The sequence below is a fragment of the Zingiber officinale genome, chromosome 6A (genome assembly GCF_018446385.1).
Source record: "Zingiber officinale cultivar Zhangliang chromosome 6A, Zo_v1.1, whole genome shotgun sequence".
Lineage (NCBI taxonomy): Eukaryota > Viridiplantae > Streptophyta > Magnoliopsida > Zingiberales > Zingiberaceae > Zingiber > Zingiber officinale.
Window position 1 is genome coordinate 133856959 of NC_055997.1, and position 72089 is coordinate 133929047.

The 72089-nt window shown below is 42.5% G+C and overlaps 1 protein-coding gene and 2 long non-coding RNA genes across 4 annotated transcripts; all 3 read left to right on the forward strand.

The window, feature by feature from the left end:
* The first annotated feature begins 730 nt into the window (after window positions 1-730).
* On the forward strand, window positions 731-26701 carry LOC121998227 (organic cation/carnitine transporter 4-like). The gene is made up of 2 exons (XM_042553029.1): window positions 731-1181; window positions 25416-26701. Exons 1-2 carry the CDS (start codon window positions 845-847, stop codon window positions 26582-26584), a joined length of 1506 nt encoding a protein of 501 aa, XP_042408963.1. The 5' UTR covers window positions 731-844; the 3' UTR covers window positions 26585-26701.
* Window positions 26702-29558: 2857 nt separating this feature from the next.
* LOC121994441 lies at window positions 29559-30451 on the forward strand. Its single transcript, XR_006115715.1, has 4 exons — window positions 29559-29863; window positions 29955-30061; window positions 30148-30213; window positions 30408-30451. It is a non-coding gene; the product is annotated as an uncharacterized LOC121994441 (long non-coding RNA).
* A 6918-nt stretch (window positions 30452-37369) lies between these two features.
* On the forward strand, window positions 37370-38006 carry LOC121994442. 2 transcript variants are annotated; one of them, XR_006115716.1, is made up of 3 exons: window positions 37370-37676; window positions 37768-37874; window positions 37961-38006. It is a non-coding gene; the product is annotated as an uncharacterized LOC121994442 (long non-coding RNA). The 2 variants fall into 2 exon arrangements; XR_006115717.1 differs by having other exon boundaries at window positions 37950-37979.
* Window positions 38007-72089: the final 34083 nt, after the last annotated feature.

Genomic DNA, 72089 nt, shown 5'->3' on the forward strand with positions numbered 1-72089 from the left:
CTTTCTCGCCACGGCGCCGCTGTCGAAGAGAGATGTGGCCGTAAAGTTGTATTTTATTTTAATATTTTTATAATTTTATATATTTATTTTAAAAAATTAAGATGAAATAGTTACTTATTAAATTATATGTGGCTCGTCCATATAATATAATATAATATCTGAATTCGTACGGAAAATTCTAAATTTTTAATTAATTAATAGAAATTTTTTTTAATAATACATAATATCTCTAAATATCATTAATAATTTTTTTTTAATAATACATCACCTAAATCAATCATAGATCTCTAATGTATACATTTATAAAAATGACTAATAATTCACAATAAGATAATTTTATTCTGGATTTCACTAAAAATTAGTGGATACTTGAGCATATTTTTGATAAAATAATAAGGTATATTAAATGAGACAGCGGACTACTGACCAATTAGACTCGAGCAAATTTGCTTTCCATAGTTAGAGAGAGAGGAGAAATTGAGTTTGAAATTAAACCAACAGCTGGCTCACTTCACTCGTCCTTTCTAGTTCAGATATTCTTCCCCATTTCTTTTTCTCTTCGTGTCCCATTATCGATAGGATGATTCAAATTAAATCTTAAGAATATTTTAAAATTTAATTTGATCTATTCGATCGATAATGAAACACGGGACAGAGACAAATAAAGACAGAGAATCCGAACTACGTCCTTCCTTCACACTATTCTATTCAAGTCAACCAAGCAGGCTCATCCCCTGCCCATTTTTTTCTCTCCTCCTTCCTCCTCCTAATTCCCACTTTCCAAACTAAATTAATCGCCCAACTTTCCCGGACGCCGGCCGTTCGTTCATCCCAATATATAGCCATGGGCTCTCTGGGGGGCGCCACCTCCGATCTCCGTTCGCCCCTCCTCCTCCCGTCGGAGAGGCGGCTGGGGATCGACGAAGTGCTGAGGCAGCACGCAGGGGAGTTCGGGCGGTGGCAGCTGCGCCACTTCGTGCTGGTATCCGCGGCGTGGGCGCTCGAGGCCTTCCACACCATGGTCATGATCTTCGCCGACCGCGAGACGTCCGAGGAGCCTCGGCAATGGGACTGGCTCGGAGGTGGCGCCGCCTCCACCGTCGCGGAGTGGGGATTGGTCGGCGAGCAGCGCTACAAGATTGGCCTTGTTCAATCCGCCTTTTTTCTCGGCTGCATGATCGGTGAGTCGATTTTTACTCCCGCTATATTTTCTCAGCTATTTAATTTATTTCGTATTATTTTTGGAATCGTACGTGGTCCTAACTCCTAAGACAAATTTATTAGCTTCCAATTTCGCTTTCGTTATACGACTAGGAACTAGCTAGATATGATTGAAATCGTTGATCACTGAAAGGAGTCCCCCGCTGGATCCGCCCCTGACCATTTCAAAATTCCATCCACCACATGATCAGTCCTTACGTCTATAGTTGAAAAATACAAGCTAGCTAGAGTAATTAATCTTTTGAGTACCCGACATCGCCTCATGATTCATTTCATCTCGCTAAATCATAATTTGATATTTTTGCTAGCGACTAGCGAGTCTTAATCTTTATCACATGAAAAGATTTATTTTGAATCTACTTGCACCCATAAGTTTATCATCTTTAAATACTATTATATCAAGATATAATTCATTAATTTGATTAAAATTATTTAAATTTCATCAAAATCATTTTATAATAGTTTAAAAGGCTATTATATAACTACTACAATCCTAAATTCTAAATATATTATGATAACTACTAAGTAATTTCTACAATGTTATAGTAGTTATTTGATAACTTCTACAACTTAGGTTGATAATCCTCTTGCTATATTTTTTTAAGTTATTTAGTTTGTATTATTTTAGAATTTTATACGGTCCTAAAATAAATTAACTTGGATAAAAATTAAAATGAAGCCCTATTTTTTCTTTTTGAACTAAGGGGCGTCCTTTTTTTATTTTTAATCAAAAGGCGCCTCGCCCCTCCAATAAGGGCAATAATGTAAAAAAAAAAGACACTTTTATTTGTTGAAATCATAAAAGGGAGTCCCTTTTTAATTTTTTTTTTATCAAAAGGATGCCCCACCCTACCATCCCCTCGTAAAATAACAAAGTTGTCCTTAATTTTACTGTTTAACATTATTGTCTCTTGTCATACTTATTAAATTGTTAATCAGTTGAGTGCATTATAGTAGCTACGATTTTATAGTTGCTACACATACATGTTGTAGCAGTAACGATTTTGTAGTTGCTACAACGCATACTTAATTTGTTCAAAAATATTCATGTTGTAGTAGGTAGAGTTTCGTAGTTAATACAACACAGATAAAATCATATTCACCTATCATTTACGTTGTAACAACTACGATTTTATAGTAAACATCTAACATTTCATTTCTACAACGTGCTCAACTTATTCAAGATATAATATATGTGGCGGGAGCTTGAGGACAGTTGTGTCATTTTTTGAGGAGGGCTAGCGGGATGAGGCTTCTTTTTGATAAAAATAGAAAATAAAAAGGAATGTCCCTTTGATGATTTCAAAAAAATAGAAGGCTCTTTTGATTTTTACTCCACCAACAACCCATGTGTAGTTACACAACTGCCCTATGGTAAACTATTCTCATATTATTATCTCCTGTCACCCAGTCCCATCAACCAGTTGTATGAATAAAAAAAAATATTTTATAATAGCTATGAAATTATCTATTACAACATAAATATTATTAAAAAAAGATAAGTTCATGTTATAATAATTACATTTCATAGTTGTTATAACATTATAACAGATATAATTTCATAATTGTTAAAATGTAAATGCTATTAAATATAGCATATCTATATTTAATGCACTGTATTTAATACATGTGTTAGGATATAATAATACCGAATATTATATTTAAAGTTAATCATACCATTTTAATTAAAAGATGTCCCTTTTGATTTTTTTTTTTTTAAAATAGGGTATATATATATATATATATATATATATATATACATGGGTTAATATTCACTTTATGAGCCTCATGTGTATTTTTTTTATTTAATCTAAAATACTAAAAATTAAATTCTAAATCATAAATCTTAAATTCCTGAAAACAAATATACTTATGCTCATAAGATGAACAAAATAAGATAATTATGGTAACATTTTTTTTTTTTTGTATATACAGAGAGAGTGTGCGCAAATATGAGTGCAGATGCTCGTCTAAGGACCTTGATTCTCAAAAATGAATCAGGTCGCTTGATCAGACGTCTCACGTCCAAGCATCCTTATTTATATTTAATCGTTCATAAATTTATAAGATAAAAATGTAAATAGTAAAATTCCTATATAGTTTTTACCCGATTACTTTCAAAATCGATTTCGTTGAAGACGATGATTGAAATTATTGGTCCCCGAATGGAGTCAGAATCGCATACCATGTTAGACCAATTCAAATCATCCATCACATCAGTCCTTGCGTCTATAGTTGAAAAATACAACACTTACCTTTTGACCCGGTATCTCTTTGTTCTTTCATCTCCATCTTCTCATGTAAAAATTAATGGAATAGTTTGTTCTTCAAAACGTGGAAAGGACATCTCCACGTTTCGAAGACAAAAAATATTGACTTGATCATAAATGCTCTCATCTGCATCCTAATCCGATCCTTCGTCGTGCGCCTGTCTAAAAATATTTAATTGCCCCAGATCTGGCAGAACGTTTCTCAAGTATTTAAAATTTAATTTTTCGACTGGTCAACCCTTTATTCAAGACATGGAAAGGACATTATATTTATATCTATCTTCCTCTTCTTAGAAATTTAATATAAATAAAAAAATTAAATTTTAATCTTTATCAAGATTAACAAATCTGGATGATTCAACTTAAAAGATTTAAGTACTCTTTAGATGATTAAATTTTATTCATTGATTTTCAAAAGATAACATCTAATGAAGATAATATATCTTTTAAGAAAAGATGTTATCTACATCATCCAATTCAAAATAGATGAATGAGATTTAATTGAATCAAGATGTTCTTATACCCTTCATTAAGTATAAATAATGTCCCTCATATCCTCATTTCACTCACTCAATTCCTTCCAAGAAAAGTAAACATTGCATTCCATACTTGCATTGGAGAGTTCGATAAGTTTCTTCGATTCGGAGGTCTTGCGATTTGCAATGCTGCTATCGCAAGATAAAGTCATTGTATCTTAGGAGACGATTGCCGTGTTCTGTGAGCACTGAGTGCGGGGTAAATTCGTCTTAAATAGATAAAGTCTAACTCTAGCCTCGATTTCGCCAAAATGATAGTATATCGTCATTCTACCCGCACTCAAATTGCACCACCATTACAAGATCCTGACAATTTTAAGATGAATTTATTCGTGCAATCTTAATGGATTCATCATCGGCGGTTCTTGTTCCACTGGCCCATGGAGAGAAGCTAGAGAAGTTTACAGGTACATATTTCAAGAGGTGACAGCAAAAGATGTTGTTTTACCTAATCACATTGAATCTTATGAGGTTCATACGTGAAGATGCACCCTCCATATCTTAAGATAAGACTGATAAAAATAAAAGGGTGGCATATGATGCTTGGGGGCATAGTGACTTCTTATGTCGAAACTATATCCTCAATGGCTTGGACAACATGTTATAGAATGTGTATATTCCAATAACAACTACAAAGGAGTTATGAGAATCCCTCGAAAGGAAGTACAAAATAGAAGATGTCAGACTGAAGAAATTCATCGCCGACAAATTCTTAGACTTCAAGATGATTAATTCCAAACTGTGACAACTCAAGTCCAAGAATTGCAGTTGATCCTACATGATCTGCATGCCGAGGGCATGACAATGAATGAGTCCTTTCAAGTTACTGCGATAATCAAGAAACTTCCACCTTCGTGGAGGGAATTCTAAAATTATCTAAAGCACAAGCGAAAGGAGATGAGACTTGAGGATCTGATTGTAAGACTACAGATTGAAGAAGACAATCACAAGCAATCATAATCAATAAAAATGTCTATATTTGCAAAGGCAAATCTGTTGGAACCAAACACTGACAAGAAAAGAAAGTATCCCAACAAAGGACAGAGCCAAGGAAGAGCCAAGAAGTTCTAAGGAACATGCCACAACTGTGGCAAACTAAATCACAAGGTCAAAGACTGTCAACGTCCAAAGAAAGTCACTCAAATGCACATGACTAAAGATAAGTCAGTGACGATAGATATGTCAGAATTAAACCTGACTGCCATTGTATTTGAAGCCAACTTGGTAGACAATCCAAGACAGCGGTGGGTCGATATTGGTGTCATACGACATATTTCTGTAACAAGGCCCAGTTTTCAACTTATACCCCTATTAATGGGAGAAAACTAATTATGGGAAATTCTACAACTTTCAATATTGTTGGTCTTGGCAAGGTGGTACTAAAGATGACATCAGGCAAAAAAGTGATACTAATTGATGTGCTTCATATTCCTGACATTCAAAAGAATCTAGTGTCAGGGTTGGCTCTTGTCAAAGTTGGATTCAGGCTAGTGTTTGAGTCGAATAAATATGTATTAACAAAAAATAGTCAATTCATAGGCAAATGGTTCATGGAGAATGGTCTATTTAAAATGAATGAAATGGTTCTACATCATGAATTTAATGATAATTGATCCGGTAGTAAGAACAGGGGACCCCGCCCTGTGGAGTCAAAGCCACGCGGAAGGCACAGTGGCAGTTGTCCGTCCGGAGAGGGCCAGGTCCGACCGGCCGTCCGGTGGAATCGAACGTTCGGAGGATGGGTCCGATCGGCGGGCCGACCGGACGATATTCGGCTGATGGTTAAGGCACCCTGTCGAAATCAGGGTTCCGACGCTCAGTGGAAAAGGTTGCAGGGCCGAGCGGACTGCATGTTCGGCCAAAGCCATAAGGTAACACTGCTAATAGTCTCCACAAAGCACGTGATGGAGAATCTCCCCAAGTAAACCACCGCATATGTCCGGTCGGATGTTGAGGGAGCTGTCCGCCCGGACGCCAGATCTGGAGCAAAGGAGAAAAGGACAAGGGACGTCTTTTTCTGACAGCAGGTATGTTTCACGTGTAGGGGATTCTGCTCCAAATCTTGTGACAGGGGATTCTGCTGTCCCATCGAGGACATGCTGAGACTGTAGCAGTATGGGTTAGGGAAGCTCACTGACAAGTCCTTACTGGGGTATGGGCCATGGACACGGGTGCACCTCGGTAGGTGTACACTCACTTCTTCGCTGCCCTATATAAAGGCCCTCATTCTTCGCCGGAGGTACGCACTGTACGATTTTTGGAGCCGTTGCTTTGTTGCTTGCTTGCCTGACTTGAGTGTCGGAGAGTCGCCGCCGGAACCCCTTCCCGGCCCGACTTCTGTGCAGGTTTGCCGGAGCTTCTGGAGACTAGCCGAAGATCTACGTCAGCGACAAGGAGAGCGCCCCGTGCCCAGCGTCCGTTGATTCAGCGTTCGGACATGATCAATTTGGCGCCGTCTGTGGGAACGCTCCTGCATCCGAGCGGAAGCAATGGACGAGGCTGGACGACAACACATGGTGACGCTTTCGAACGAGGAACTCGACGTTCTGATCGAGATAAGGGCCGCCAAGCTCGTGGAGCAAAAACAGAAAGCCACGGCCGAGCGGCCGGAGCAGCAAGCAACATCAGCGTCGGGTGGTCGAGCGGAAGCACCACCGGCCACCGTTGCCTTTCATCGAGCCCTATTCCGTACCCCTGAAGCCGTACCAGCTCATAGAGATAGGGGATCTTCTTCGGATGAGATGCCTAGACGAGATGACAGAAAGGGGAAAGCCCCCCGAGCGGACGCATCACCCGAGAGGATTAATCGCCAATTTTCAGAGGCTATTCTGAGAGATCCTCTGCCGAAGCACTATAATGGGACAACTGACCCAGATGATCATCTGGGTAAGTTTGATAACACAGCTACTCTCCATCAATACACAGATGGAGTAAAGTGCCGAGTTTTTCTTACCACCCTCTCGGGATCGGCTCAACGGTGGTTTTGGAGGTTGCCGGACGGATCCATCACCAGCTTCAAGGACTTCCGAACGGCCTTCCTCCATCATTTTGCGAGCAGTCGACGCTATCAGAAAACGAGCGTGAGCCTGTTCGCCATCAAACAAGAAGCCCGTGAATCGCTCCGAGCTTACATCCAGCGGTTCAACAAAGTGGCGATGGATATTCCAACGGCCACTTCGGAAACCATGATGAATGCCTTCACACAAGGCCTAGTGGATGGGGATTTTTTCCGATCACTCATCCGAAAGTCGCCCCGAGATTACGATCACATGCTACACCGGGCTAACGAATACATCAACGTAGAAGAAGCGCAAGCGGCCAGGAAAAAGGAAACTCCAGCCGAGCGGGCTCTTCCGGCCGAGCGGAAACCGCACGCCGCTCATCAGCCGCCTAGAGGACCAAGGGCCGAAGCAATCCGATCCCCCCACGCTAGGTCCCATGTGCAAGAGGTAGTTGCCGCCCAGCCCAAGCCAAAGAAGAGATGGACCCCGATGTTTTGCTCCTTCCACCGGACGGATACCCACAACACAAGGGATTTTCGAAGTCTTCCCTTTGTGGCTCATCCTGTGCCCCGGAATGCCGGACGACGGTCTCCCTCAGTTGACAGGTGACAGAGAACTCATGGAGCCGATCGGACACGAGCTGATAGGCCACAGCAACAAACTCCCGATCGGCATCGTTCTCCGAGGCAGGAGAATCGCCGAGCGTCCAGAGAACGGTCTCGACCGTCCGCTCGGGAAGAGGAAAATAGAAGCAATACTTCCCGAGGCGAGATCAACGTTATTGCTGGCGGGCCGACCGGAGGAGACTCCAACCGAGCTAGGAAGGCGAGCGTCCGGCAGCTCCAGATTCATGCGGTCGGCTGTAGCCGAGAACGAGCGGAAGGACCCGAAATCAGTTTCGGGCTCGGGGACTTGGAAGGAGTTGAAGTACCTCACGACGATGCTCTGCTCATCAAAGCGGTAATAGCCAATTACACTATTCACCGCGTATTTGTTGACACAGGGAGCTCAGTCAACATCATATTCAAGAAGGCGTTCGATCAGCTGCAAATTGATCGAGCCGAGCTGCTGCCCATGACAACTCCGCTCCATGGGTTTACGGGTAACGAAGTTCAGCCGATCGGACAGATTCGGCTGGCTACCTCACTGGGAGAAGAGCCGCTCAGGAGGACAAGGACAACAAACTTCGTGGTGGTCGATTCTCCCTCGTCCTACAATGTCATTTTGGGACGACCGGCGCTCAGCGAATTCCGAGCGGTCGTCTCAACCTTTCATCAGAAGATCAAGTTCCCCGTGGAGGACAAAGTGGGAGAAGTACGGGGAGATAAGCTAGCAGCTCGACGATGCTACATCGAGATGGTCTGAGCAGAAGCCAATTCCGCTCGGAAGGCGCCCCAGATCGAGGTAAACGCCATCACCGAAAAGCCACCCTCTTTAATTTATGAAGAAAAAGAGGAAGTGCAGATTCACCCAACCCGATCGGAGGCCACGACTTTTATTGCGTCCGATCTGGAGGAGAAGCACAAAGAGAAGCTGATCCAATGCCTCCGAAGAAATCATGATGTCTTCGTCTGGTCGACGCATGAGCTGCCCGAAATCTCGCCGACCATAGCGCAGCACGAGTTGCATGTCCGACCGGACGCAGAATTCCATCATCCGAGCAGAGGTGGAAAAACTTCTGGAGGCCGGCCATATACGCGAGGTGCAGTTCCCGAGCTGGCTGGCGAACGTAGTATTGGTCTCCAAGCCGGGCAACAAATGGAGAGTATGCATAGATTTCAGGGATCTCAACAAAGCTTGCCCGAAAGATTTTTATCCTCTGCCCCGGATAGATCAGTTGGTGGACTCTACGGCCGGCTGTGAATTAATCTGTATGCTCGACGCCTACCAAGGCTATCACCAAGTGCCGCTCGCCCGTGAAGATCAAGAAAAAGTCAGCTTCGTGACGGCCGATGACACTTATTGCTATAATGTGATGCCGTTCAGATTGAAGAATGCGGGGGCCACATATCAGCGCTTGATGAATAAAGTATTCAGAGAGTAGATCAGGTGGAATCTAGAAGTTTATGTGGACGACATTCTCATTAAGTCCGTCCGAGCGGCCGATCTCTTCAAGGACATGGAAGAAACCTTCCGAACGCTACGCAAATATGGAGTCAAACTAAATCCCCAGAAGTGCCTATTCGGAGCAAAAGGAGGGTGATTCTTGGGGTACATAGTGACCGAGCGGGGCATCGAAGCAAACCCCAGTAAGGTGAAAGCCCTACAAGATATGCCGCCTCCAAGAAATACAAGGGAAGTGCAGTGTTTGACCGGTCGGATAACCGCTCTGTCCAGATTCATATCCAAAACCGCCGATCGGAGCCTTCCTTTTTTCAAGATCTTACGCAAGGCTACAAAATTTCACTGGGACGAAGAATGCGACCGGGCGTTCGAAGATTTAAAGGCATATCTGAATTCGCTCCCGGTATTAGCCAAGCCGACTATTGGGGAGCCACTTTGTATTTATCTATCCTCGACCGAGCAGGCAATCGGCTCAGCACTGGTGAGGGCGAGCGGAGAGGAGCCTGTGTATTTCCTTAGTCACATTTTAAAAGATGCTGAATCTCGCTGCACAGGGCTCGAAAAGCTAGCTTTTGCTCTGGTCCTCGCCGCTCGGCGCCTTCGTCCATACTTCCTGGCGCATACGATCATTGTCAAAACCAATAGCCCGCTCGGACGTATTCTACTAAATCCAGAGGCATCCGGACGGCTCATCAAATGGACTACCGAGTTAAGTGAATTTGATATCCAATACCAGCCCCGCTCGGCGATCAAGGCACAATCCTTGGCCGATTTTGTGACTGAGGTGCAAAGGCCGGAGCCGGAAGCTATGTGGAGAATATATGTGGATGGGTCGTCCACTCGGCTCGGAAGCGGGATTGGAATATTGTTACTCTCCCCTCAAGAAGAGAAAATGCACTTATCCGTCCGGCTGGATTATAAAGCTACCAACAATGAAGCAGAGTATGAGGCCCTTATAGCTGGCTTGCAGGCAGCTCGGCATGTGGGAGCCGGTCGGGTAACGCTTCACTCGGATTCGCAGTTGGCCGCTCAGCAGCTCTCTGGTACCTTCGAAATCAATAATGCTCGGCTCAAGCTCTACGTGGAAGCCTTCGAGAAGCTCAAAGCCGATTTTAGAGAAGTTGTTGTCCAGAAGATACCTAGAGCAGAAAATCAAGCAGCTGATGAGTTAGCCAAACTCGCGAGCTCAATAACGTCGGTCGCCATCCAGCAGCCAATTGAAAAAGTACTGTTGGTGGCGCACGTCGACCGGATGGAAGGCCTTACATTTCCAAGCGATTGGTGGACACCCATCATAGAGTTCCTCCGCTCGGGCGTCACACCATCCAATGAGTATGAAGCCCAGCTGTTAAGGAGGAGGGTCGGTCGGTTCACACTCATCGGCGATCAGCTTTACAAAAAGGCTTTCTCACGCCCGTTGTTGAAATGTGTGAGCTCGGAGTACTTGGCTTACATCCTCCAAGAAGTACATCAAGGATCGTGCGGGGGGCATCCGGGCGGACGATCGTTGGCCAAGAAGATCCTCTTGGCCGGGTACTTTTGGCCGACTTTACAAGCAGACACCGCTCGGACTGTGTCGACGTGCCTCTCGTGTCAAAAGTACCATAACTTCAACCACCGACCGGCAGAGGAAATGAAGGCATCAACAGTTTCATGTCCGTTCGATCAATGGGGAATGGATATTGTCGGTCCATTTCCGATGGCGACCGGGCAGCGGAAATTTTTGCTAGTGGCGGTTGATTATTTTTCCAAGTGGGTGGAAGCCGAGCCGCTAGCCAAGATCACAGAACAGATGGTCAAAAAATTTATCTGGCAACACATCATCTGTCGGTTCGGCATCCCTCGCCGATTGGTTTCCGATAATGGGCGGCAATTCACAGGGAAGATGCTAGAGGAGTGGTGCAAAAGCTACGGCATCGAGCAACACTTCACGTCCGTAGCCTATCCCCAGAGCAACGGTCAAGCCGAAGTAGCCAATCGGGAAATTCTTCGTATTCTGCTCGCTCGACTCGACCATTTGGGAGGAAGTTGGCCGGACGAAGTGTCGGGCGTCTTATGGGCCATCCGAACGACGCCGAAGGAAGGGACGGGCGTCACGCCGTTCCATTTGGTGTATGGCGGCGAGGCAGTCGTTCCGGTCGAAGTCGGCATTGAGTCCGTCCGGATCCAGAGCTATGATGATGGCAACGCCGAACGGAGGAGCATGGAGCTGGATTTGGTCGACGAGGAGCGAGCCAAGGCGTCCGTTCGGCTGATGGCATACCGGCAGCGGATGAAGCAAAATTACAACCGTCGCGTAATCCCCAGATCATTCCAGGTCGGCGATCTCGTCCGGAAGAAAGTCAAGCCGGTCGGCGACGTTGGCAAGCTTGAAGCTCCTTGGTCGGGTCCCTTCAAGGTTATCGAAAAGCTCCGCTCGGGCGCTTACTATCTGGAAGATGAAGACGGGCGTCAACTAGACCGGCCGTGGAGCGCGAATCATCTCCAGCCTTATCGAGCTGGGTGAAAGGTGCAATAATGTAACTTATTTTTGCGTATATTTTGGTCGCCCGTACCCTTGTAATGCAGGAGGCAAAATTAATTCAATGGATGGCCAATGGGTTTGCCGAGCGGCCTATCTCCCTAATGTATGGTAGCCGAGCCAAGCACTCGACGAAGAAGACCCCGAGCCGTTCGGCCGGGAGTACGTTATCCGAGTTGGGAGAAAGATATCGTTTCCGAGCGGCTGTATTGAAGTTAGCCTTAAAAAGGGCGTCGAGCTCCGACGTTAAATATCGAGAGACGAGCCGGCGTCTATAAATAATCCGAGCGGAAGACCGTCGAGCTCCAACGTTAAATATCGAGAGACGAGCCGGCGTCTATAAACCTTCCGACCGGAGGGCCGTCGAGCTCCGACGTTAAATATCGAGAGACGAGCCGGCGTCTATAAATAATCCGAGCGGAAGACCGTCGAGCTCCGACGTTAAATATCGAGAGACGAGCCGGCGTCTATAAACCATCCGAGCGGAGGGCCGTCGAGCTCCGACGTTAAATATCGAGAGACGAGCCGGCGTCTATAAATAATCCGAGCGGAAGATCGTCGAGCTCCGACGTTAAATATTGAGAGACGAGCTGGCGTCTATAAACCTTCTGAGCGGAGGACCGTCGAGCTCCGACGTTAAATATCGAGAGACGAGCCGGCGTCTATAAACCTTCCGAGCGGAGGACCGTCGAGCTCCGACGTTAAATATCGAGAGACGAGCCGGCGTCTATAAACGTCCGAGCGGAAGACCGTCGAGCTCCGGCGTTAAATATCGAGAGACGAGCCGGCGTCTATAAACCTTCCGAGCGGAAGACAGTCGAGCTCCGACGTTAAATATCGAGAGACGAGCCGGCGTCTAAACCCTCCGAGCGGGGAGTGCCTATAAAGAGAATACAATTGCCCCAAAAACTCACCCTCAATATCATTAAATCGTTTCTACGTTCCGCTCGGATCAGAGCCAAAAAGTACTTGCTCGATACATGGCGAAGGATCTCTGCTATAAGAGCGGAAAATTAAGTAGGCAAAGTATTACATGTTTAGCCGAACAGCAGGGCAATGCCAGACACTTGGTAAAAATCCCTTTCGAATACCAGAGGGGTGATAATGGGAGAGCGGATGAACACATATGTTGGTTATGTAAAAGATAGCAAATATAAGGAAAACATTGCATTAAAATTAAAGCTTTAGGCCGAGCGGCCCAATTACAAAAAAAAGATATCCTAACGAGTGGTCAAATTTCAGAAAGCTACTCAATATAATCATAAAGGTCCCTAGGAATGTTATTCAGAAGCGCCACCTGATCGCCGGCCGGAATAGCAGCAGACTCCGGAAGAAGACCCTTAGACTTCAGATAAGTGGTGGTGGCGGTCATAGCCAAGTCGAAGGCTGTGTACATCTGTTCGCATATTTTCTCTGAGAATTCGGGCGAGCGGATGTAGCTCTGTCTTAAGGCCGCGACCCGACTCGGCTCGGCATCTTGATATTCTTTGAACGCCGCCTGGGAGCCAGTAAGGACCTCATTCAGATTCTGAATCTTAGTCGCGTCGGCCGAGCGGCCCGCCTTCTCCCTGTCGAGCTGCTCTGTCAATTCCTTTATCTTCAGCTCCAGGCCCCGAGCCTCAACGTTTTTCTTCTCCAGATCGGAGATCGCTGTATTCTTCCGAGTGGTGGCCAGGGTTATTTTTGTGTCAAGCGACTTGACTTGTCGCTCGGACTCGGCCAGGGCATGGGCCTGGTCGGCTGTCTTCTTCTGCTCGGCCGCCAGCAGGGTTTGAGCTTTCTTCAGCTCCTTTTGCAGCTCGAAATAGGAAGGGCCCTGGAGGCCGGACGACCCAACTGCGGCCTTCAGTTGTCGTAGCTCTTCATCCACCAAGGCCAAGCGGTTGGAAACCGCAATTTCCTCCACCCATCTCTGGCAAAAGAAAATTATAGTTGTTATCGGCCGATCGGAAAGAATGCATGCAAAACTTCGTAGAGCAAACTTACCCCCGTGGCCTCCCGCATGTGGCTATTGGCCAAGTTTCCGAGGGGGATCAGCGCTGTGCGTGCCCGAGCATCGGCCCACATCTCAGCTAGGGGCCCTTTCAAGGTGATGGTGTGCTCGGGCGCAGATGGACGGTCGGCCTCTGGAAGCAGCTCTTCAGTCGGGAGATGAAGAGTGACCCGAATCGTGCGGCCATGACCGGGGGTCGTCCGACCGGCAGTCGGAAGTGGATCAGAAGCCGGCGCAGAAAACTGCGAATGAATGGTCGAGCGCTGGGCTGAGTGGCGAGCAGGCGGAAGGGTGCTGATTGGAACAGCCTCCACTGGAGCAGCTGGCTCGTCCCAATCCGAAGGCGTCCGGTCGGACGAGATGGTTTCGGTCTCTGGCGCCTTGCCCCGAGCAGTTGCAGTGACCCGCTCGGATGGTTGGACCGCTGAGGTCGCCGACCGCAGGGGAGTCTCCACTCGGCGCCTCTTTTGTAGAGGCTGCTCCTCCTCCCGAGCGGAACCTTCCTCGGGGGCAGTTCGTTCTCTTGAGGGGGTGGCGACGCTAGCCACATTTTGTTGGGAAGCTTGAGCGACCGACTCAGCTTGAGTTCCACTCTCTCCTTCATGAGATCCGACCGGCTGGATACCCAGCGCTTCCATCTCCTTGGCAGCAGCGGCTTCCAGAGCGGTCGCCTTCCTCTTCAAAACACCGGCCATGACCGAATCCATGACGATGTCCGCTGCAAAGAAAGGGGAAGAAATCAGTTAGAAATCAAAGTTAATGCCCAACCAAAATTCTTACCGAAGCCGGTCGGAAGAGGAGTCCGTATAGGACTCAGCCCGAAGATGTACATCACTCCCTCGTGGAGAAGTTTATTGATGTCAAGTCGCAGACCGGCTAGCATATTTGCAGCGTAGAGATAGTCCGGTCGGGTCTTGAACTTCTTCAGCTCGGGAGTGGGGGGTAGGTTGACCTGCCACTAGGTCGGGAAGTTGGCCCGATCGGGCATACGGATGTAGAAAAAATAATCCTTCCAATGTTTATTGGAAGTAGGAAGTTTGTTGAAAAAGACCAAGCCGGGCCGAGCTTGGAACATAAAGGTGCCCGGCTCGGCTTGCTTGGGATAATAGAAATAAAAGAAGACCTCCAGTCGGAGGGGGATGTTGTGGATCTTAAACAAAACGACAACACCGCAGAGGAGACGGAAGGTATTGGGTACTAAACTGCCGAGCGGCACACCGAAGAAGTTACAGACTTCTATGATGAAAGGATGTACAGGAAAACGAAGACCGGCGGTAAACTGGTCTCGGAAGACACAGAATGCCCCGCGCGGCGACCTGTGAGGCCGAGCGGAAGGACCAGCTAAGCAAATTTCAAAATCCTCTAGGATTTCGAAATTGTCTGTCAAAATATCGAAGTCCCGCTGTTCGAATCGGGACTGCATGGTGGTGTACCATGGGCCGAGCGACTGATCTTCGGGATTGGAAGAGCTAGCCATGGGCCGATCGGAAGGAATCAAGAGGCAAAAAGGCAGGAGGAAAAACAACAGCAAACGAAATGAGATTTCAAGGATCGAAGTTGAGAAAGAAATGCGGAGGAAACACCGGAAAGGAGGAAGGAAAGATATAAAACCTTGCTGAGAGGAAAGGGATCAAGGAAAAGGCGCCGGAGAACGTCGGAGAGCAGAAACAGGATCGCCGGAGCTCCAAAGCGCAGGGGGCAATGGTCGAAATCGCGGAGGTAAGTGAGGGAGAGAAGGAAACGAAGAATTTATAGGGTGAAGGCCGGGCGGCCCCCACCGTTGGATCCAGGTCACGGGAATCAAAGCGTGCATCGAGCCGTCCATTTCGAATCGCTTCGATCACATCAAAACACCATGCCACCGCCGTCGTACGCCGATAGCAGTGCTCCACGTGGCATTCAATCATTCGCAGCATTTAATGAAAGCATGCTCAACCTTAATGTCGAAGATTAGCGCAGAACACGAGGAGATCCGGTGAATGCCATTGTTGATTCGCTTAAGGCTACCTCTATGGTTGGCCGAGCGGAGGACACCAGCATGGAGGGACCGCTCGGCCAGATTCTTAGTCCAGTTAGTCGGACTATTCGCCTCCTTCGACTAGACTTGAAGGGGAGGCAAGTGATTCGGTAGTAAGAACAGGGGACCCCGCCCTGTGGAGTCAAAGCCACGCGGAAGGCACAGTGGCAGTTGTCCGTCCGGAGAGGGCCAGGTCCGACCAGCCGGCCGGCCGGCCGTCCGGTGGAATCGAACGTCCGGAGGATGGGTCCGATCGGCGAGCCGACCGGACGATATTCGGCTGATGGTTAAAGGCACCCTGTCAAAATCAGGTTCCGGCGCTCAGTGGAAAAGGTCGCAGGGCCGAGCGGACTGCATGTTCGGCCAAAGCTATAAGGTAACACTGCTAATAGTCTCCACAAAGCACGTGATGGAGAATCTCCCCAAGTAAACCACCGCATATGTCCGGCCGGATGTTGAGGGAGCCGTCCGCCCGGACGCCAGATCTGGAGCAAAGGAGAAAAGGACAAGGGACGTCTTTTTCTGATAGCAGGTATGTTTCACGTGTAGGGGATTCTGCTCCAAATCTTGTGACAGGGGATTCTGCTGTCCCATCGAGGACATGCTGAGACTGTAGCAGTATGGGTTAGGGAAGCTCACTGACAAGTCCTTACTGGGGTATGGGCCATGGACACGGGTGCACCTCGGTAGGTGTACACTCACTTCTTCGCTGCCCTATATAAAGGCCCTCATTCTTCGCCGGAGGTACGCACTCTACGATTTTTGGAGCCGTTGCTTTGTTGCTTGCTTGCCTGACTTGAGCGTCGGAAGGTCGCCGCCGGGACCCCTTCCCGGCCCGACTTCTGTGCAGGTTCGCCGGAGCTTCTGGAGACTAGCCGAAGATCTACGTCAGCGACAAGGAGAGCGCCCCGTGCCCAGCGTCCGTTGATTCAGCGTTCGGACAAGATCAATAATAAAATGATAAATTCTGCTTATTTGGTCGAGTGTTCCAATTTATGACATGTTAGACTTGGACATGTAAATTACAATACTTTGTGACAACTTATGAATTTAAACTTATTGCCAACATTTAATGTTGATCCAACACATAAATATTAAATATGTGTTGAAGCTAAAATGACAAAGTTGTCTTTCCATTCAGTAGAAAGAAGCATGATCCCTCCAGAATTAATTCACAGTGACATATATGACTTAAAATTCGTGCAAACTAGAGGAGGCAAAAAGTATTTTGTTACTTTTATTGATAATTGCACTAGATACTGTTATGTGTATCTATTGAAAGACAAAGATAAAGTCTTAAAAACATTCAAAAATTATAAGAATGAAGTTAAGAATCAAATTGGTCAACGAATTAAAAGAATTCGAAGTGATCAAGGAGGAGAATATGATGATCCATTTGATAAATTTTGTGTAAAATCTGGCATTATTCATCAAACAACAACTCCTTACTCTCCTCAATCAAATGGAATTGTCAAGCATAAGAACTGAACTCTTAAAGAAATGATGAATGCTATGTTAATAAGTTCAGGTTTACCCTAGAATTTATAGGGGAAACTATTTTATCGACAAACCATATTCTCAATAAAATCTCTCACAAAAGTAAAGATAAAACTTCTTATGAGTTATGAAAGGGTCATAAGCCTTCTTATAAATATCTGAAAGTGTGGGGGTGTTTGGCTAAGGTGGAAGTGTCTAAACCAAAGTAAACCAAAATAGGACCAAAGACAGTTGATTGTATTTTTATTAGATATGCCAATAATAGTAGTGCATATCGATTTTTGGTGCACAAATCAGCAGTCCTTGATGTACATGTTGGAACAACAATTGAATCAAGGAATGCTGTATTTTTTTGAAGATATCTTTCCTTGCACAGATAGGAAAGAGGAAAGTTCAAATAAAAGAACTTATGAAACTGCGAGTAAAGATAATCTTAGAAATAATTAAGAACCAAGACACAGTAAGAGGGCGAGTATAGTAAATTCATTTGGTCTTGATTTCATGACTTATATATTGGAAAATGAGGATAATAAACAAAGCCTTATCAAGTTTTGAGGCCCCCTTTTGGAAAGAAGCCATCAATAGTGAAATAAATTCTATCATGCAAAATCATACTTGGGAATAGATGGATATTCCACCTAGAATAAAGCCTTTAGGATGTAAATGGATCCTAAAGAAGAAATATAAGGTTGATGAAACTATTGAAAAATACAAGGCAAGACTAGTGGCAAAGGGATTCAAGTAAAAGGAAGGTCTTGACTTCTTTGACACATATTCACCAGTAACAAGGATCACATCCATTCGAGTACTCATTGCTATTGGTGCAATACATAACCTTGAGATACATCAAATGGATATGAAAACACCCTTTCTAAATGGTGAATTAAAAGAAAAAATTTATATGGAGCAACCTGAAGGGTTTGTGGCTCCAAGACAAGACAATAAGGTGTGTAGACTCGTGAAGTCACTATATGGGATAAAACAAGCACCTAAACATTGGCATGAGAAATTTGACAAAACTATGTTGTCAAATGGATTTAAAATAAACGAGTGTGATAAATACATATATATCAAAGACACGCCTTACTCGTTTGTCATTATCTGTCTATATGTAGACGATATGCTCATCATGGGTAGTGATCATGATATAATCATGACTGCTAAGAAGATGTTGACCAAAACTTTTGATATGAAAGATATGGGTATAGGGGATGTTATACTCCGGATGAAGATCAATAAGACATTAGATGGAATTATCCTTCTCATTATATTGAGACAGTGCTAAGGAAATTTAATGTATATGATATTTCCCCTGTGAAAACACCTATAGACTTAAGCTTGCATTTGGCTAAGAACCATGGTGAACTTGTATCCCAATTGGAATATTTGAGGATAATTGGCAGTTTGATTTATATCACTAACTGCACACGTTCGGATATTGCATATGCGGTCAACAAATTAAGTAGATTTGCAAGTAATCCAAATAATGATCATTAGAAGACATTAATAAGTGTTCTTAAATATTTAAGATATATCTTAGAGTATGAATTACATTATACGAGATATCCAGCGGTACTAGAAGATTATTGTGATGCAAATTGGATATCTGATACAAAAGACTTTAAATCCACCAGTGGATATGTATTTACCATTGGTGGTGGAGCAGTGCCATGGAAATCCATGAAATAAACCTGCATAGCTCGATCAACTATGGAATCTGAGTTTATAGCCTTAGATAAAATCGTAAAGAAAGTTGAATGGCTTCATAACCTTTTAGAAGATATCCCATGTTGGGAAAAACCAGTGCCTGCCATGATGATACATTATGATAATCAATCGGCAATTGCAAGGGCACAAAATAGCTTGTATAATGGTAAGTCACGACATATTCGTCGACGACACAATACCATTAGGCAGTTGATCTCTAACGGAGTTATCTCTGTCGATTATGTCAAATCAAAAGATAACTTGGCGGATCCATTTACAAAAGGGTTAAATAGAGATCAAATATACTGCAAGAGGAAGGAGATTAAAAATCTATAAACAAAAACATTCATAGTGGTAACCTAACCTTGTTGACTGGAGATCCCAAGATCTTAGTTCAATAGGACAATGAAATTATGAATGTTCGTGTGAGCACTTGGACTAGTTCTCCTCTCATTCCTAGGATGGAAAAGTGTTACCTATGATATGTAGTAAGGTTAAGTTATAAACTTTTAATGACTCCTATACTTGAAAAAGTAGAGTATAGTAAGATACTCTTTATAGGAGGTCACCTATATAAGTATGAAGACGGATCGCTTCAATGAAATATTTATGAATTCAAGATATTGTCCATGGCCAAAATGGACAAAACAATGAGAACTATAAAGAAGTGAGAGAAGTTATTGTGTAGGTACCATTGTCTTGGTTTACACGAACAACTGAGTAGTTTAAGATATCATGTTCACTAAACAGCCTAATAAATTTGATGGTACTCTACTATGGAAGGTTCAAAGCCATAAGTTACCTCTCCCGATGAAATAATTTTTTGATTGAACTCTTCTTAGGTGATAATATGCATGCATTAATTTTCATTTATGTGGGGGATTCTTGGAAATTTAATATAAATGAGAAATTAAATCTTAATCGTTGGATCAAGATGTTGTGCCCAAAGGGATGTTCACATATATCCACAATGACATGATATTGTCCACTTTGGGCCTAGGCCCTCATGGCTTTGCTCCTGGCCTCTCCCCAAAAGACCTCATGCCAATAGAGATATCCTACATCCTTTTAACCCCATGATATTTACCAAATCTTTCCAATGTGAGACTTTAATTGAACTCCAACAATCCTCCCCTCAAACGAAGGACCACCATTACTCTCATGGTCTGGACCTTCCTGAGAGCATCTGGTCACCCTGACCTACTCTGGGCCTCCCCGCAAGCATCCGCACCCGGTCACCTTGACCTTCTCCGGACCTCCCCACGAGCATTTTTGTCACCTTGACCTACTTCGGTCCAGGCCTCCCCACGAGTATCCGGTCATCCTGACCTACTTTGACCCTCCCCGTGAGCATCCGATCACCCTAACCTACTCGCCCCTGCAAGTATCCGGTCATTCTGACCTGCTCCAAGCCCCACACAAACATCTGGTCACCTTGACTTGCTCTGGGCCTACCCTCAACTTCGTTCAAGACCATCCTACATTGCATCTGGTATGGACCATGACTCTGATACCATTTGTTGTGCCCAAAGGGATGCCCACATATCTCCATAATGACATAATATTGTCCACTTTGGTCCTAGGCCCTCATGGCTTTGCTCTTGGGCTCTCCCAAACAGGCCTCATGCCAATAGAGATATCCTACATCCTTTTAACCCCATGATCTTTATCAAATTTTTTCAATGTGAGACTTTGATTGAATCCCAACACAAGATTAACAAATCTTAATCATTCAACTTGAAAGGTTTAAGTGCCCTTTGGATGACTAAATCTCATTCACTGATTTCCAAAGGGTGGCATCTAAAGAAGAGGTAATGTGTCTCTTAGGAAAAGATGTTATCTACATCATCCAATTCAAAATGGATGAATGAGATCTAATTGAATCAAGAGATTCTTATACCCCTTCATTAAGTATAAATAATGTCCCTTACATCATCATTTCACTCACTCAATTCCTTCCAAGAAAAGCAAACATTGCATTCCATACTTGCATTGGAGAGTTCGAGAAGTTTCTTCGGTTTGGAGGTCTTGCGATTTGTAATGCTGCTATTGCAAGATAAAGTCGTTGTATCTTAGGAGACAATTTCCATGTTCCCTGGGCACCGTGTGTGGGGCAAATTCGTCTTAAAGAGATAGAGTCTAATTCTAGCCTCGACTTCGTCAAAATGGTGATATACCGTCATTTTGCCCGCGCTCAAATTGTACCACCACTACAAGACCCCAACACCTCTCACTCAACCCCTATCAGATAGGTGTAAGTTTATAGAAATTCAAATAGTTTAGGTCTATTAATGAGTTCGATCAAAACTCACTAATTAACCTAGATAATTTAGATTGTGCTTATTTCAAATCGTATGAATTTCTCAGATTGCAAAGAGTCAAAAGATGTACACTATTACTTATTTTGGGCTCCCCAGAGATGCTCTAGTATTATGCTAACTTTTAGCTAGAATACTTGGACCTAGTCTCTCGGAGACCAAGACCATGTTAGACCTAATCTGAGAACATATCAGGACCAAGTTGAGCCTGGTCTCCCCACATCGGGCTTAACTTGGTCCTAGTCTGCTCTCAGATCAGTGCAATATGGTCTTGGAATCTAGGAGACCAGACCCAAATGTTCTAACTGAAGATATTTTTCGCTTTGGTACTACTAAGGGGTACAAAAATAGTAAAGGTGAACATATTTGGACTCCTTAGCACCTCAAAAATTCACATAAATTAGAATAAGTGCAATTGAAGTTCTATAAGTCGATTAGTGAGTTTTGATCGAAATTTAATGATGGACCTAGACTATTTGAACTTCTATCAATTGGCAATCACACAAAGAGTAGTGTTTTGAGAAGGTAGATTTGCAACCACATGTATAAGTGCAATTGAAGCTCAATAGATCGATCAGTGAATTTTGATTGAAATTTATTGATAGATCTAGACTATTTGAATTTTTGCGAATTTGTAACCACATGAAAGAGTAGAGTTTGGAGAAGATGAATTTGATGTCAAATCTTGATTCTGATTTTAATAGTTAAATTTAAAAAAATGAATTGTATAAATTGATTAGATAAAAGGAAGGGAGATAGAGATTTGTTTTCATGAGTGGAGAGATGTTGAAATTACATCCATCCGAGCCATCAAAATTATTTTAAATTTTAAGTGTTTCAAATGTGGCTTTGATGTATTGGAATTCGTTATGTGAAAAAATTAATATTGACAGGAGGGATAAAACAGAAAAACCACCCAAATCAGTGTGCTCTTTAGGCATTCTAAAGACCTCGGGGCTATGGCGCATGGAAGGACGTCTAGTTGTCATCTAGAGACCTACGATTCGATTTCGAAATACGACGTATTTGTAAGAATTTTTTCTCCAAATAAGACTCACAATCAAGGGATGCTGAACTTCTTGGCGGCCCGCCATGAGCGCTTCCCGATTTACCCTGACAACAGATGGGAAACTTCTATGAGGTTGGACCGGTCACCCCAGATTCGACGTTATCTAACCTAATTAATCATCTTTAGTTAAAAGTTTTATGCATGTATTTTTTTTAAATTTATGTTGGCCTGTTAAATTCCCGTATAAACTTTATTCAATAAAAAAAATGTAAATCTGCTACATTAACAACCCCTAGTACTAGCTCTATGGATATAGAGAGAGGTAAATACAAATACACAAGTATTAGGTGCATAGTAGAATAAATCTCAGATCATTAATTTTTGAGAATCGATCCCTGATTATTATACCAGAGATATTATACGTCTATCATCTGCCCTACACCTACTTTATTCGTTAAAGCATGCACATAGTGTCGCGGAAATAGAGCAGCCTAAAACAACCAATCACAGAGCCTAACATATGGTCCCTCATTAAAGCATGAACATGGTGTCGAATCTTATTTGTTTACTTGGTGGTCCATACAAAAAGTAGCCCATCGTTAGGATTATTTTTATACTTAAAGGGCTAAAGTAAAGTCTTGTCGGAAGTAAAATTTGTCTTGTTTAGATTACACTGTAATTTATCGTAATATATCAGTCGGCAATGCATTTTAATTTGGTTGATTAATCATATTAAAAATGGTTAGTTATTACATCCATATATTCTTACCAAAACTGTACATATTTTTTTTTAATAATTCTGGTATGTATGTCTAGCAAGGAAATTTATCATAATTTTTTTTCTTTTAAATAAATAAAACATAAAAACACATTGAATAATAATATTTTCTTAATATTTGTATAATGCTGATAGACCAAAGTATAAATATTTGATTTATCTGGTCAAATAAAATAACAAGATACTTGGATTAGTCGAGTTGAGCGAGTATATATATATATATATATATATATATATATATATATATATATATATATATATATATATATATATTGAAATTGAAAATTCGTCTATAGAATAACAAACCATTTATCATGAATCGACTGTTGACGTCGAGTGCGTAGTTTAATTCAAAACGTTTTGTTCATTGTAACAGTATCATCGATAGATTGTTCAAACTTCTTAGCTGAATGATAATGATCAGTCGAATTTTAAACATACTGTTCACTACAAAAGTGTCATTAGTCGATTTAATAATCAACTAATATATAATAAATCCCTTTAAACCCTTTCAAGTCTAGAAATTAGGATTTAGTAGTTCATTGGTCGATTGATATCTTTGTTTTATATTACCAAGATTGAATTGTTACTTTATATAGTATCCGATTGATCTTAATCCATCAGAATTTTCTTTGATTAGCATTTGATTAATTTTGACTTGATAGGACTTCCTTTGTCTAACATTTATTAAATTTTGATATGTCAAAACTTTACTATTGTCTGGCATTCGATCAAACTTGACCTATTAAAATTTTACCGTTGTCTAGCATCTGATTAACCTTGATCTATTAGAACTTCACCAATCACCACTACTTAGCATCCCATCAACCATAATCTATTAGAATTTCACCACTGCCCAACATTCGACCTTTATTGACCTATTTGGAATTCTCTCATTGTCAAGTGTCTAATTAATCTTGATCCATTTGAATTTTACGTTTCATGCTAAGTCTTTTGTCTTCCATAACCCACTTGAACTTCACCACTATTAACATTCGATTAACCTTAACATACATGACTTTTTATTCTCACATTAAATATATTAATCAAATATTGAAATTCAACGTAACTCAAGCTAACACCAAACTAGTCTTAACTAGAGGTTGATATTGTATCAACAGACAATTATTCAAATCGAATAAGAATATCCTATTATTAGTCATAGAGACATTAGCAATGAGATTAGAATCTTAATCTAATAACCAAAGGATACAAACTTTTATATGAATCTTGTAGTTTCTTTCTACAAATTGATCAATACTCAAGATATTGCTAGTTAATTTTGGAATATAATAAACATTACAAAGGGGAAGAATTGTATCTTTGTCTTCTATTTTCACTTTTATGTTGCCTTCAAAGTTTACAAAGTCTTTCATACTTGTATCAAGCCCCACAAATTTACTTTTATGACATGTCATAGGGTTGTTAAGATAAAATATACTTGTCTTTCCAATAGAGTTCTCATTGAGTGCAAAAAACGAAGGATTGCTTTGAATCATCTTACTTGTTCTCCCTTAGTTTTGTCTCTTCATCTTCCATGTTTGAATGACACTCCCAAATATAATGTTTAAACTTATGACAAAATTAACATTCAATTTGAGACTTATTTTATCTATCATCATACCTCACATGGTTATCGTTTTTCTCTTGCTCTTTCACCTATTGCAAATGTGTGGTTTCTTTTATTGAATTGAAAAGGTTGCTTAATTATCTCTCCCTTGACCATGACCCTCGGTCTTTACCTCGACCTCGATCTCTGCCCCATTCTTGGTCTCAACCTCTACTAGAAATATCTCTTTTAATCTTCAAATTAGTCTTTGCTTATAATGCATGTTCTAATTGTTCTTGTTTTCCATGATTCATCCTTTATGAGCCAATCTATTTAATTCATCAATAATCACGGTCTTCAAATATTTGAACTTTTCAATTGCAACAACTCCGTCTCCATGATTAAACTTTATAAAACATAGTATCTTTTCAATTACACAAATTAACATCAAATATAGTTTGTCTAAGCCTCGTTATTTGGTTGATAATAGTAAAAACTTTTATAAAATAGTCAGAGATAAATTTACTCTTCTTCGTACATAGTGAGTTAAATTCAATTGTTAGTGTGGGAAGCCGAACATTATTTACTTTACCTTCTCCCATAAATATATTGTCATTGGATCTAATACTACTTTATTAGAAAGTGTAGGACTCACAAATAACTTTATAGAAAGAAAAGAGAAGCCATAGTAAAATGGCTTCTATTGCAAAATGATTTATATTACCTGACTATTTATATTAAAATTTTAAACCATAATTTATTAATCAGATTCATGTATTTATTCTATTTAGCTATATGAATTATAAAATTCATGTATGATCACTTGCTGCATATACACGAAATATTTATTGTAATCACGTATTCAAATTTAATTTTTAAAATTTAAAATTTATTTGTTTATTTAAAAAATATATAATATATTTGTGCTTCCAGGGTCGGGAGTGTTCGGCCATCTCTCTGACTCCTTCCTCGGGAGGAAGGGCTCCCTCACAGTCGTCTGCATCCTCAACGCCCTCTTCGGCTTTCTCACCTCCATCTCGCCAGCTTACTGGTTCTACCTCGCTCTGCGCTTCCTCACCGGATTCAGCACCGGCGGCGTCGGCCTCTGCGCCTTCGTCCTCGCCACAGAGCCCATCGGCCTCTCCAAGCGAGGCGTAGCCGGCATGTCCACCTTCTACTTCTTCTCCGCCGGCATTGCCCTCCTTGCAGCCATTGCCTACCTCTTCGACTCTTGGCGCTTACTCTACGTGGTAACTTCCCTCCCCTCCCTCCTCTTCGTCCTCATCATCCTCCCGTTCGTCTCCGAGTCCCCTCGCTGGTACCTTGTCCGTCGGAAAACGCCCGAGGCCATGGCCGTCATGCATAGCATCGCCAAGAAGAACGGGGAGCACATTCCGCCGGGCGTCGTGGTTGTACTCGACGGCGAGCATGAAGAACATAAAGAAGATAATCAAGTTGCAGAAATAAAAAATAACGGGAAAGTTGCGGTGGCGGCCGCCTCCATCATCGACGTCGTTCGCTCACCCACAACGAGAGTCCGGCTCGTCTTGATGGTGGCGATCAACTTCCTCAGCTCCGTCGTGTACTATGGCCTCAACCTCAATGTCGTCAACCTGGAGACCAACATCTACCTCAGCGTACTCCTGAATGCCGTCGCCGAGATGCCTGCTTACTTGCTCACCGCCGTGTTGCTCGACCGGTTCGGGAGAAGGCCGCTCGCTATCGGCACCCTGTGGCTCAGCGGCGTGTTCTGCGTCATGGGCAGCCTGGCAAGCGGCGTCGCGGCAATGAAGGAAGTGAGGATGGCCTGCGGAGTCATCGGAATCTTCGGGATGGCGGCCACGTATAACTTGTTGTTCATTTACACGGCAGAGCTTTTTCCGACAGTGGTGCGGAACGCGGCGCTGGGGTGCGCGTCGCAAGCGTCGCAGATGGGGGCAATCGCGGCGCCCCTGGTGGTGGTGTTGGGTGGTCCACTGCCTTTCGCGGTGTTCGGTCTCTGCGGAATGGTGGGTGGGTTTCTGGCGTTCTTGCTGCCGGAGACGATGAATCGTCCACTGTATGATACGATGGCCAGGTTGGAGGAAGGAGAGCGACACTGATGACGAACTCACCTTCGCCTCTTTATTTCCTTCATTTTTGCTTATAATTTGCAGGTTTTCAACTTCTTTAAATTTGTTTTAAGATTTCCTTAGACTCCTACTTTTGTTCCTCTCAATCAACTAGGCAAAAATTAAGAGGACATATATAATTATTATAAGGGTAATTTTGCATGCAGTCCCTATTGACAAACAAATCTTTGCATGCAGTCCCCACCCATTAAAATCATTGTTTTCACTCCCCAGTTAAGTATCTTTACCAAATTGCCCATGATATTTTTAGGTACAAAAAGTCTAAAAATCAGTATAAATCCTCTTAAATTGAGTATATTAACTTAGAATCTAGTATATTTTCTATCAAATTGAGTACGATTCTAAACCCTAAACCCTAAACCCTAAACCCTAAACCCTAAATCCTAAACCCTAAACGCTAAACCCTAAACCTAAACCCTAACCCTAAACCCTAAACCCTAAACCCTAAACCCTAAACCCTAAACCCTAACCCTAAACCCTAAACCCTAAACCCTAAACCCTAAAAAATAAGAGGAACAATTTTGATAGAAAATATACTCGATTTTTAATATAAAGTACTGACTTTAAGAAGAATTATACTCATTTTTGGACTTTTTGTACTCAATTTTGAAATTTTTGTACTAAAAAAATCTGAGGGGCAATTTAGGTATCAATATTTGCATGAGGGAGTTGAAACAAGTAATACTTTGCATGCAGGGAATGGAAACAAAGTTTTTTGGACATGGGGATTGCATGCAAAGTTAACATTATGATTAGGGATTTTTCTCTAATTTACCGTTATTATAATTAGAATTATCAAATTTAAAAATACATTTTCTTAAAATAGTTTTATATATATATATATACCTATACAGGCTTTTAGCTTGGGTGTCCGCGGTGGACGACCGCCATGGGCATCTCTCACGTATAGACACCTCCAATAATCGAAAGAGCCTCTTATGTGACGCCCAGGTTAAAAAGCATATATTCTATATTCATCAGTCCCCACGGACTGGATCAGCTGATTAAGTACATGTAGTTTGCCAATGAAATTGTGGGGTCGAAGATCGCCAGTTGCACTAGAGGATAAAATTCTGGTCTGTTGCGCTAAAAATTCTTTTGACCCCCAGTCATCTATCCTGCCCAGCATTAATCATGATTTACTTCCTCTAAAATCTTGTGGGGTCGGGCCGCTAGGATGATGATTCCACCTTTTTGTCAATATATTCTATATTCATCCCTTCCTTAATTTTACCTCCACTTCTATCATTGTTAATTAATAATAATAATAATAACAAATATATGGAAATAGAATCATAATAATAATTTTATAAAGATATTTTAACAATACTTATAAAAGTATCAAAGTAAAATGGCAAATAAAATTATATGAGGTATTTTTTAAGAAAATAAAAAGAAATATAAAATTTTCTCTAAAAATGTTCTGAGTTCCAAGCCTTGGAAAAATGTACTCATTCAAGGATGTTAAACAATCAAAAGAGAGTTGAGGAAATATTTCTTCCGCTCTTTGGATTAGTTTGCTTAGACGGGGAAAAAATAAGGAGAGAAAAGAAAGATAGAGGAAAAGATCCAAAAATTGCACATTGCACATTACACATGAAACATTTGTTTATATTATTTGTATTTTTTTCTTGCTCCAATTTCTGTTAGCATTTTCCTAGTCAAGTTTTTTAATCTTAGCATTTACATGGAAAACATGAGGAACAAAAGAACTCACAAAATTATTTAAAAAATTTCATCATTTTTAAATAGATCGTGTGTCATTTTCATTCCTCTTTCTCCTAAGATCTTGTTCGACACTAGAGGAGGATAGCGGAATAAAGCAAACTAAAAACAATAAAAGAAACACAATGACACAATATTTTTTTACTTGATTTCCAACTCCAAAGTCTACACACTCAGTGGGAGTCCACTATGTGTATCTTCTTTACGGAACTGTCCGGAGGTGGAGAAACCTTTTATAACTTTGTAAGGAGCACGTGTAGATTATAAATCATATAACCTTGCCAAATATCTGGTCCTACTTGGACTTCTCACTCATTTCCAAGCTTCAAGTCAATCTTGACTTTGCTTGGACACTTAACTTGATCAATTATGATCAAATTATTTGGTCACCCTTGACTAACATCCCTTAAACATATTGTTCAAATAAACACTCAAAACTCTAGAGGTCGATTACACCAATATTTATATTTTCCATTTAAGCTAAGTCTTAGTGTCAAATAGCATGAGCACCAAGTTTATTAGAGACCCATAACATTTAATTAATAATATCATGTTGGATTGATTAGGGAGAAGAATAAATAGACTCAAACCAATAATTGATAGTGCAATGATGGATTGTAAAAAAGGAGCCTAGAGATTCTGTAAAATACCGGAAAAAATGACGATTATTAATAAATGAATTTTCCGGAATTTTTGGACATTTTTCGGGAATATTTCGGAGCTCGTACGGACGAGTTAACGGGATAAAAATGGGGCATGGAAAAGCCTGTTTGGACGACCCATTTAAGCGAGGAATTGTTTCTTTTATAAAAATTCCTAATTCCTTTTTCTTTTTCATTTATTTTCTTCCCCCCGTGTTCCTTCTCTCCCGAGCCTCACTCCCGAACCCGACGCCGAGAAAAAAAAAAAAGCCCTAACCGCCGGCGCCGGCGGTTTCTTCCCCCTGTGTCCTCTGCCCTAGCCACCTCACGCCACCACCATAGCCGACAGTCGGCCGCCACTGAGCCCTGCCGAAGCCGCTGCACTCACTGGACTTGAGCAGCGCTGTCGCCTCTGCCTAGCATCGCCGTCGCCGTGCCCTAGGTGCCGAGCGCCACTGACCACCGTAGCACCGCCGCACCTTTTACTCTAGAGTCGGCCTTCTGCCCGCGATGCTGACCCCCTCTGCCGCCGGTGACGAGCCACCTCTCCGACTTCCCTGTACGCCGGCCGAAGTTTCCCTTCCTTGTGTCTCTGATCTAGAGTGATTGCGGCCTTGTTTCTGCCCTATGCGACGCCGCCTCTGTACACTATGCCTAGGTCGCCGGAAATCAAGAGCTTAAGAAGGTGACAGGGGGTAGTTGTAACCCAGCCAGTGGGACTGAAGGTGAGGGCTTAGGGTTTGTTTTTGTTTTCAATTCTGTGCTTTGATTCTTATCCTGCCGTGAGCAGCACTTGGGTGTGGGATGGCTAATTTAGTGTATAGGGTTTGGTGGACAGCGGCTTCACCAACTTCTGATTCTCGCTGTCATCATCGAAGAAGAGGTAATGGGAACAAATTATTACTGGACTTTAATTGTTAATAGAGTGTCTTGTGATTTCTTGATCATTTCTTCTTGATCCGGTTGGTGGACAGCAACTTGATCAGGGCAGTAGGTTGTTACGTCTGGTCAGTAGGTTTGATTTGGGGCTGTTGGAACTTGTCGTGGCAATCTTGCTTTGGTTGAGGGCATCAAGGAAGAGGTAAGGTCAGTAGGTTATGTTTTGAATTGAGTTATTTTGTTGATTAGTGAGTTTCCTTCTTGATTGTTTTGCAAGTGGATTTCCAGCCACTCACCTTGTTCCAGCAGCAAACACATTCCTTGATTATGGATTAATCACGGCCGTGAATTGAGGTAAGGTTTAGAGTTTTGATTTTCATGGTAGATTATTGCTAGTTGTGTTAGCAATAATTAATAACTTAAGTTTATAAGTTATATAATAGTGTAATCAGGATTAATGAAACTAACCCTAAATGATCAGTGGATTAGAAATTAGTTTAGCTATTTGTTTAAAAATTAAATTAGCTAAACTGTGCGAATTGATTCAGGACTTTGACGCGAGACGAGTATCTCGGAGTCAGCTTGGACCTTTCTATTTTATCGGAGGCGGGTACTTTTGACTTATTGTCTTTGATATACTTAGTAATTAAATTAACAAGATGCATTAATTGTGTTTCTTACTTGTTTCGGTTAATCACTGCCCAATACATGCTACCTGTTGATTGATTGTTTGTTTACATCTTGTATGGATATGTACCTGATTCCACATGCTCATGGGTAGTGATATAACCATATTTTACCATGTCAGGACCTAGGTTTGATACCTTATATGATCAGATACCTTGATATGATTCATTCGCTTTGGTGCACATTATGATATGTCCAGAGATTGATTTAGTATATTACCATGTTTAGTGACATGCACCATTCGCATGATTGCATGCTGAGTGATTGATTGCTCCTTTATTGTCGAGCACTTTGCCAGTTTCACCACTGTTCGGTGCTCCGTTGTGACGCTCATGGGTAGCGGGACACAGCGTGGTAGCACGTCAGTTTGACTCTTCCGGTGCTCCGTTGATCCGCTCATGGGTAGTGTGACGCAGCGTGTAGCACGTTAGAGATTCCTCCCCGTCATAGTGTACCGGGAGATGAGAGCATTGCGCTCCCCCATTTATGATTTGGGGTAGGAGTACGTATGTACTCCGACAGCATCCCGTCCACTCGATCACTCATCAGGAGTAGTGTTGCTGAGTGCACGGTTGTCCCACTGTTGTTGTGAGTCGGCTGACTGGCGTCAGGGGTGACCATGACATTGGCATCATATGCATGATGCATTTATTGTTTGTGTTTGTGTTTGTTGCACTTATATGCTGCACATTGCTTGGATACCTTGATTGACATGCATACAGGTCTTCTATACCTTCCGGACTGTTTGTCCTTTTACCGGGTCCTGGTTAGTACAGTTCTCTCCTGCTTACTTCAGTTTGGTATTTACCTTTATTCATCAGGAGACTGTACGCATGATTAGTGCTAGGTGTTATTTCCTTACTTTGCATATCAACTGTACCTGCTGAGTGTTGGACTCACCCCGCCTCCATTGTTGTTATTTTCAGGTTGATGCTGTCAGGAGGGAGTTCCAGTCGCTAGTCCCCACTGCACGTAGTGCTACTCCGCTGCTGGTTTTTGAGTTGTTTCATTTTAGTTTTTCGCTATCAGACTTTATTTTTAGTTTTGTTTTGGACTTACATATGGACTTTTCGTATGATTTGGATTTACTCTACTACATGCCTGCCTGGACGGCAGAAGAGGTAAGAAAAAAATCGGATTTGGGCTTTACGAGTGTAGTTGAGTAGGGTTGATTTCGAGTCAGAGTATTACTATGTTGTTTATTTTATTAACTGCGTGGTTGTGACAGCCAGAGGCTGAATACATATATAAACTATGTGGTGATTGATTTTATTTACTGTTATTATTCCAGCCACCTGTGGCTGAGTATTTAGTGCTTGTAGAAAATTTTGATTGTCCGCCGTACAGGGGAGATGCTGCCGAAATTTTCTCGGACAGGGACTCTTCTGGGGGCGTGACAATTTAGTGGTATCAGAGCAGGTATACGTACTTGCTATACGTTTTGGATTTTTGAGATTTATCTGATACCAATTTATTTGGTATCAGAGCGCATGTTTTGCGATTCTTTGTTTACGTATTTTGGATTTTTGGGAAAATCTGATACCAATTTATTATTGGTATCAAAGCGCCAGGTTTGGGCGATACTTGTTTTTATTTGTGTGATGCAGATTTTCGAGATTTGGCTGATACCAATTTATTGGTATCAGAGCGGGTTATGATACCTGCTTTTAGTATTCTGGATATATTGTGCTAGCCCAAGTTGGCGGTTCAGACTGGGTAGTTATTTTGGTTCCGCGGATTTTCCATTACGTATATGTTTTGGACTTTTTGTTTCGGATTTATATGGATTTTCGGTGATTTTCATGTTCGGAATTTTGAGGTCAGAAGTTGGGGACTGGACAGCGACGGAACATCTCCAGACGGCATATAGGTATGATGTTTAATTTTATAGTTTATGACAGGTATTAGCATTCTTTATTTAGTACTTGTCTGGATGTTGTAGCACATATTACATGTGATGGGTTATCCATTGAGCATGATTGACCTTAATAGATATCAAGGATTATTATCTCTAGTGATTTTCTTATCATAGCATCAGTAGTTTTATCTTCTGTTACTACTAGTAGGAGATGGAGGCACATACCAGTCTCTGCTATTGTTAGTTGGGTAGTGGATGACACTTACCTATTCCTGTTGACTTAGTCAGTTGAGTTTTTATACTCATATCTTTTGGATATTAGGGTACCCGATACGATGAAAATTGTTTATTGGGGAGTTACCATGTTTGATCATTGTTGAGAATGGTTTGAGGTTGAGGGATATTGTGTGATCAAATATTTTGATGTGTTGATTTCTAATGATTTAAGAGAGTAAATGTTATGTGGTTGTTGATGATCTTTTAGGGGATAACTATTTTGATGATCTTTTATTTGGGTTGTCATTGATGGTGATATAGTGAGTATCATGTATGGTGTTCACAGGTTGATGTTTATAGTTGATGATCATATTATAAATTGGAAGCTAGAGAGTTTATGTGCCTATGAGATTTTTGATTTTAATAAATTTGGTTAATTGTGGTTAGTTAACAGGATGATAAAATTGATATTTGTTCATCTGATATTGAACTATGTGGATAAATAATGATTTGATGTTTTGAATGCTAACTTACCCTCATGGAGAGTAGAGACTTATTCATCTGATATTAGTGGGCTGATATTTTTGAGGATAAAAAAAAAATGAGGGTGTCTCGATGATATTGAATTCTAGTTTTTTTCTTTTGGGTCGTACACATTTATTCATATGATATTATGTGGATTGACATTCTCTAGTTTGAGATGATGTATTAGTGTTGAATTGACCCATAAACTGATTTAGTTATTTGATAATGTAGTATACCATTTGATCGTGGTTTGATATACCTTAGTTGCTTGTGGAGGATTAAGGTATTCTTGATTAGTTAGTAGATGAATGATTTAGTTTTGTTGGTTGATCAGTAGAGGATTGTCATACTCTATTTTTAGAGGTTTGAACTTTTAGGTTGTTTGTGCTTAGTTATGTATCTAGAGCACATTTGAGTACATGCTTTGTACTGACGTGGAAAGGACGGATTCAGCCGTATATCATTGTCGGCTTGGATAGTTTATAGCGGATCGATGTATCCTATTCCATGAAGACTTTGACCATGGACTGTATATATCTGGTGGGATAACTTAGAGGGTGCATTGGGGTATATGGCCCCACTGATGTAAGGAAGTGTAGAGCTAATTGCTTAACACTTATGGGATACACTCGTTACTAGTGTATACTGGAAGAGTACATTTGGATTTATGATGATAAAATCTTCCCATTAGATATAGTCTTGGTAGCATATGGCATTGACTTGCAATGTTATACCAGGGTGTGTATACCTTTCTTGTCCGATACTAGTTCCTTTGAACTTAGAGCAGGGTTGTTACCGGATGATTAGGCTACTTTATTTTGGGTTACTTTTGAGTGATGTATTCATGCTTGATACATATGCATGAATCTTGTTTAGATGTACCCGTAATCCATGAGTGTTGGTAGCATAAGGTTGGTCTCTTTGATTGAGCTGGTATGCTCATTTTACATGTCTATGTTGCATGTAATTTTGATTGTTATGTGTTGTAAGAGTCTTGTGGAAGACTGTCGATTTGCAAATAGTATATGTATCCATGTTCTGATATGGTTTGTAGGTTTCTTATGGATCATAGCTATGTAGTTCGGTGTATGTATCGGGAGGTATTATTGAAGATGTCTTGTTGATTAAATCCGAGATGTAGTATAAGTACATCGGTGGTGTTTTGATGGAGGCATTTTGTCGATTTAATCTGAGTTGTGATATGTACATATGTGTTTGGTGTGGTATTTGAGGTTTCTTTTTGATTATGTTTGATTTGTGAGCGCACCTGGATTTAGTATGCTTTATTGGAAGTATATGTTGGTTATACTCTTGACATAGGTGTATATACGTCATATGAGTGTTGTTCGAGGTGTATTGTTGATTTTACCTATGTTGATTTTGTACACGGGTTCGGTATGCATTGTTGGAGGTATCAAGATGATTTATACCTATGTTGTGAGTATGTTTGGTGTATATTAATTGGAGGAATATGTCGATCATACATATGTTGTGTGAGCATGTGTGTTAGGTATATATTGGTAGCAGCATGATGATTTTACTTATGCTGAATGCAGAATGTGGAGTGACTGCATTATGTCATTTGTTGGATTAACTCATCAACTAATTCTTCTATCAGGGGATAACCCACTAGGATACTGATAGAGTTGATGATGGATTTGCTTAGTTTACTAGGTTGTTATAGCCTAGGTTAATCACAGTGATTTGTGGTAGAGAGATCTTGTACAGTCTCTAGCTGGATAGTTAGGTGCCTTTGGGTACTTAAATATTATTTTGTGGTGGAGCGTTGCTCCCACATATTACGGATTGCTGGTAGCGGAGCATAGCTCCTATATTTATTGCAGATACCTATTTCAGACTATTTGTGGTAGAGCGTTGCTCCCACATATGTGATGTTTCCTGTGATGGAGCGTTGCTCTCACACTGGAGGATTTATTCTATGGTGATTTATGTTATTGATGATTAGATTTTTGACTTATTATCATAGATCTTATGGTTAGAAATGTCTGTGATACGGACATTATGTGTTTTGGTTTTTGGCCATATAGGCTTACAGAGACTTGATGATTTTGGTATTTCCATGATGTTTGGATCGGATTCCATTGTCTTTGTAGACGATGATGTGATCTATTACGAATCAGCGGTGAGTCACGCACATCATCTTTGCATAGGATAGAGATGTTTCGATGAGAATATCTATATACGAAGTTCAGTAGTGCGTTTTGGGTTTGTCTTATGTGAGATGTTTGAGCCACACGGTCACCAATAGGAGTATACCGTGGTTTCACATGAGATCGAGGTTGTTACCGTTGGGAGTAGACAGAGTCTATACAGGAAGCTCGCAACTTCCTCTGTTTGGTTCGATATTTCTGGAGATACGTTGAGGGTTTCTCACGGATTGCTACGCTACTTACACGCCTGACCATGAAAGGTGTGAAGTTTACTTGGATTGAGGATTTCAAGACCAGTTTCTAGGAGCAGAAGCGGAGACTAATGTCGGCTTCGATTTTTGGTTTTTACCTTCTGGAGAGGACGGATTTGTCCTCTACACCGACACGTTTCTACAGGATATGGGTGCTGTTCTAATGTAGCACGGTAGAGTATTCTCATATGCTTCTCCGTAGTTGAAGGAGTATGAGAAGAAATACCCAGTTCATGATCTGGAGTTGGCCGCTATTATTTTTGCCTTGAAGATTTGGCGGCATTACCTGTAAGATATTACATTGAGATTCTCACTGATCATCAGAATTTTAAATATCTGATTACTTGGAAGGAACTTAATCTTCGATAGAGGAGATGGATGGAGTTCCTGAAGGATTATGAGTGTACCATTAGCTATCACCCGAGAAAAGCTAATGTGGTTGCCGATGTACTTGACCAGAAGTCCAAAGGGACTTTAGTTTGCCACCGAGTAGTGGTAACAGACTGGATTTAGGGTTTCTCCGAGTTAGACTTTGAGGAGCAGGGACAGACAGAGCAGGGTATTTTTGTTACCATAGTTGCTCAGTCGTTAATCTGGACGAGAATCCGAGAGGCCCAGTTGTTGGGACCTCATAGAGCTCAACGTGAGGCAAAGTGGTACATACTATCGGACAGAGGATGTTAGAGGCATAAGACTGCCAGAAGGGTTACGCTGACCGGAGTGGGAGACTCTTAGAGTTCTCCATTCGTGACCAGGTATTTTTGCGAGTTTCACCCAAGAAAGGGGTGAAGAGATTGACCTCAGAGGTAAGCTAGCTCCGTGATACATTGGACCTTTCCAGATCTCGGAAAGGATTGGACCAGTAGCTTACTGGTTGGCACTATCGCCGTCCCTGGCAGGCGTCCACGATGTATTCTACGTATCCATGCTGAGGAGATACGTACCCGATCCGACGCATGTGCTGACAGATATTCCAGTTCCCTTCAGCCTGATGCTACTTATGAGGAGGTTCCGGTACGGATTCTCGATCGAAAAGAGCGTCAGTTGCGGAATAAGACTATCCAGCTAGTTAAAGTCGGATGGCAACACCATTCGGATGAGGAGGCTACTTGGGAGCTCGAGGATACGATCCGAGCTCAGTATCCCCATCTTTTCACTTGAGGTATGTGATTTATTTACCGTTCAACATTTATTATTGTTATTTGTTATTAGTACTTGCTGACGGTAGATACTGAAATTTGGGGACCAAATTTTTATTAGTGGGGGAGAATGTAAAATACCGGAAAAAATGACGATTATTAATAAATGAATTTTTCGGAATTTTTGGACATTTTTCGGGAATATTTCGGAGCTCGTACGGACGAGTTAACGGGATAAAAATGGGGCCTGGAAAAGCCTGTTTGGACGACCCATTTAAGCGAGGAATTGTTTCTTTTATAAAAATTCCTAATTCCTTTTTCTTTTTCATTTATTTTCTTCCCCCCCCCCCCCTTGTTCCTTCTCTCCCGAGCCTCACTCCCGAACCCGACGCCGAGAAAAAAAAAAAAGCCCTAACCGCCGGCGCCGACGGTTTCTTCCCCCTGTGTCCTCTGCCCTAGCCACCTCACGCCGCCACCATAGCCAACAGTCGGCCGCCACTGAGCCCTGCCGAAGCCGCTGCACTCACTGGACTTGAGCAGCGCTGTCGCCTCTGCCTAGCATCGCCGCTTTACTCTAGCGCCGGCCTTCTGCCCGCGATGCTGACCCCCTCTGCCGCCGGTGACGAGCCACCTCTCCGACTTCCCTGTACGCCGGCCGAAGTTTCCCTTCCTTGTGTCTCTGATCTAGAGTGATTGCGGCCTTGTTTCTGCCCTATGCGACGCCGCCTCTGTACACTATGCCTAGGTCGCCGGAAATCAAGAGCTTAAGAAGGTGACAGGGGGTAGTTGTAACCCGGCCAGTGGGACTGAAGGTGAGGGCTTAGGGTTTGTTTTTGTTTTCAATTCTGTGCTTTGATTCTTATCCTGCCGTGAGCAGCACTTGGGTGTGGGATGGCTAATTTAGTGTATAGGGTTTGGTGGACAGCGGCTTCACCAACTTCTGATTCTCGCTGTCATCATCGAAGAAGAGGTAATGGGAACAAATTATTACTGGACTTTAATTGTTAATAGAGTGTCTTGTGATTTCTTGATCATTTCTTCTTGATCCGGTTGGTGGACAGCAACTTGATCAGGGCAGTAGGTTGTTACGTCTGGCCAGTAGGTTTGATTTGGGGCTGTTGGAACTTGTCGTGGCAATCTTGCTTTGGTTGAGGGCATCAAGGAAGAGGTAAAGTCAGTAGGTTATGTTTTGAATTGAGTTATTTTGTTGATTAGTGAGTTTCCTTCTTGATTGTTTCGCAAGTGGATTTCCAGCCACTCACCTTGTTCCAGCAGAAAACACATTCCTTGATTATGGATTAATCACGGCCGTGAATTGAGGTAAGGTTTAGAGTTTTGATTTTCATGGTAGATTATTGCTAGTTGTGTTAGCAATAATTAATAACTTAAGTTTATAAGTTATATAATAGTGTAATCAGGATTAATGAAACTAACCCTAAATGATCAGTGGATTAGAAATTAGTTTAGCTATTTGTTTAAAAATTAAATTAGCTAAACTGTGCGAATTGATTCAGGACTTTGACGCGAGACGAGTATCTCGGAGTCAGCTTAGACCTTTCTATTTTATCAGAGGCGGGTACTTTTGACTTATTGTCTTTGATATGCTTAGTAATTAAATTAACAAGATGCATTAATTGTGTTTCTTACTTGTTTCGGTTAATCACTGCCCAATACATGCTACCTGTTGATTGATTGTTTGTTTACATCTTGTATGGATATGTACCTAATTCCACATGCTCATGGGTAGTGATATAACCATATTTTACCATGTCAGGACCTAGGTTTGATACCTTATATGATCAGATACCTTGATATGATTCATTCGCTTTGGTGCACATTATGATATGTCCAGAGATTGGTTTAGTATATTACCATGTTTAGTGACATGCACCATTCGCATGATTGCATGCTGAGTGATTGATTGCTCCTTTATTGTCGAGCACTTTGCCAGTTTCATCACTGTTCGGTGCTCCGTTGTGACGCTCATGGGTAGCGGGACACAGCGTGGTAGCACGTCAGTTTGACTCTTCCGGTGCTCCGTTGATCCGCTCATGGGTAGTGTGACGCAGCGTGTAGCACGTTAGAGATTCCTCCCCGTCACAGTATACCGGGAGATGAGAGCATGGCGCTCCCCCATTTATGATTTGGGGTAGGAGTACGTATGTACTCCGACAGCATCCCGTCCACTCGATCACTCATCAGGAGTAGTGTTGCTGAGTGCACGGTTGTCACAGCCCTACCCACTCGGTCCCACTGTTGTTGTGAGTCGGCTGACTGGCGTCAGGGGTGACCATGACATTGGCATCATATGCATGATGCATTTATTGTTTGTGTTTGTGTTTGTTGCACTTATATGCTGCACATTGCTTGGATACCTTGATTGACATGCATACAGGTCTTCTATACCTTTCGGACTGTTTGTCCTTTTACGGGTCCTGGTTAGTACAGTTTCTCTCCTGCTTACTTCAGTTTGGTATTTACCTTTATTCATCAGGAGACTGTACGCATGATTAGTGCTAGGTGTTATTTCTTTACTTTGCATATCAACTGTACCTGCTGAGTGTTGGACTCACCCCGCCTCCATTGTTGTTATTTTCAGGTTGATGCTGTCAGGAGGGAGTTCCAGTCGCTAGTCCCCACTGCACGTAGTGCTACTCCGCTGCTGGTTTTTGAGTTGTTTCATTTTAGTTTTTCGCTATCAGACTTTATTTTTAGTTTTGTTTTGGACTTACATATGGACTTTTCGTATGATTTGGATTTACTCTACTACATGCCTGCCTGGACGGCAGAAGAGGTAAGAAAAAAATCGAATTTGGGCTTTACGAGTGTAGTTGAGTAGGGTTGATTTCGAGTCAGAGTATTACTATGTTGTTTATTTTATTAACTGCGTGGTTGTGACAGCCAGAGGCTGAATACATATATAAACTGCGTGGTGATTGATTTTATTTACTGTTATTATTCCAGCCGCCTGTGGCTGAGTATTTAGTGCTTGTAGAAAATTTTGATTGTCCGTCGTACAGGGGAGATGCTGCCGAAATTTTCTCGGACAGGGACTCTTCTGGGGGCGTGACAGATTCCGCCTGCTAAGGAGCACGTGGAGATCATCTAGAGATATTATCGACATCTACAAACTAAGTTCTTTCTACACTTCATTCATTCTTTTGAATTGTAGAATGCTTTCAATATTGTCTTTGGCTTGTTTCTCCATTTTTATAGACTAGTCTCTTTAATTATATGATTAGGGAGTAACCTGACGTTGAATTGACAATTGTAGTTTGATTTTATTATCTTTTATCGCATGCTATGTTTTATCCTTGATTTGGTTCTAGCGTATTTAACATACTAATATGTCTTAATGGATATTAGCATAGATTCTAGGGAAAGGAGGAAGAACCAAAAGCTGAACTCCAATCTTGGACTTATAAGAATTAAACTTCAAATTTATGAAAGTAGTCCAAACTCTCTCGAAGATACCATTAGTTAATTATCATATGTATAATGGGTCCATCCTAGTTTGACTACTATGAAAGAAGAGGGCACGTAAGGGTTGATACACCGATGTGTTCTCGAAAGAGAGCATCGGATACCTTAGGATGCACCACCTTCAAGTATAATTTAACATTTAGGTAAAGAGCTATGATATTCATCTAGAAAATTCTTAAGGATAGACACATAAATGATGGGATCCACAAATTTATGTGTCTATCCTTAAGAATTTTCTAGATGAATTTTCTAAATGAATATCATTTTTCTTAGGTAAAAGAGGGATTAACAATTATATCGTCAACAATCATCGTTGTGAAATTGAAGTCCTATAATTGTCTCAAGAACTAGTTGTCTCCCCGTCTTTTAATTTCATTTTCTTAGTTCAATTGCTTTCGCAACAACTATCTCAAATTTGACTCGTTTAAATAATCTTCTATTGCATGTAAACTAGTAATCAACTCCATGATCCTTGAGGATGATATTTTTACTACTTAATGATGATCATGCACTTACCATAAAAAAATAAATTATTAAAAATAGTAAAGAATATGCTCAAAGGCTCCGAAAAGAGTTTAAATAGTGTCTTTTGGGTCTAAAATTTGGAGGTTATGGGTTTCCCCATAATAAATGTAGATTTTTAAATTCTACATGTGTTGATCCTGTCCGAACGCTGAGTCGACGGACGCTGGGGACGTGGCGCTCTCCTCTATCTTCAACCAGCTGCACCAATCTCCGGCGAACCTGCAAGGAAGTCGTGCCGGGAAGGAGTTCCCGACGACGACCCTCCGACGCTCAAGTCAAGCAAGTGGAAAATAATGAAGTGGCTTCCAAGATGAGAAATTGTGTGATGGCGTACCTCCGTCGAAGTTTAAGGGCTCTTATATAGAGCTGTGGGGAGGCTTATGCACACCTACCGAGGCGTACACGTGTCCTTTACCATACCGTAGCATGGGCTTCACAGAGAAGCATGCCTGACACCATACTGCTACAGTCTGAGCATGTCTACGATGGGACAGCAGAATCTTCTGCCGTGGGATTCTGCATATACTTAGTCGTCGAACACGCCCATTGTCAGAAGATGTTCCCCAATGTCCCCTTGTCCTTTTGTCTCTTCTCTCCCCGAGCCGAGTGTCCAACCACTCGGAAGGCACCTCTCCGTCCGACCGGAAAGATTACCGATCGCGTGCTCGGCTGAGACTGTTACTTTACAGTCTCGATGCGTTACGCCTTGGTCGAGCGAACTGCCCGCTCGGCCCAACGACCCTGTTCACCATGAGCGTCGGAAACTCGACTCCCCATCGGGTTATCTTTGATTCCGCCTGGACCCGATCGGTCGGTCGACCCACCCCTTTTCCGGTCGACCGGGCCTCCTGCTGACCCCCTTTTGGCATTTGACCTCCATGTGGCGTTGACTCCCCTCCAGAGGGGGTCCCCCGACCTTACTGCCGAATCACTTGCCTCCCCCTCAAGTCTAGTCGAAGGAGGCGATTAGTCCGACTGACTGGACTCCTCTAGTGCCGAGCGGCGTCTCTGTGCAACTATCCTCTGTTCGGCCTCCATTGACCAGCTATAACGTCAGTCAACGCCAACATTCCTTGTATCTCCTCGGAATTTGTGCCAATCTCCGTCATTAAGGCCGAGCATGCGCTCATTAAATGCACTCCATTGACCGGATGCCACGTGGCGTTGCTGCCGTCATCGTACGGCGGCAGCGCCGCGGGTGACGAGACCGAGGCGGTTTAAAATGGACGGCCCGATGCGTGCTCCGGTTCCCGTGATCTGCATCGGACGGTTGAGGCCGCTCGGGCTCACCTCTATAAAGCCTTCGCCTTCTCCTCCTCCTCGCCGCATTTGCGTCTTCGCGTGTCCAGAAGCTTCCTTTGGCGTTTCAGTGCTCCGGTGATCTCGTTGCTACCTCTTCCGGTGACTCCGTGTTCCTCATCGTTCTCTATTCTTCTCTGTAAGGTTCTTCTTTTTCTATCTTTGGTTCTTGTGTTTTCTTTGCGTTTCTTTCCCGAGTTTTGGTCTTCTGGGCACTGTTCCGTTTGTCATCTTCTTCCTTCTATCATCTGCCTTTCTTCGCCTTTTGTTGTTTCGTCCGTTCGGACAATGGCTAGTTCCTCTCAGCCTCAAGACCAAGCCCTCGGCCCATGGTATACTACCATGGAGTCGCGCTTCGATCGGCGCGACGCCGATATTCTGATGGACACTTTTGAAATCCCTTCTGATTTTGAACTTATCTTACCCTCCCCCTCCGCTCGGCCACACAAACCGCCGCGCGGAGCTTTCTGTGTTTTCCGCGACCAGTTCGTAGCTGGTCTGCGCTTTCCAGTCCATCCTTTCATCGTAGAAGTTTGTAATTTTTTCGTCATTCTGCTCGGAAGCCTAGTTCCTAACACTTTCTGCCTTCTATGCGGCGTCGTCGTCTTGTTCAAAATCCACAACATTCCCCTCCGACCGGAGATCTTCTATTATTTTTATTATCCTAAACAATCCGAGCCGGGCACTTATATGTTTCAGGCTCGGCCCGGTTTCGTTTTCTTTAATAAATTGCCCTCTTCCAATAAACATTGGAAAGAGTTCTACTTCTATCTCCGTCTTCCCGAACGGGCCTCCTTCCGAACTCAATGGCAGGTCGGACCACCAATCTCCCCCGAGCTCAAAAGGTTCAAGACCCGACCGGACTATCTTCACGCTGCCAACATGCTAGCCGTTCTTAGGGTCGACATCAACAAGTTCTTACCAGAAGGGGTGATGTACATATTCTGCTTGAGTCCGATCAGGACCCCCCTCCCAAGCGGCTTCGGTAAGAATTTTACTCGTACATTTATCTTGATTGCTAACTGATTTTCTCCTTTTTTTCTTTGCAGCGGACAACGTCATGGAGTCCGTGATGGCCGGCATTTTGAAAACGAAAGCGGCGGCGCTCGAGGCCGCGATTGCCAAAGAAATGGAGGCGTTTGGCATTGAGTCGGTCGGCTCACATGAAGGAGAGAGCGATATGAATGCGGGGGAGTCAGCCGCTCAAGCTTCTCTCCCGGAGCCAGCGGCTGGCGCAACTGCTAGTCGAGAGCCTTCTGTCCGGGAGGAAGGCTCGGCTCAGGAGGAAGAGCGCCCCCTCCGACAAAAGAGGCGTCGTACGGAGACACCACTCCTCTCGGCTACTTCTGCGGTCCATCCGTCCGAGCGGGCCACCCCCGATTCTCGCGGCAAAGCGCCGGAGGTGGAGGTGATCTCGCCCGATCGGACGCCATCCCAACTAGACGCGTCTGCGGACCCCCTCGAGGCCGTTCCGATCAGCGCCCTTCCGCCCGCTCCCAGCCAAGTCCAACGTTCGACGATTTTGTCCCAATTTTCTGCGTCGGCCTCCGATCCTTCCCCGGCTTCCGCTCAGACGACTTCTGGTCGGCACCGTACCATCCGAGTCTCTTTGCATCTCCCCACCGAAGAGTTGATGCCTGAATCCGATCGACCAACCGCGCCTGAGCACATGATCACAATGAAGGGGCCCCTAGCCGAGATGTGGGCCGACGCTCGGGCGCGCGTCACGATGATTCCGCTCAGCAATCTGGCCAACAACCATATGCAACAGGCCACTGGGGTAAGTATGTTTTCTCAAGTCCTTTACGCATTCTTTCCGGTCGGCTATTAACAATCTTGCTTATGTCAGAGATGGGTGGAGGAGATTGTCGTCTGCAACCGTCTGACTATGGTGGACGAAGAATTAAAGAGGCTGAAGGCTCCGGGCGGCCCGTCCGACTCACAAGGTCCATCATATGCCGAGCTGCAGAAAGAGCTCAAAAAGAACAAGGATCTGTTGGCGGCTGAATAAAGGAAGATGACCGATCAGGCCCATACTTTGGCCGAGCTCAATCGATAGGTCAAGACACTCGACCAAAAAATAAGCCTAGCCACCACTCGGAAAAACACGGCTATCGTCGATCTGGAGAAGAAGAATGTTGAGGCACGGGGCTTGGAGCAACGGGTCAAAGAGCTGATGGATCAGCTGGACGGAGAGAAGGTGAGCCGCTCAGCCGAGGCGACTAAACATAAGGACGAGCTAAAGAAATTACATGAAGCTCTTGAAGCTTCACAAGCTACCTTCAAAGAATACCAGGAAACAGAACCCGACCGAGTTGCAGCCTTGAGGCAGAAGCACATCCGCTCGGCCGAGTTTTCAGAAAAAGTGTGCGAGTGGATGTATACGGCCTTTGAGTTTGCCATCACCGCCACAACGGGCTATCTAAAGTCCAAAAGTCATCTCTCCGATTCCGCCAGTATCCCGGCCCAGGATTACGCAGCGCTCCTTAGCACCATCCCTAAGGATCTTTACGATTTTTTAGAATAGAAGTTATTTATGTAATTCGGTCGTTCGGCTAAAAAACCTTCTCCTTTTGTAATTCGGCCGGTCGGCCTTGATTCCTCTGCTTTCAATGAAAAATTTGTCTTTGTGCAACTTCGTTCTTACTTTACCTGCTTATGGATAATTGGTCGGGGCCTATGACACACAACTCGGCTAGCTAGGCCTTCCGCGCAGGCGTGGATGGCACATGACTTGTCACTACTTTCCCTTGCCGCTCATCTTTAAGCGTCTTTCGTTCTGCCCGGAGGGTTTATAGTCGCTGGCGCGACTTTCGATTTTTAACGTCGGAGCTCGACAGTCTTCCGCCCGGAGGGTTTATAGTCGCCGGCGCGACTCTCGATTTTTAACGTCGGAGCGCGATGGTCTTCCGCCGGAGGGTTTATAGTCGCCAGCGTGACTCGATTTTTAACGTCGGAGCTCGACGGTCTTCCGACCGGAGGATTTATAGTCGCCGGCGCGACTCTCGATTTTTAACGTCGGAGTTCGACGGTCTTCCGGCTGGAGGGTTTATAGTCGCCGGCTCGACTCTTGATTTTTAACGTCGGAGCTCGACAGTCTTCCGGCCGGAGGGTTTATAGTCGCCAGCGCGACTTTTCCTGAGCTCGACGGTCTTCCGCAGGTTGTTTATCCGGCGCGACTCTCGATTTTAATGTCGGAGCTCGACGGTCTTCCGCCCGAGGGTTTATAGGCCGGCGCGACTCGATTTTAACGTTGGAGCTCGACGGTCTTCCGCCCGGAGGGTTTATAGTCACCGCGCGACTCTCGATTTTCCGGAGCTCGACGGTCTTCCGCTGGGAGGTTTATAGTCGCCGACTCGATTTTAACGTCCGAGCTCGACGGTCTTCCCCGGAGGGTTTATAGTCGCCACCGACTCGATTTTAACATCGAGCTCACGGTCTTCCCACGGAGGGTTTATAGCCGCCGCGAGAGTTTATAGTCGCCGGCGCGACTCTCGATTTTTAACGTCGGAGCTCGACGGTCTTCAGGCCGGAGGGTTTATAGTCGCCGGCTCGACTCTCGATTTTTAACGTCGGAGCAAGACGGTCTTCCGACCGGAGGGTTTATAGTCGCCGGCGCGACTGTCGATTTTTAACGTCGGAGCTCGACGGTCTTCCGCCCAGAGGGTTTATAGTCGCCGGCACGACTCTCGATTTTTAATATCGGAGCTCGACGGTCTTCCGGCCTGAGGGTTTATAGCCACCGGCGCGACTCTCGATTTTTAACGTCGGAGCTCGACGGTCTTCCGGCCGGAGGGTTTATAGTCGCCGGCGCGACTCTCGATTTTTAACGTCGGAGCTCGACGGTCTTCCGCCCGGAGGGTTTAAAGTCGCCGACGCGACTCTCGATTTTTAACGTCAGAGCTCAACGGTCTTCCGTTTCGGCTAACAATGCCCGATACTTGCGCTAATTTTCTGATTTTTACTCCTGCATTTCAAGTATACAGCCGGGCGAAAAGTATACAGAATACATTACAATGGCGCACCTTTCACCTCGCATGGTAAGGCTGGAGGTGGTTCGCGTTTCATGGTCGGTCCAGTTGCCGTCCATCTTTTCCGCTCGGATGCAGGTGCATTCCCACAGACGGTGCCAATTTGATCCTGTCCGAACGCTGAGCCGACGGACGCTGGGGACGTGGCGCTCTCCTCTATCTTCAACCAGCTGCACCAATCTCCGGCGAACCTGCAAGGAAGTCGGGCCGGGAAGGGGCTCCCGGCGATGACCCTCCGATGCTCAAGTCAAGCAAGAGGAAAATAATGAAGTGGCTTCCAAGATGAGAAATCGCGTGATGGCGTAACTCCGTCGAAGTCTAAGGGCTCTTATATAGAGCTGTGGGGAGGCTTATGCACACCTACCGAGGCATACACGTGTCTTTTACCATACCGTAGCATGGGCTTCACAGAGAAGCATGTCTGACACCATACTGTTACAGTCCGAGCACGTCTACGATGGGACAGCAGAACCTTCTGCCGTGGGATTCTGCATATACTTAGTCGTCGAACACGCCCATTGTCAGAAGATGTTCCCCAATGTCCCCTTGTCCTTTTGTCTCTTCTCTCCCCGAGCCGAGTGTCCAACCGCTCGGAAGGCACCTCTCCGTCCGACTGGGAAGATTCCCGATCGCGTGCTCGGCTGAAACTGTTACTTTACAGTCTCGATACGTTACGCCTTGGCCGAGCGGATTGCCCGCTCGGCCCGGCGACCCTGTTCGCCATGAGCGTCGGAAACCCGACTCCATATCGGGTTGTCTTTGATTCCGCCCGGACCCAATCGGCCGGTTGACCTACCCCTTTTCCGGTCGGCCGGGCCTCCTGCTGACCCCCTTTTGGCCTTTGACCTCCATGTGGCGTTGACTCCCCTCCAGAAGGGGTCCCCCGACCTTACTGCCGGATCATGTGTGAATGCAAATAGAGCCTAATTTTGAGTCCTGAGTCAAAAGTTATGCCTATAATGGTTCTGCATCAAGTATTTGATGTGTGTGAATCATGCATATATTTTTGGTCCCAGTTAGCATACACTTATTATATTACATGAGCATATTTTGTATAAACTCTTAGAATTTGCATCTGTTTCATCTTTTTAGTTTGGATGCAGTTTATGTTTTATATCAATAGGAGGTGGAGATCATGACATTGGAGCATGTTTAGAGACAAAAATCTAAAGGAGCACACCTTACAGTATGATACATGGTCTGCTCGAGGCACCTACCACAATCGTGCATCATCCTAGGAGATAGAAAGGGCATCAAAGCATCAACCAAGACTTCTAGCAAGGAGCATGACCAGCTCGTGGTACCTACCACAGACGTGTTCCATTTGACTCTTGACTAAAAATTTTCAAGAACGATGCACGGGTTGCTCGTACCGTGTCCCTTTATTTTTAGGAAATTCTAATAGCCACCCCTTAGTTTTAAAAAATTTTGTTAGTCACCCCTACTTTTTAGGAAATATATTAGAAACCTTTTAGAAAACACTATCAAGAGTTTAAAACTATAAAAGGAGTCAAGGGGCGACAACTACAAGGCATTTGATGGTCGGGGGATCAAGGGATCTCCCGATCCCGTGATAAGGGATTGAAGAGGAGGCTGCGTCGAAGACTTCGGAGGATCTACGACATTAATTATTATATTTCTAACATTATGAAGTAGTCTCCTTAATTTTAGGATTAGGGACTAACCCAAAGTTGAATTGTTATTAGTCTCTTTTATCGAATGATATATTTTATCCTTGACTCAGTTCTTAGCGTACTTAACATACTATTATGTCTTAACGGATATTAGCATAAACCTTGGGAAAAGGAGGAAGAACTGAAAGGAAAACTCTAATCTCATACCTATAAGAACTAGACTTAATGGTTTGTTCACAAAAGTACTCCAAACTCTCTTGAGGATACCATTGACTATCATAGAGTATAATAGATCTATCCTAGTTCGACTACCATGAAAGTAAGGGCTACGTTAGATTAGATACATCGGTGTATTCTCAAAAAGGGAACATCACGTACCTTAGGATAGACAATCTTCAAGTGTGAGTTAACATTGATGTTAGAGAGGGATTCATAACTACATTGTCAACAATTGTCATGGTGAAATCAAAGTCTTAGAATTGTCTAAAGAGCATATTTTCTCTATGATCTTTTAATTTTTTTTTCTTAGCTTGCTTGCTTTCACAACAACTCTCTCAAATTCAATTCATATAGATAACTTCTGTTGAATGTAAATTGGTACTCAACAACATAGTTCTAGAGGTTAATATTTTTATTATTTGATGATGATCATGCACTTGATGTTAGCATTGTAGGATCGTTGCCCTAGAAGGGGGATGAATAATGCTCATTTTTTTTTTAAAAAAAAAATAGGACTCGAGTAAGACGCAGCGGAAATAAAGAAAGAACACAAAAACAAGCACTAACATTTTTCTTTTACTTGGTTCGGAGCCTATGATGGCTTCTACTCCAAGGCTTATGATTGTTGATCGCTTTCATTGGGTAATCACTAATCAATCGTAAAATCTTTACAAAGATAATTACAACAGATATATAATTTAAGTGCAGAATTAAAAGTATACCAACAACTATGAATAAGAAACTTCGGGCTTCCAGTTGTCGGAGTTGCGTTACAGCTTCGTCGGATTATTTTTAGAACAACACGCAAGAGAAAAAGTCGCTTGGAATGATGATATCTACCATCTGGTCGAGACATCCTTAGATAGCCTACTGAAGGCACCTTCAGCGTCCATGGAAGGCGCCTCCAGCAAGGATACTTATCCCTCGCCGATCGGAATTGATAACTCCCGCTGCTTACGAAAGTTATCCAGCTGAAGGCGCCTTCAGCGTCCTTGGAAGGCGCTTTCCATCAGCTGTCCAAGGTGCCTTCAACGTCCTTGGAAGGCGCCTTCTACCCTGCTTCCTGCACAGCTACAGCCAAGGCGCCTGAGGCGCCTCCAACAACCCCAGAGGCTCCTCGGACATTGTTCATCCAAGCTAAACATGCCCAATTCACTTCCTGCAAAATACGTTAGTCCAAGAAATTAACCATACCCTGAAAAATAAAGTTAGCACAATATAGACATGAAGCATTTGACAGTCTTCGGACTGTCCAGTTTTGACTTTGAGTTTTCTCGAAAATCCTAGGTCTAACCAACACCTACTGTTTTCTTACCGGGGAATGCATCCTCACCTACTTCTCTCAGGAGAGTTTACCTATTGTTAGATTAATCTTCCAGACCAACTAGACTTTTGCTCAGCGTCCGAAGCTTTCGGTCTTCATACTGGACGTCCGCTCCACGACCCGTCCAGAATTCCACTCGGTTCGCGACACCAGGATTTCAACCTAGAGTCTCCGACTCTAGGATTTTGCCAGAAGCTCTTGACCAGCCAAGACTTTCCACCTAGGGTTACCATCCCCTAAGACCTAGGGTTACCGTCCCCTAGGGTTTTCCACCTACCTAACCGCAGCTAGGACTTTTCATCACCTAGAGTTACCACCTCCTAAGTCCTAAGATTACCGCCCCTAGGGTTTTCCACCTGCCTAGAATCCACTAGGACTTTTGCCTAAGAACACTTAAAATTTTCTTGCAATCTCATTCAAATTTGTCAGATCATAAGACAACTTAACTTTGGACCCTTTAACATAATCAAAACTTAGGTTGGATCGTCGAATGCTTCCCGCACCAATAAGCATATATCAATAACTCATCTCCTAGAACTCTTGCACTACCCCATTAAAGCTAAGCTCAAATAGAGAGGCGAATCAAACACTAATTCTATGTTTACTTGGGAGGGCAGATTCAACATTTGACAAAAAAATTTCGTGCAGAAAACTTTCCGTCATTCACTTGATGAAAAAGGATGGATTATTAATCCTTTCGATTGTTTACTTGTGGTAAAGCAATGGATGGATGGATTTATAAATCCATCCGCTGACCAATTTATGAACATATTTTTATCCACCCAAAATCAAACGAAATGTCACTTTCCATTCTTCCTTCCTCATCACTCGTTGTTCTCCACCACATTGCCCTCAATCAGGGCCGTCTCAAGTTTCCTTGAGGCCCTAGGCAACAAAATTAAAAAAACAAAAAAAAATTAATATATTTTTAATTTTCTTTAACGTTTTTCATTTAGATTTGGGACCGAAAATAATAATTTAAAAAATATGTTTTTAAAATTAGTTATTAAAAAGAATTAAATATTATTTTTTTAAAAAAACTAATTTTTGATATAAAATTTAGTTTTCTACGGCTATTTTGATAATAATTTTATTTTTTATTAATAAAATTGTTAAATTATTTAATCTTTTTAGTTAGAATGTCAAATAGACTTTATTAATTTTAATTTTAAAAAATTTATTTTTGCTAATGCATTTTACTTTGTATTTTATGATAAAAAAATCTCTAATTCATATTATTATCGAAAAATAAAAAAAAAGAGCTAGGAAAAAATATTATCGGCAAAGGAAAAGAATGACGTTCTCTGCAAGTATCATCGGTGAGGAAGGAGAAATATGCAAAATCGTTGATGAAAAAAAAGAAAAAGACATGATGCATTGATGAGAGAACTATTAGGATTTTTAAGAAATATTGAGGAGAAAAGAATTCATTAGGTTTTATAAGAATAGTATTACTAATTGTAAAATAAAATGAGAATCGGAGTAATAATAAAAAAAGAAAGAAATATGTCAATTTAAAAATGAATTATATTTAAGGTAGCATAAAATCTCATATAAAATTATGATAGACAATTAATAAGGTAGAATAAAATCTCATATAAAATTATGGTAGGCAATTAATGTGGAAATAAAGATAAGTACAAGGTATAAATAGGAAGTGGAATCGATAATGAATTAATTGACAAAGTGTCATTAATGAATTAGCAAGACATTTATAATTAATTAATATTAATGATGCTAATTTAATTTTTTTAATATCTTTAATTAATTAATCAATGGGCCCCAATAAAATTGGGGCCCTAGGCATAGGCCTTAATGGCCTATGCCTTGAGCCGGGCCTGCCCTCAATCAATTGATCTTGCACGACCGCCTCACTTCATAGGTTGTCAATAGCCTCACACTCTATATATAATCAAAACTCCTATTCTTCCACTTACTCTTCCATTATCTTCGCAATCTTTCAAAAAGACAACACCTTTGGATCTTCCTTTTGTGTTCTTCCCCTTCCTATGTCATTTTCTTGGAAATCTCGTAGAAAGGCGATGGCTTTGGATGATTTAGTAGCCTCATTGCATGCTCTCCTCCTCTTTCCAGCCTCTTTTGTGATCTTGGCACTCTTTTGATTCAACACGTTCTTGCTTCTCAGATCTTTTTGTTTTTTTATTCTTTGTCCTCAATTTTGGAAGGTCGATGAGTCCAATGCTTTAATCTCTACCATGGCTGAGGCCTCTCCTGTAAATGAGCTTCTTCACGCACTGTGAAGTCTATGAAGATTCCAATAAGAGTGAGTGCAACATATACTTCTTTGACTGCACCGGTGACATGCTCTGCTCTTACTACCTCCTGGAGCACAAGGATCACCAATGTGTTTAGGTTCCTCTCACCATTTTTTCCCTTCTTGAATCCAAATAAAAAAAAAAATCAAAGCTTGATGCAATTGGGGGTCTCTCTTTATATTCGGAGGTCATTGTATCACAATGTGATTAGGGTATCAGAAGTGTCGAAGATGATAGACATCAATCCAGATCTACACCATCAACAGTGCCAAGATCATGTTCCTCAACCAGCGTCTATAGTAGAGGGTTGGGAAGGGCATCACTGCCAGCTATGCGACCTGTAGTTGTGACCTCTTGGATTCCTTCCACTCATATATTTTCATCGTCATGGTTGATGGAGGAGGGGTTTTGATTCAACTAGGCGATGATGTTCAAGTTGTTCCTAGCGTGGAAGGTGTCATAATTTTTTCTTCTTTTCCTGATTTTTTTCTTTCTTCCCTTCCATTCGTTGGCTTTCTGAGGGATTTGTTTCTCTCCTTTTTTTTTTATCTTTTCCTTTCTCTTCCTTTTATTGAAATATTTTGTCACGCCCCAGAAGAGTCCCTGTCCGAAGAAATTTTGGCAGCATCTCCCTTGTACGGCGGACAATATGAAACTTTACTACATCACCATATACCTCAGCCACATGCGGTTGAAATAAATAACAATAATAAACAAACCACAACATATAGACATCCACGCAGTTTAATAAGCAATGATAATAAGACTCAAAATCCACTCTACTCAACTACACTCATAAAGCTCAAAACCGATATCCTACTCCACTACACTTGAAAAACACAAATCACAACGAACTTACCTCTTCTGCCCTCTAGGCAGGCATGCAGTAAAACAAGTCCAAATGAAAGTCATCGACAAATAAAAACAATCCATACAGGATCCAAAATATCCAAAACATAACAAGTCTAAACATAGTCAATTAAAGAAAACTCAAGGACCAATAGACGTCCTCGTGATCTGCAGGGGACTAGCAACTGGAACTCTCTCTTGACAGCATCAACTTGAAAATAGTAAATATCCACGGGGTGAGTCAACTCCTCAGCGGGTAACAACTGATATACATAGTAGAGAAATAACATCTAGCACTAATCATGCGTACAGTCTCCTGATATAATAAGGATAAAATGCAACTGTAGTCAACAGGAGAAAACTGTACTAACCAGGACCTGGTACAAGGATAAACAATCCGAGAGGTATAGAAATCCTGCATGCATGTCAAGCATGACGTCCAACCAATATGTAGCAAATAAATGCAGCAAACACAATCACAAGAAATAAATGCATCAATGCGTATGATACCAATGATGCGTCCTGGTCACCCCTGACACCAGTCAACCATCTCACACACAATAATGAGACAGAGTAGGTAGGGCTGTGACAACCGTGCACTCTGTCGTCACTGCTCCTGATGAGTGACCGAGTGGACGGGATGCTGTCAGAGTACACCTATCCTCCTACCCCAAATCATAAATGGGGGAGCGCAATGCTCTCATTTCCCGGTACACGATGACGGGGAGGAATCTCTGCCGGCTACCACGTTGTGTCACACTACCCATGAGCGGAGAAACGGAGTCAAACAAAGTCCCTGCTGCAACACACTCTGCCTGAATCGACCACTAACCCATGAGTGGTGGTGTGTGCAGATCCATGTAACTGGCGATGTGTTCAACAATAATGGAGCGGACTATCGCACAGCATGCAATCATGCGAATGGTGCATGACACTAATCATGGAAATATCCTGAGCTAAACCATATATATATAGAAGGTGCACCTTAGGTCAATGAATCAAATCAAAGGTACACAAATAACACAAGGTATAAAACCTTGGTCCTGAACATGGTGAAGCATGATTTATCACTACCCCCTATAAGCATGTATAAACAGGTAAGAAATAACATAAGATGCAAAACAAGTATCAACCAAGCATGTAACAAGTATCGGGTAGTGACTAATTGAAACAGATAAGAAACATAATTATTGCAATTTGTTAAATTCACTACTATGCATATCAAACGACATAAAGTCAGAAGTACCCGCCTCCAATAGGAATGTCCAAATCTGACATCGAGATACTTGTCTCGCGTCAAAGTCCTGTAATACCAATAGATATACTTTTATTTAGCTAAAATTTCTATAAATAGCTAAATAAATTCTTTAACCCTAAATTAGGGCAAAACCCTAATTTCAAAAATACATAAACCTAATCAACATACACATGATCGTCCAACTACAAAACATATCAAATTCCTGTGTACGCTACTACAATTGAATCAAGTCCTCTATTCCTTACCTCACTTCTCACAGCAAGGATGTTGCTGGAAATTATGACCGGAAAAATCACAGCTGGTGTGGAAAAATAATGACAGTACCACAGTGATCAGCCCCACAAGAATTAATCTACACTAACATTCTAATCAAAATCCGAATACCCAAATTTGCCTTACCTAACTCGTAACCGTGCTTGTTGATCCACACCAGGACTGTTGCTGCCAGCACAGATTGATTGCTGCTGGAACGCAAGCTTTGCTGCTAGAAAACAAGCACAGATTTCCAGATCGCAAACGAAACAATTCATGGTTGTGCACCAATTACATTGTTCTGATCAAAAACAAAAATCCAAAACCAAGAATCCAACTTACCTCAACTGTGAACTAACTCTACCACAAAGAAGGATTGATCAAGAACAGAGGAGAGGCGGCACAGTGAAGGGAGGCGCTGCTCCGTGCGACGCCGGCTACTAGCTAGGGCACGGTGGCGGAAATTGGGGGGGGGGGGGCGCTCGATGGCTGGCGGCTAGGGCACAGGAGACAGCGGTGCTGGTTCGGGTCAAGAGACGGCAACGATCGACACGATAAGGATTTCCCCCTTCCAGCGACGGCTAGACTCAACAGATTCAGGGTGGTGTCGTGCGATGAAGAGGAGAAGACAGCCGTGAAGATGGCTAGGGCTCGCGGTGTCGACGTCGCTGATGTGGAGAAGGAGAAGAAGATGAAGTGGCGTCGGGCAGAGGAGAGGAGGAAGAGAACTTGGCCGAGGCTTATACGCGAGGGAGGGAGGAGGAGGAAAGTAACCGCCGGGGCGGTTAGGGCTTCGTCGGCGCGCAAGAGCTTCGGCAGGGGAAGAGGAAACGACGAGGAAAGCAAATAAAAGAAAAATAAAAAAAAAAAAAAGAAAAAGGAAATAAAGAAATCAACATTTCCTCGTTAAAACGGGGTAGCCTAAACAGGTTTTTTCCGGGCTTCGTTTTTATCCCCGTTAACTCGTTTGTACGAGCTCCGAAAAATTCCTGAAAAATTTTCAAAAATTTTGGAAAATTCCCTTATTAATTTTCGCCTATTTTCGGTATTTTACATTCTCCCCCACTAATAAAAATTTGGTCCCCAAATTTCGTTATCCACCATCAGCAAGTACTAACAACAGATATAGAGTATAAATGCTGAACGGTAAATTAAATCACATACCTCAAGTGAAAAGATGAGGGTATTAAGCTCGGATCAAAAATAGATTACAACATTGTCAACAAGGACAATGGAAACCGATCCAAACAACCTAGGAATACCGAAATCATCGAGTCCATGAAAAACATCTAGGGCTTTGTAAGCCTAAATGGAAAAACCTAGAACTCATAATGCTCATACAACAGACATACTCAACTATAAGATCCCTGACAACAAGTCTGAAATCTGATCACTAGCTACAAATCACCAAAGAAATAGATCATCGAACATGAAAGCAACGCTCCATCACAAGAAATACTATATATGTGGAAGCAACGCTCTACCACAACAATCCATAACATGTGGGAGCAATGATCCACCACAACAATCCATAAATACCGCTAAAGTATTGGTAAGCCCAAATGGCATTACCAAAAAAACTCATAATGGCCGGAATGTGACCACCCTCGTCTAGCAATCAACAGTGGCATGATATGCGTGTTGGGATCCTTCGTACGGAGGCTAGAGAGGGGGGGTGTGAATAGCCGACCCCAAATCGTCGCGTTTCTACAAAGTAGGGTTAGCGCAGTGGAAAATAACACGTAGAAACGAAGGAAAAGAAGACAAACCTCAAACAAACCGATGTAACGAGGTTCGGAGATAAACTCCTACTCCTCGGCGTGTCCGTAAGGTGGACGAAGCCTATCAATCCGTCGGTGGATGAGTCCCCGGAGAACCGGCTAATAAATGCTCCTTGTGGGTGGAGAAACCTCGCCACAATACTTGTAACAACAAGAAAGGAGTACAAGGAAAACAAGAAGCAAATACAAACAGCAATATGAATGCAACACTCGCTTGCCTTCTCTGTCGATCGGAGGCGATGAAGCAGCAACTTCACAACCCAAACGCAGCAGCTGATCGACGACTGGAAGCTCACGCGAAGCTTGCGAAGAAGAGCTCAACAAAGCTCAAGCATCAGAACAGCAGCTCTGTAGCAGAAGAGAAGAGAAAGAAGCAGTAGCACAGAAGATGCCCTCGTCTCCTTTATACCTGCGAAGAAGAAACAGCGAAGAAACTAGCCGTTGCGCTGTAACGCAGCTAGAACTCGATCGGTCAGGACCGATCAGGGCCGATCGGTCCCCGCATCGATCGGTACGTAAACATTCGCGCATCGATCGGTCTGGACCGATCAGCATAGATCGGTCCACGGACCGATCCCAACTCTTGGCTTTGAAGCTCTTCCTTCCGCGACATCGTCTCGATCGGTCACCACGACCGATCGAAGCTCCCGATCGGTCCACGCACCGATCAGCGCCTTCGCGGCCATCGATCACCTTCGATCGGTCTACAGATCGACGATACCGATCAAGAGCACATCGATCGTTATCGATCGATCACCGCATCGATCGATAACTAGTGACTTGGTTTTGCCCAAACCAAGTCTCAAGCCTTCAAACCAACATTTGGTCAACCTCGACTGTTGGTACTTCATTCCTAGCATCCGTCACTCCCTTGACTGCTAGAATTCCCCGCCAAGTGTCCGGTCAATCCGTTGACCTACTTGGACTTTTTTCCACACAGATGTCCCATCATCCCCGATCCATCTGGATTTTCCTTGCGCCAGCTTCACTCACTTTCACCGCTTCACTCACCAGGATTTCCACACTGCCTAACATCCCAGTTAGGACTTTCTCACTGCCTGGCTTCACTCACCAGGACTTTCCAACTGCCTAACATCCCAGTTAGGACTTTCCCACTGCCTGGCTTCACTCACCAGGACTTTCCACACTGCCTAACATCCCAGTTAGGACTTTCCCACTGCTTGGCTTCACTCACCAGGACTTTCCACCTGCCTAACATCCCAGTTAGGACTTTCCCTCGTGTCAAGCTCCCTGCTTGGACTTCTCCGTGCCAAGTCTCCATACTTGGACTTTTCCAATGCCAAGTCTCCATACTTGGACTTTTCCGTTGCCAAGTCTCCATACTTGGACTCTTTCCCGAATCAGGTCAACCAGGTCAACCTAGACCTACGGTTGCACCAATAATCTCCCAAACATCTATTCTTGTCCCATATCAAGAATACAACTCTTCCACGAGTGTCAAACATCAAAATACAACTCAACTAGGTCAACCTTGACCTAAGGTTGCACCAACAATGCGGACAAACCATCTATGCCAAGAATAATATCAAGGTCGACCATTTCCAATACTAACAGATCTACCGTAAGTATCATGTTGCCAAAATCTAACGAGCAACTCTGACCTCTTGGGTGACGTCCAATGTATCACCGGACGGTAGAGAGACGATCATTCGCTGGGGTCTAAAAGTGGGTAATCTACCAATCTCTCGTATAAAAGTACGAGATATAAAAGAATGCGAGCTACCAGTATCTATCAGTATATCTGCAGATAAGGCATAAATAGAAATCGTACCGCAGAAAACGGATCCGTCGGCTCGCTGCGCATCCTCTCTGATAATCGCATGAATACGTCCAGACTCTGGCGGAGGAGGAGGTGGTAACGCTGCCAGCGGCTGCTGCGGCTGGGCAGAAGCCTGCCACTGAGGCCGTGCTGGATAATGTGCCAGAGAAGACTGAGAGGGCGGTGACTGATACTGTGTCAATGGCTGGGACTGAGTCTGGTACTGGCCTAGAGGCTGAGGCTGCATCTGATACTGCCCTTGCGTCGGATAATAAGGTCCTGGAACAGAACTTTGGGGTGCTATGGAAGTACTGGAGTACTCCTATCCAAGCATGCCAAATGCCGCTGCTGCAGGTGAAGCTATCCCCTGTTGACGATGTGAAGATTGGGCTTTCTGCCCTCCTCGATATGCCCTCGTCTGACTAGACTGTCCCCTCTGACCCGACCCTCCGGAAGCCGTGTGCTAGGCCTTCAGCTGACAATCTCGGCACTGACTGTCCTAGAGAGCAGGCTGGGGTGATGTGATCTCTGGATCCACATCTGAAACAGCGAATATCGCTGTCGGGTCGTTTCCAGTTCTGCTGCTGTGTAGCTGGTGGCTGCTGGATCTGTCTAGATGTCTGACCCGTATGCTTCCTCTTCCTGTCTGGAAATGCTCTCTGCTGAGCTAACTCTATCATCAAGGCTAGATCCAGTGCATCTGAGTAAGATGCGATCCCTAAACCGGCAAGCCTTACTTGCAGATGACCATCCAGTCCCTGTATAAACTGCATCATGTGGGATCTGTCCTCCGCAACTAACTCTTGACAAAACCTAGCCAACCAGTTGAATTCAGTATTATATTCTGTCACCGAGCGATTGTTCTGCCGCAGACTCATGAAATCCTGTCGGCGAGCCATCTGATATGCTAGTGGAAAGAAACGGCTCTCAAAATCCTCTCTGAACCTAGCCCAAGTAATGTTCCGCTCGCCGATGATGGAACGCTGAGTAATCCACCAGGCGTTAGCCTCATCCCGTAAATGAAAAGCAGCCAGCTCTGCTTTCTCCCACTCGGAGCAAGCCATATAGAAGAAGGTCTGCTCCATAGTCTCTATCCATGACAGGGCCATACTCAGATCAAGGTCTCCTCGGAAGAGTGTGAATCGACTCTTCATCGACTCTGCTAATACTGGAATCCTAGCTCGTGCCGCAACAATGTAAGTGAGGTGTGTCGGAACGGCTGTCGGGACTGGCGGAACCACTGGAGCTGGTGCTACAGGTGGTACCGCTGCATAAATCGGAGGAGGTACTCCCGGTGCTGCTGGGTAAACTGGAGTATATACCGTCGGTGGCACTGTAGGGTGAACATAGGTGGTCGCGACTGGAGGTACAGTAGGTAATGGTACCGGATGTGGAGCAACCGGTATCGCTGATGCAGGTGCTGCTGGGTACACCGTATGTACTGGGGGCACAGGTGCCACTGGTGTCGGGTACACTGTAGGTCCAGGTGGCGGTGGTGCCGAGTATGACGTAGGCTGGGCCGGAGCAGGTGCGGGGTATGCCGGTATTACCCCTGGTGGTACCGTAAATACGGTAGAGGTGGATACAGTTGGTGCAGCCGAGGTAGGTACCTCTAAAGGAGCCATCGGGATTTGAGAGCCCGACGCGCCCGCAGTACCCTGAGTCTGTCCCTGACTGACAGGCTCATCAACAGTAGGCATCTCTGGCAAGTCCAGAGATCCCACGGTCCTCGTACGTGGTCGTCCAGCACCACGTCTTGCAGCAATACGTGTAGATCTCCTCATATTTGTTAAATTATATCACAGATATTACTACAAGTATCAACAATTACCAAAATAACATCATACCTAATTGCTGTCTGGAGATGTTTCGTCGCTGTCCAGTCCCCAAATTGACCTGGGAATTCCGTACAAGAAAATCACCGTAAATCCATATAAATCCGAAATAGAAGTCCAAAACATATACGTATTGGAAAACCCGTGCAACCAAAATAACTACCCAGTTTAACTCGCAAACTTGGGCTAGCACAAAATATCCAGAATACTAAAAGCAGGTATCACACCCAGCTCTGATACCAATAAATTGGTATCAGATAAATCTCGAGATCCGTAACACAAAAATCAAAACAAGTATCGCCAAACCTTAGCGCTCTGATACCAAATAAATTGGTATCAGGTTATCCCAAATATCCAAAATACGAAAGCAAAGATCGTAAAACTTAAGCTCTGATACCACTAACTTGTCACGCCCCGGAGGAGTCCCTGTCCGAAGAAATTTCAGCAACATCTCCCCTGTACGGCGGACAATATGAAACTTTACTACATCACCATATACCTCAGCCACATGCGGCTGGAATAAATAACAATAATAAACAAACCAAAACATATAAACATCCACGCAGTTTAATAAGCAATGATAATAAGACTCAAAATCCACCCTACTCAACTACACTCATAAAGCTCAAAACCGATATCCTACTCCACTACACTCGTAAAACACAAATCACAACGAACTTACTTCTTCTGCCCTCTAAGCAGGCATGCAGTAAAACAAGTCCGAATGAAAGTCATCGACAAATAAAAATAATCCATACAGGATCCAAAGTATCCAAAACATAACAAGTCTAAACATAGTCAATTAAAAAAAACTCAAGGACCAATAGACGTCCTCGTGATCTGCAGGGGACTAGCAACTGGAACTCTCTCCTGACAGCATCAACTTGAAAATAGTAAATATCCACGGGGTGAGTCAACTCCTCAGCGGTTAACAACTGATATACACAGTAGAGAAATACATCTAGCACTAATCATGCGTACAGTCTCCTGATATAAGAAGGATAAAATGTAACTGTAGTAAACAGGAGAAAACTGTACTAACCAGGACCTGGTACAAGGATAAACAGTCCGAGAGGTATAGAAATCCTGTATGCATGTTAAGCATGACATCCAACCAATATGCAGCAAATAAATGCAGCAAACACAATCACAAGAAATAAATGCATCAATGCGTATGATGCCAATGATGCGTCCTGGTCACCCCTGACACCAGTCAACCATCTCACACACAATAGTGAGACAGAGTGGGTAGGGCTGTGACAATCGTGCACTCTGTCGTCATTGCTCCTGATGAGTGACCGAGTGGACGGAATGCTGTCGGAGTACATCTATCCTCCTACCCCAAATCATAAATGGGGGAGCGCAATGCTCTCATCTCCCAGTACACGATGACAGGAGGAATGTCTGCCGGCTACCACGCTGTGTCACACTACCCATGAGTGGACCAACGGAGTCAAACAAAGTCCCTGCTGCAACACACTCTGCCTGAATCGATCACTAACCCATGAGTGGTGGTGTGTACAGATCCATGTAACTGGCGATGTGTTCAACAATAATGGAGCGGACTATCGCACAGCATGCAATCATGCGAATGGTGCATGACACTAATCATGGAAATATCCTGAGCTAAACCATATATATATAGAAGGTGCACCTTAGGTCAATGAATCAAATCAAAGGTACACAAATAACACAAGGTATAAAACCTAGGTCCTGAACATGGTGAAGCATGATTTATCACTACCCCCTATAAGCATGTATAAACAGGTAAGAAATAACATAAGATGCAAAACAAGTATCAACCAAGCATGTAACAAGTATCGGGTAGTGACTAACCGAAACAGATAAGAAATATAATTATTACAATTTGTTAAATTCACTACTATGCATATCAAACGACATAAAGTCAGAAGTACCCGCCTCCAATAGGAATGTCCAAATCCGACATCGAGATACTTGTCTCGCGTCAAAGTCCTGTAATACCAATAGATATACTTTTATTTAGCTAAAATTTCTATAAATAGCTAAATAAATTCTTTAACCCTAAATTAGGGCAAAACCCTAATTTCGAAAACACATAAACTTAATCAACATACACATGATCGTCCAACTACAAAACATATCAAATTCCTGTGTACGCTACTACAATTGAATCAAGTCCTCTATTCCTTACCTCACTTCTCACAACAAGGATGTTGCTGGAAATTATGGCCAGAAAAATCACAGCTGGTGTGGAAAAATAATGACAGTACCACAGTGATCAGCCCCATAAGAATTAATCTACACAAACTTTCTAATCAAAATCCGAATACCCAAATTTGCCTTACCTAACTCGTAACCGTGCTTGTTGATCCACACCAGGACTGTTGCTGCCAGCACAGATTGATTGCTGCTGGAATCCAAGCTTTGCTGCTAGAAAACAAGCATAGATTTCCAGATCACAAACGAAACAATTCATGGTTGTGCACCAATTACACTGTTCTGATCAAGAACAAAAATCCAAAACCAAGAATCTAACTTACCTCAACCGTGACCTAACTCCACCACAAAGAAGGATTGATCAAGAACAGAGGAGAGGCGGCACAGTGAAGGGTGGCGCTGCTCCGTGCGACGCCGACTACTAGCTAGGGCACAGTGGCGGAGATTGGGGGGGGGGGGCGCTCGATGGTTGGCGGCTAGGGCACAGGAGACAGCGGCGCTGGTTCGGGTCGAGAGACGGCAACGATCGACACGATAAGGATTTCCCCCCTTCCAGCGACGGCTGGACTCAGCAGATTCAGGGTGGTGTCGTGTGATGAAGAGGAGAAGACAGCCGTGAAGATGGCTAGGGCTCGTGGTGTCGACGTCGCTGATGTGGAGAAGGAGAAGAAGATGAAGTGGCATCGGGCAAAGGAGAGGAGGAAGAGAACTTGGCCGAGGCTTATACGCGAGGGAGGGAGGAGGAGGAAAGTAACCGTCGGGGCAGTTAGGGCTTCGTCGGCGCGCAAGAGCTTCGGCAAGGGAAGAGGGAAACGGCGAGGAAAGCAAATAAAAGAAAAATAAAAAAAGAAAAAGAAAAGAAAAAGGAAATAAAGAAAATCAACATTTCCTCGTTAAAACGGGATAGCCTAAACAAGCTTTTTCCGGACCTCGTTTTTATCCCTGTTAACTCGTTCGTACGAGCTCCGAAAATTTTTTAAAAATTCCAGAAAATTCTCTTATTAATTTTCGCCTATTTTCGATATTTTACAGATTTATTTTCTTCGGACATAATTTTTCCTCCTCGATCTACACCTCAAAGAAAATAGAGTATAAGAAAGTCAAACTTGGAAGTGTTTAGGAAGGCCTTCTTCTTATTCCCCCAACATCCTTCTTCATTGGTCTTGTTGTCCAATTGCTCCTTAAGGTATTCTGCCTCAGCTAGTAACAACTCACTTCTACTCTTTCCTCTAGGCCTTCAATTTGGCCTCCTGATGACAGGTCTCAAAATCATCCAAACTTGTCTGGAGTTGGCAAATCTACTCCGAACTGGAGATGACCTCAGCCTTGAACGATGCAACTTCAACCTTAGCCGCATTTAACTCCTTGGTCCGATGCTCCAACTGATTCCGATGCTCAATCACTTGATCTTGCAAATTCTCGTAGCTTTCAATTAGGTAGGGAAGTTAAGTCATGATCTCCCTTTCGCCTGTTAGGAGATGCAAAATAGATAAAGGTTAATGCTACAAAATGAAAGAACTCAGGAGCAACAAAATTACCTTGATGTTGGTGTTGACCATCTTGTCCACCAACTCTCCAGAGAAAGGTGTTTCATCGCTTCCTCCTCATGAGCTTGGATGTGATGTGTCTATTTTACATAGGAATTTCTTATTAGCTTTGATGTATTTCTTGACCAACTTTATCGGTAATTAACTCATGATTTCATATCATAATGCTTCATTTTGATTTATTTCTAATTCATGGTACTGCTTTTGTGTATTTCCTATGTTAGGGCACAAAACGAAGTGAAAACAGGGATTAAAGATCTAGGAAGCAAGTTCCCAAGACTGAACACAGGCAGCCATGCCCAATGACACGACCCACATTCCTTTTTGTTGGAGAAACATTTAAAATATTTTAAATATTTTTTTCTTTCTTACTTTTCCCTTGTTTTGATGTGATCAAAGGGGGGATTTTTGGGAGGTTAAATTGAGGGGAAGATTGGGAGATTGAAATTCTAGTATTTACTTACACTATTATTTTATGCTTGTACTAATTTACAAGATTAATTATTTTTAATCTAAATTATCTATTGTTCTTTTCCCTAACCTTAAGTCAAGTTGATGTGCATGAAAAGGGAGAGATTGTAAGTACCTTATGTTATTTTTATATGATCAACTGAGTGAAGTTATGTTTTGTGTTGTTTTGATGTCGTATGTAAGTGTGCAGGAGCTTAGGAATATAAAAAGTCTAGCAGAAGATGTAGTTAATGAGAAGGATGACATGAGAATCAAGTCAACGAGGTCGGTGCATCCGAGGGATGAGAAGTTATGGAAGAGTACATCGACGGACAAGAAGGAACGCACGCGGCGCATCCAAGGGATGAGAAGCCGGGAAGGAAGTCTACTCAATAAGAATGTCGGAGTTGTGTTCGAGTGAGCTCAATTCCGAACGGTTGGAGCATCACTCAAGTAAGCACGAGAAAAAGAATGGTCAACATGACAATTGACCATTTGGATGAACAGTGCTCTAGGCGCTTCCAATGACTTTGAAGATGCCTCGAGCTTCGATAGCTAAGCTGCCACATTAGGGACCCGAGGCATCTCCAATGTGCCTCAAGCATCTTGGATGAATAGTGCGGAGGTGCCTTCAAGCGCTTTGGAGGCGCCTCTAACATGGCAGAGTCATTGAGTGACTATTATTGTGTAGATAAAACTTTATCCACTTAGAGGAGCCACGGATGCTTTTGGAAGTGCCTCCAAGCCACGTTAGCACAATAGTAACTTTTCCCAAGAGGTTATAAAATGACATTGGAGTTAGGAATTATTTATCAATCATTGTATTCATCTTCCTAGCTATTTCTGAGCTTTCAAAGGCTGTAAGAGGCTATTCCTCCTTCACGAAGGAGATTTTTAGTAGAGCTTTTAACTGTCTTGGATTAATAACCACCTAGGTTGTAATCAAGTAAAATTTCTTAGCTTTCTTACATTTTATTATTATTTTTATGTTAACTATTTTTTTAATTAATATTGTATCTTTGCTAAGTTGGAAAGTAAGATATTCTTCTAACTTTTTTCAGGGCTATTCATCCCCTTCTAGCCGGCCAATAATGATCCAACAACAAGAACATGGTTCTAAACTCCTCAAAGGTATGAATGGAGGAGGCGGGGAGTCAACTAAACCACCTTTGTCTGGGGCCTGAGAGGGTCTTTAAAAAGACTCGACACATTATATCATCCATGTACTAGTGTAATAGGGAGATATTCTCGAATTTATAGATATGATCTTTTAGATCAGTAGTTTCATTGTATTTCCCAATCTGTAGCATCCAAAAATGCCGAGGCAATCCATCTCTAAGGATCTTGACAGAAAACGGAGGGCCCAGATGAGCTTTCATTTTTCTTGATAGGAGGTTCCTTCCGTGTGAAGGATTTAGATGTGGGATTTCTCTTGAGGATTTCAAAGATGCTTCTCGTGCCACTTATGCGCCATCGACGATGGGGATCAATTCCGAAGGCATTTCCCTTGGTAGGGCCATCCTAGGACTGGGTAATTGTGGTGCTTCTGGTGATCCAATATGGGCTCCATTAGGGGGGCGTCGTGGGTAGAGCTGGTTGCTGTGATTGCCCTTGCAACACTACTTGTACCATCGCGACGACCAACAACCAACTTGTTAAAATCTTATGTTGCCATGGTGATGACGTTAGACACACCAATGTCTTCTATCTTAACTTCCTAGTTCAGGCCTTAACTCAGTGTTCACATAGACGACACCAATTTGATCCTATCCGAGAATGCTGATGGGTGAGTCACTAATGAGTTGGTGTCGGTGTTGACTTGACCATTAGGTGCTAGGCTACAAGAAGGCCACAAGGAGATCCATCGATGCCTATGTAGGTGAGAAGACGAAGGACGAGAGGTTAGAGGGATAACCAGCAAGTTCTTCGGTGTTGTCACTTCGACACTCAAGTTAGGATTTCGGTGGAGTGAAGAAGAAGATGAACAGTATTAGGGTTTTTGGAAATGATGTGTGCATACTGATAACTAACATTTTTATCTATTATTTTAGCTCTTAGACTTGGTATTTTTATCTTTTCGCATACTTAATTTCATATTAATATCATGTTTTACGAGTAGAAATATATATTTGGGTTTAATCATAAATTTTTCTAAATTTTGACATTATTTCATGATTTTTGTAGAGAATTAAAGAAGAGTCATGGACTAGGATCGAGTCGGAATAAATTTAGCTTAATTTAGAGGTCAAAGGAAGAAGATCAAGCTGAATTAATATGAGCCCTTGATCCAGATTTGAAATAATCTGGACCTTTGGTTCATCAAAAAGGAGATCAAGCCACCCATCATCCCTATCATCAAATTTGAACCTCACATCCATCCACTCCTACTGAATGGATGACCTAGATCGGAGGAAGAAAAACCCTTCCTTTTCTTCTCACGTGGACGAACAAAAGATTGGGGGGGGGGGGGGGGATCACACGTACCTTCTCCACACACAATTACCTGCCGCCGCCACTTCTTCACCAATCATCGACGACCACCTCTGCTCATCCATCATCGCCGGCCAGAGCTTGTCCCTCCTCCATCATCCGCAATTTCCTTCCCTCTCTACCATAGCCGAAGCTGCTACCTTCTTCCTCTAGTTACTCCATATCAATAGGCTTCCTCTGGTCGATTGAAAATCTATCAATCGACTAAATCCTTCCAGTCAATTGAACCTTCTATCAGGACACTGGTCCCTCTCCTTTCCCTGCTTACTTTAATCTAATCAGATCAATCCTGTGAAATCCGCTTTTTCAATCGACTGAACACTTGTCCAGGCGATTGAATCCCAGAATTTCTTTTACTATTTGATCCAATCATATCCGGTATGCCCTTTCCATACTTGTTCGGTCAATTGATCCTTCTGATTAGTTGATTGAAATTTTGTTTCCATTATACTTGATTGTAATCTGGTTGTGCTTATCTTTTAGGATAGGTCGACCGAACCTCTCTATTTGATCAATCTAACCCTTCGGTCAACTCAAACTTTGCTATTTTTTAAAATAAAGTTAGTACAAGAAGAATAATAATAATAGACCTGCAAAGCAAAGTTAGAAATATATAATTATGCAAGAGTTAATTTGACAGTTAGGATTGTCTGATCTCGATTTAGAAATCTTTGTTGGTTTTTTTCAGTTTGATCAACGCCGAAGATTGTCCCAACTAGGGCACATTCTCAAAGTCTTCTAGAACGAAAGGTCTCTCCAGAACTTACTTTACTTATCTGCCAAGTATCTAACTTGACTAACTTATTTAGACTTCTTCTTTTGGTTAGTATCCAATCAACCCACAAGGACTCTCCTTACTTGATGTCTGGTCTAGCTTACCATCAAGTGCTTTGCCAGATTAGCTTTCTGGTCTTTTGCCTGGTGTTTAGTTTTTTTGATTCATTAAGACTCCCTTACCTAGTGTTCAATCCTCCCAATCTACTAGGTCTTTCCGGTGCCTAATGTCCGATCTTCCTGACCCATTAGAACTTTTCATGGGAAGTGCCTTGCATACTTAAATCACATACTAAACACATAATGTATAATTTTAAACCCTTTGTTAGACATCAAAATATAAGTTTGATTATCGGTGCTAATATACCAGTACCATGTGGCCCACTCAAGACTCAGTCAACAACCAATCTATGTCAGTTCTCATTAGTTGTTCGAGTTAAACTCAGCCTTACTCTGCTCGACCAAGCTTTGTTCATGTTAGGTATGTTGGATAGTTGACAGTCGGTTAGAGGGGGGTGAATAGTTGATCTGTATAACAAAGCTAGATAAATTTCTCTTACTTTTGAACTTAGAAAGGATATAATATTAATTAAATCAAGTAATTAACATAAAAATAATAACTTAAAGAAATGTAAGAAGGCTAAGAGTTTTACTTGATTACAGCTGGGGATGTTATTAATCTAAGGCAATGAAAAACACCACTAAAAAATAATTCTTACGTGAAGGTGGAGTAGTCTCTTACATACTTTGAAAGCTCAAAAGCATATTAGGAAATGATTACAATAATTGTTGTTTTACTTCTTAGCTCCAGAATGCTATTTATAGCATTCTGGGAAAAGTTACCGTTTACTAACATGGCATTGGAGAAGTCTCGAATCGGTTGGAGGCGGCTCCAGCTGGATAAAGTTTTATTTGTTGTGCAACGGTCAGCCAACATTTTTGCTCAAATGGAAGCACCTCAGCCACTATTCATTTGAGGCGTCTCCCGACAATTGAGGCGCCTTAGGTACTTTTCATCTGAGGCACCTTAGTGCCATCAAAGGCACCTCGGGTCTCGAAATTGGTAGAAGTGCTGCCGATGCTTGAGGCGTCTCCAATCCATTTGAAGGCGCCTTGAGCATTGTTCATCTGACTGGTCAATCACAGTATTGACCATTCTTTTTCTCGCGCTCGCTTGGATGATGCTCCAGTTGTCTGAAGCTGAGCTCACCCGACCCCCACTCCGACTTTCTTCTCGAACAGACTTTCTCTCTGACTTCTCGTCTCTCGGATAAGCTGCGCATGTCCTTCTCATACACCGGTTTACTCTTCGATAGCTGCTCATCCCTTGGATGCACCGAGCCCATCAACTCACTTTTTGTGTCATCATTCTTGTTCACTACATCTTCCACTCGACTTCTTATATTCCTAAGTCCCTAAATACTCAAACACAAGACATCAAATATACACGACCTAACTTGTTTGATCATATCAAAACTATCTCAGGATATGTACAAGCTATCCCTGAATGAACTCAGGACAATCAACTATGGCTGAGCTCAAGTCAGGTTAGTTTGAGCCACATCCAAGTTAGGTTCACGCCATTTATGAACTTGGATTCGACACTACAGTTAGCGGTGGTTACAAAAGCATCAATTACAGGACGCCACATCCTTTGGTGAGAATGAAAGAAGGGCATCCTTTGAGAACTAGGGTCACCTCTTAGTTTCCTATATTTAGATAATTGATAACAACATCGAAGATAAGATTTATTGTTTTCACTCTATCGCTATTTCTTTCTTCAACCTTCCCAAAAAATCTGACAAGAACGTCGAAATGGTCTTTGCTAAGGTTTGCCTTGACCTCCTTCTAACCTCTATTTTAGTCTTTTCAAACGTCATTTCTACAGATCTTCACCAGAGTCCTCGCCTTGCCTAACCTAGTAGAAGATGACTCAAAAAAAATCAGCCCGGCATTAGCCGATCCAGATTAAATCTTCTGTCCTCAAATTTTTCTATCCCAGTGTCTCCTACCGATCGGACGGATCAGATTGCATCTTAATACATCATGACATCTTTAAGATGTATACAATATCCTTGTGATGTGAAAGCATCCTTGAGATGTAATCTGGTCCGTCCAATTGACAAGGAGATATGAGGATAAAAAAATTTAGGGACAGATGATTTGATCTCCTAGCCGACCTGGTAGAAGCAAACTCGGTAGAAATAAATCCGACAGAAGTCAATCCAATAGGAGTCAACCTGACATAAGTAAACCTGACCGAAGTTGTTCTCAAGGGAACTGTCCAGACACGCATCCACTCTCCTAAAAGAGCTCGACTAAGGATATATTGAAGAGTCATCTCATCCCTGATCTTAGACTTGATCAAAGCCATCTAAAATACTTTCACTAGCACTGATCTAATGCCCACTTTGTTAAAACTTTAGAAAATTATTATTTTATTAAGAATTTTTTTGGTCATCTAAAATAAAGAATTCTTGATTTATAATTTATTCCTTCAACCAAATAGTTGACAAACATCTTCACCAAGTGATACACTGTTAGAACTTTATTTGAATTTAAACATAAATTTAAAGGTTATTTCTACCGAACCACATTTAATTAATTTAAGGTAATGTTAAATATAATTATTATATTTTTTTAATAAACTAAATTTCAGTATAATTATTCTCTAACGATTTTGTATCTAGAAGTCTTCACCTAATATCTAGATATTATAAATTTTTCTCACATGTAAATTGTCCTCATACTTTTTTTATCATTATTCTTTCCATTATAGTTTTATTGGCATTTTACGCAATCACGTGAGTAAATTTTAGCATTACCTATTTTATGTACCTACGTTTTAAAATTTCAAAATACAAACCGCTTTCCCGTAATACCTCTCCTCGTTTATCTCTACTCTCAAAAAAGTCTCTCTTCGAATTTTCACTCCATCTACTTAAGAATTTACTACTTTTAATTTGGACTGTCAAATTTAAATATGAGAGTATAATTACATTAAAAAAATATCCAAAATTATATTAATTTTAATTTGAAATAATTCTGGTCTAAAAGTTTAATATTTTTTAATGGGGTCTTAGAGATTTATTGATGATATTAATTAGTTAATATCATTGTCCTAGATTTTATAATGAACTAATGATTAAATTTATCAAATTTTTACGAGTTTTAAAATTCACTGTTCTCAATTACTCTATCGAATTCTAATTTAAGGGCATGGATACATTAAGCAAGTTTTCAAAGTATATTAGTTTGATTTGAATTGATTTGAAATTCTTAAGTTTATCAGTCAATTTTATCCGAAACTTGATATCAAAATCAATATACTCCTAAAAATCTTTTTAATGTATGCATGCTCTCAAATAAGAATTCGATGATGTAAATGAATAGTAGTGAATTTTTAAATGAATAGAATAAACATTTAAAAAAGAAAGAGAAATTTGTTAAACAGTGAAAAAAGGGGTATAACAGGAGAGATACATATTTTTAGAATTTTAAAACTTAGGTACATGAAATGAGTGATGTTATTGTAAAAGGTAATTACATTTATCACATATCTTTTCATAGTCCGTCATCAAATTATGTGAAAAGAGATAAATTATGGAGTTAATTTATAATGGATTGTCAAATAGTTAGGGGTGAGAGAATTCTTTTTTTTTAAAATATATATACCCATTAAAAATTAATCTTTTATCCCATTATAATAAGTCTGCCGTCTCTAACCAAAGTAACTGAGCATTCCGTGAAATTGAAATGGGTAATGTTGAAATTTACTTACAAAGTTTAAAATGCCGTATTTATTAAAGTGTCCATCTCATTCCTTTTTTTTTTCTTCTTCTTCTTATTATTATTTTGTTTTCTCTTGCTTGCGCTTGCACGGTGACAATGAAGACAACAATCGTGGCCGGCAATGTGGAACTTCAACTAACGGAATTAAGCAGTAGGAGAGATGGACTGAAGACAAAGAAGATAGTTTCGGCGAGGCTAAGTTGACATCACGAATTGCAGCGGTTTCAATTGAGATTAGAGGGGACCAAGGATGACGATGAGTTGACCACTCTACGTGGAGAATGGGTTGGCTTTGCCGGAAGACAAACACGTGATGAAGGGATCTATCTTTAGGATGCGCTCAGAGAACACAATTGATTGAAGGATGAAGACAAGTGGAGGATGGCTCAGATACATGTACTTATCTCTAAGAAGATATTATTCTGGTGCCATGTCTCGTTGCATAAATTCCGCCCCTTATAAAGACATGGAGTATGCTTCTAATGTCAAAATTACAGGCAGTTAATGCCAACAATCAACATTATCGGTGTTGCATGGATATACAACAAGTATTGTACATACAACTAGTGAGACTAGTACTGCTTACTACTTGGGCTTCTAGCTAGGATTCAAGAAGCCTAAGTAGGATTGTTAGTCTGCAATCATCTCAAAGATGGATAATAAATCACGCTCTCTTATTTTTTAAATTAGTATTAGGTGTTGTGTAACCGATCAGCCCGGTATTCTTAAAGTCAATTGTCCATTAAGACTCGATCTTTAGATGCTTAAGAAATTAAGAAAACGCTTTGCTGCTGCACCATTATCCGGAAGCAACAAATCATGCCCTTTGAAAAGAAGGATGCTATCCGTTAATTTTTGTCTTATAGACAGGCTGAGGAAGAAGTTCCGGTGCCAAAGAAGTGCCTCAGAGGAAGGGCATGGGATACATTTGGCTAGGACAGTTGGGATGATTAAATTTACTATATTAGTTGAGTATGGAGCCATGGAGGTATAGGTATCAGTGGCATTAATCTATATAACTAGGCATTGCTGTGTAAATGGTAGTAGCGACTAAAAGTTCAATAGACAAGGATTCCTCTGATAACAGCAGAATTTTTTTCAAAACGGACAGTTATCTAGGTCAAGCTAGGAAAGATTTGGTCCAAAATGTTTTTGACAGATGGAGCTAAGGTACTTTAGTGTGGATTGACAGTCCAATTCTATTTAATATTTTGACGGTTAGTAACGCGGTCAGAATCCCTTTTCTGCTGCCCCGAGTTTCTTGTTCTACCGTAATACTTTAATCAAGGCTCCTATGGTGTAGTGGGCACCAATGATTAAATTTATATTTTAATAAATGATAAATAATTAAAATTAGATTTCATATGATCTAATATTTTTATTAAATGGGTACGATTTGATGGGTCTAAAGGACCTAATACCAAGTTGAAATCTATTTAGATTTGTTAGTTTTAATAGTTGGTGGGAAGTTCAAATATATTAAGGAGTGACCTGATATCTGACAAGAAGTCCAGTTAGATCTGTGGGACCTAACAACTAGCCGAAGTCCAGTTGGATCTATGGACCCGACAACTGGCGGGAACAC

Bases quoted from the DNA above. Each gene is read 5' to 3' on its own strand.
- LOC121998227 (XM_042553029.1), top strand. From the start codon at position 845: ATGGGCTCTCTGGGGGGCGCCACCTCCGATCTCCGTTCGCCCCTCCTC. The intron at 1,182-25,415 runs GTGAGTCGATTT...TTGTGCTTCCAG, and splicing joins TTTTCTCGGCTGCATGATCG to GGTCGGGAGTGTTCGGCCAT.